The following is a 60,948-nucleotide window of genomic DNA, read 5'->3' on the forward strand; positions in this document are numbered from 1 at the left end:
GATCATTAACCAGCAGCCTCAGAGCAGACGCAGCGCTTTCACCGAGTATTACCTTTCTAATTTTAGCGTGGAAGACAATGGGGAAATTCAGCGGGCAGCGAGTCAGTGAAAACTCAACCATCTGGACATTCTCGCGCTGGTGGGAGGGTGGTGATTTATTTTCGGCAACCTCTCGGGCTGAATAAGAGACGCCTACTGCACGATAAATCCGCAGAGAGGGAAGAGATATGAGCGAGAGGCTCTCTTCTTTTTTTTGTGAGCAACAAATCCCAGAATTAAGAGCCATCTGAAAGGAAAACCGCCATCCAAGCTCTAATTACAACTGAAAAACACGGGAACATGTGCAAGCGTCCCGGACACAAGACCATGATCACCATTATGATCGTTTCACAATGAAAAAGTTAAACTGATGGTTAAGTTGCACTTTTAAAAGGCGAATCATAGAGCGTCTTTTTGACGAATGGACAAGAATAGAAATGAGCTCATTTGTCAGAGAATTGCAGGTTGTGTACGGCAATAAATCCTTCTTCGTGCATACATGGCTGTTTAACTGCCTCCTGTCCAGTAGATGGCAGTATTACCTTTGGCCTTGAACCACAAATAACAGCAGCAACACAAACATCCCGCATCGTTTTCTCTGCTTTTGGGAGGATTTTCATTTTTTTGAGAGCAAACAAGACGCATTGTTGAATAACCTTGAAAAAAACCTCCCAAAAATACAGGACGCTGCTTTTCATACCACGAATCCAAGGTGATCCTCAGTCACAATAATCGTGTGTGTGTGTGTGTTGGGGGGGCTCGCAGGACCTGATCCACCTAATTAACAGTCAAATAACCCGGATAGAGGGTTATTTGACTGTTTGAGACCACCAGGAAATGGCACGCGGGCAATTTCGATTCAAACAGCGGCCTTCAGCGGAGCAGCATACGGGTGCACTCGTGGCCATATGAGTCTTAATGCAAATGACGGCCAGGAAATTGTGCGGTGAAAGTGGCATGATTAGAAGCCATTGAAAGTCCATTGTCATTCCTGGCTGAGAGGTCCCTCTCGAAAAATCAGGAGCTGATGGAAACCCCGTAAGTACCCGAGACAGAGCCGGAGGGGGAAAGTGACTGGGCCTGAGCTGCCATTATGCTGGTAACGCAATTATATCCAATGATTGGCAGCAGCATAAATTAGCCTCCGTCTTGGTGGTTTACTTTTTGTTTCAGACCAGTGCTGAGGTATCCCTGTTTCGCATGGTGGAGAAGAAAAAGCGCTGCGGTGCTCTCTTTAGCCAGCTGTTCTCTGTGAAAAACAAGACATTATTTCACGGTTTCCCTCTGTAATTATTCCCGTTACTACCCCAGTTTATTTTCTCCGCCCCGATGCAAACGCGTCCTCTCGCGGCCCGAACACCAGAGATTCATGTTTGTGGTGGGAACCGCACGGCACCAGCTGTCCTTTAAAAAGAGACGGCTGAAAAAAAAAAAAAAGCTGTTGATATGAAATGTCTTCCTTCCTACTCGTCCCCGATCATCAATAATTCACTGGCTTCGACATTTGAACTAATTACGGTGCACCGATGGCCTATTTGAGCAGGGCCCTGTCACATGAAAGCTTGCTCGGTCCTTCCTGTCAGCGGTGCAGGCGGCAGGAATGAAGCGACAGCTGAAGCCATTAAAATGAATGGAAAGCCTCTAACAATCGTACACCTCTGACACACACACACACTGCCTCAAATACACTCAAACATTGTCCTTTGCTGCCACACACACAGATGTACCACGCTGACAAAAACACACAAATAAAAGGAAAAAATAAACATGAATTGCTGCCTTACACACTCACGCGGACATGCATAAACATGATGTGCTACTGTAGCTCACGCACACGGTGAAGTGCGTGCCACCTGTGTGGGTTGTTTGGCCTCCTCATCCAGACCTCTGGTTTTAATTAGCCTGCTGCTGAAGTGTTTTCCTTTTTATATCCTCTGAAGGGCGTTGATAAAGGCTGCAGCCGAGATGGAGGCTCTCCGCTGGCTTCTTTCATTAGGGAGCATAATGACCCTGCAATCACAACACCAAGAAATACCTGCCCGAATAATTATTCTCCTCCTAATGGCTCATCCTCTTGCTGTGGCGTCTGTCGTCAGCGCCTCAACTGACAGGATTTATAAGACCAATAATAAGAATCATTATCGTGTCGCAGTTGAGCTTTTAATTATTTTAGTTTTGCCGAAGTGCATCGAAGCAATAAAGAATGCACGTGGATGCAAACTACAATGCAACGAGACTGAGTTATGTAAATCGATTTTAGCCAAATGTCACAGTTTGATGCTTCGGAGGAGGAGAAAAAGGCGACTTGCTTTCTTGCTGAGAGTTCGATGAGAAGATTGACACCACTCTCGCGCATGCCCACTGAATATGAAGCCAGAGCCAGGAAACAAGTTAGCTTAGCACAAAGACTCGAAACAAAGAGAAACGGCGAACCCGTTTAAAAAAACCTACAACTCCCAAATCAACAGGTTAACATCAGGGTCTACCTACATAACAATAAACCCATGTAAAGCATCTGCTAGCTGGATCCCTTTGTTTCCAAACTTTATGCTAAGCTACGCTAAATACGGTGCGCCAGCTAGCTGGTGAACATACGAGAACATTTAGGAGATAAAGAGCCTTATATTTCCTTCGCGGGTCGGTGGAAACCAAAACAGAGCTCAGACTTTTCTTCAGACTAAACAAAAGGATATTAAAACATGAGTAAACCTGTTCTGCAGAAGACAAACCACATTATGTCCTTCCTCCATCTCCCTGACCTTCCTGACCTTAATTCCCCAAAATCGAGCCGCTAGGACGTCCTGTACTTTCCAACGCGACAGAAGCAGCTCTTGGGATCATCAGGTTTTTCCGTGGGAGATGCGGCGGGGCGTCATCGGCGTGGCGGGCGAAACGAAAACGTTATGGATTATGCGGCAGAGTGGGCGTGTGAGGAGGACGACGGGTTGGTTATATAGAAAGCTCAATTGGAAAGGTAGGAGGCGAGGCTGGATTTGGGTCGACAGAGCATAGAAATCTCTTCCTTTTTTTTTTGTCTCTTCTGCCATCGCAGCGGCGGGGTGAAGCAGCGGGGGTGCTGCCGTGGGTTTATTGATATCTTAAGGTGAAGCAGCACAGATGAAACCAGCGGCTCTGGGTACAGTTTGGAGATGTGATAACGGTATCTGGCTTCCATTGTCTTTGTTTTCCTTTGAATCAGCTTCTCATTAACGTGACAAAGAATCAATCACTCACTCCAGCACACGTTACAGTACATCTGACACTGTAAACGGCTTACGCAGCACACGCATATAAAGACGCCGTATTTTTGTATCATTTGTTTGCCTCATTTCTCTAAATATGTTTGTATCATCTTCATTGCTCCCCTATCTGCAGCTATCTTAAACGATTTTTAATGCCACGGCTGCTTCCAGACACTGAACATCTTCTGATATCATCAACACACCTGATATGAATCTAGGACACCATGTGTTCAAAACCACCTACAAAAAAAAAAGAAGAATTACATAAACACTGGCATGGTGATAACTCTCAGGATTAACCCCGATGGCCCCGCTCTTCTTCTCCAGGTATATCTGAACACCTCGGCCCTGGCCAACCTGCCCGCCATCACATCATTCAATAAGATTCATTTCATCACATGGAATAATTCTGCGTGGGCTGATGGTGAACACCGCTAAAGCCAACCCCCCCCCCACATTTTTTTCTTCTTTTTCTTTTGCACCAGCCCACTCGCACGGTAATTGAGAAACTGGCATGGCTGAATGTACAGAAAGAAGTGGCGTGGGTGTGAAGATGTCCGCGGTTGAGTGGCCAAATGCAACCCACTCCAAGAAGCCAATTGTCAAAAGTATTCATCGATAAATTCCAATGGACATTTGTGACTCGGGTCTAATCCTCGGGTTTAAATGCCAGATAATTGCGTTTGCTGCTAAGAAAAGGTGTCCCCTCTTCCTTCCTGATTGATCTAACTTTCTGACTGTAAAAGCACTCGAGAACGTGCGCCAAAGCTGAACAACTCTCCCAACTTGCACCCGAAAGAAAAATCACTTCAGGCTGAAGTTCAACTCGGCCTCTGCAAAACTTATCCCAAACTTTTGGAACAAATTCTTTTTTTTTTCTTCCTTTTGCTGGTTTTATAACAACGGCTACGCAATCATGTAGTGGCAGAAATCCCAGATCTGGATCGCCACTAAAGGCGAATCAATTGTTGCCGAGTTCAAAGCCAATCTGCTCCGGCAGTATCCACTGAAGGGACGTTCACACGGCTTCCTAAACGTAACCTTCTCGAGGTGGACATCAGAGCCAATTACGCCGTCGAAACACACTGTAAAAGCTGCGAACCTGTAGCTCCTCTGTAGATGAATGAGTGAGGATTCAAGGGAGGTGAGCTGAGCAGATTGGTCCGTGGCCCCCGCACTGATGTGTGACAAGACATCCGCCACCGCTCGGCTGCTCACGCCGCCGTGTTCGAGGCATTATGGGATGCTGTACCGACGGCGCAGAGGGCTGGTGGAAGACAGCCGCCATCGCCCTCTTCTCATTAGACGCGAGCTGTCTGCGCTCATTAGGCCGGCGGCGGCGCGGTGGGGATCTATTCTCCTGAGGTGACCAAAGGTGCTGACGCAGACCTTCCAAGCCTCAGTAATGATGCCCCGGACCTGTCACTCTTGTCACAAGACTGACATGACCTTTTTCTGGCTCAAAAAAATGAAGAAACAAAATCACAAAGATGAGGCAAGAGATGTCCTATTTTGCCCCTACGAATTTTTGAAAATCTGCCCAGATTTACATCAGCGCGCAAACATTCTGAGCCGTTGGCTCCCTCTTCACAGAAAAGTCAACGGGCTACTTCCTGTGAATTGATCCGCGATTCAAGGTTTCAATCTATGCACACAAAAAGACCGCAGCGCGCTTGTAATGGGCCACATGACGCGCCCAATTTCATGGATCTTGGATAAATAGAATTTGGACTTGACAAAAGCCACCTCCAGCTGAGCAATGAGAAAGCATCCTCTCACCTCACCCCCCCCCCCCATGCTGAATGACATTAGGAAAATGGCCGGCCGCTGTCACACATTGATTTTCTGCTAACTCCGCGTCAGCCGCAGTTTCTCCCAGAATCTCATTTGCGTGCGTGACACTCATCAGGATGGATTGGCCCATTTTGGGAAACATCTCAACAGAGAGGGGTTTTTTTTAAATTTTTTTTAATGAGATTAATTACATTGCTGATGAGTGATGGTCCTCCACCAATTACCTGAGCCATAATACTGTTTCGCCCCCGCCGAGCCGAGCCAGCCGTTTTTTTTCCTGCGGCAGGAAAATGATTAATCATCTCGTCGCCGTCCCGAGAGGTATGACATGACAATAAAGACAAAAAGCCTCTCGTCGGCTGTGGCTGTTTGAAGCCAACAACCGCTTCCTAAACGCCGACTCCGGAGTTCAATTAGGCGATACGGGTGCAGCCGTATAGAGTACAAGCTCCGTTCCTATAATGAGGTTCTGCAGTTCACATTCCACCAGAACGACTGAATATCAGAGGTTGCTTTGGCAAGACAGAGACGCTGCCGGTCCTGTTTTTCACACCTGAAGGGGGAGCAGCGGGGTGCGAAACCTCCCCCGTGTCTATTTCCTTTCCCTTGCTGAAGGGCAGGGAGGGTCACACCCACCCACCCACCCACACACACACACACACACACACACACACACACACACACACACACACACACACACACACACACACACACACACACACACACACACACACACACACACACACACACACACACACACACACACACACACACACACACACACACACACACACAGAGGGATCACAGTGGAGAATATGGCAGCCAGGAATCAAACCACAGCAGGACTCGGCCACGGATTGGAGAGCCGGCGGCGGCACGCGGCGCGCCGTCCTTTTTATTGGCCCTTCTCCATCACACCTGTCACACGAGATTGGGTTTGTGGAAGCGCTTCCTTCAGCTGAAAAAAGGCCAAAGTAGATTATGGGGGCAGGCGAGGCTGAAATGGAATAACCAATGGAATGGCGCCTGATCTAACGCCTTGCTGTCTGAATGCAAATCGTGATTGAATTATGAATGATTTGTACGGTTTGCTGTCGAGTTTGGAACGGCTTCTCGAACAGTTCCGTGTCGCGGACCCCCTAAAAGCACACACTTTGTCACCGCATCCCACGAGGGGGGAGCTTAATGAAAATGAAACCTACAATTACAATAATCATTGTTACACATAATGTAATGTCTGTCATTAGAGAAAGTCCTATGGAACTGAGTTAGAGGGATATTAATCTCTGGCCCTCTGACCCACATTGAGAAACGCTGTAGCAACCTCGATGTCAGCGTTCATTGTTATCAGAGAGGTATTCCTCTGGGAATGGCCCTCTCTTGTTTTTTGATGTTTGTGTTGAGACAATCTGTACTTCCTGACTTCCCTAAGCTGTCTCCTAGATACATTTATTTTGAAAGGCTCAGCAATTTCCTAAAAACAGCTGGGAGCTGTAGTTCTTTAGCAAACGCTACTCAATCAGGAGGAAGCGGTTTGTTTGTTGGGGCCTATTTAATCGGCGGATTCGTCAAACATTTGGTGCTCTGGTGGCTGTTCACAGCAGCAAGGCGGTGTATGTATAATTCTTCAGTTCCTATTTATGGTATTTATTGACAGAAATCCCTCTTCGCTCATCCTGACTCATCCTGGGTGTTACATTGATGTGAATCAGGGTGATCGGCGATCGTAATTTTTGAGCGTTAGCCGGTGGATCGTAGTAGCGAGCAGAGTGACGTCCTTGTGTTGAATCTCAGTTGTTTATAGTTTTAAAAAGAGTTTAATTTACGGTCTAATTCATCGATTCCTCCCTCCGTCCTCTACGGCCAAAGGCTACTTTTCTGTAGCCTCGCTAGCTTGTCAAGGAGGCAAACATGCAAACCTCGGCGGCCGTTTCGGTGTTTGAGTCCGTCTTTATTACTGTCATCACCTGCGGAGGTAATGCTTTTCCTCCGGGCTGATGGGTTGTCCAAACGCAAACAGCGCCGCTCTTTACCCAGCAGACCCAATACACACTCCTCTTCTGCCACAGTTTGATTTGTGTAACACGCAGGTGAAAAAAAACACTCTTTGGCACTACTTTCTCTCTCTCACACACACACACACACACGCACCTTTTGGGTGTAATAAAACAGCAGATCAGAGTCATTGGATGCTGACAGGGACTGACACTGAGACCGGCTGCTGTTGGAAGGCTGCCTGGGAGATGTTCATTACTCACAAGGCTTGTCGGTTTGGACAGGAGGGGAACAACGGCCTTATTAAGTGGAGACCTGGAGCAGCCGTAGGGGAAATACACACACGCCCACACGCACACCCATGCGTGCTCCCAAAGAAAGTTTGAAGCCGAGCACTCCGATAGGCTGAGGGAAGTTGGGGGCTGCCAGGGAATCTTTATTTATTTTTTAATTTTTGAACTTTTACAACAAATACGCTGCGCTCAGAGTTAGCTGGCTGACGGATGGACAAATGGCGAGGACAATCCGCCGACCGCCCGAGAGGGTGGACGTCATATTCCACCGCGGAGGAATGCGACGGCCTCCTTTTTCCAGGAGCCTGCTGGTATTGATTGGAGTTTTCTGATGTCTGTCTGGCTCATTGTATAACTCTCACAAGAAGAGAATTCAATATCCCCCACATTGCTGAACCTGAAGCCCTGTTTCCATAGTAACTCGGCTCTCCGTCTCTCTAAACATAGCCCTCCTGACTGACTTTAGCTCTCCCCAGATCATCAAGCACGGCTGAAGAGGCCGATGCGTGGACGATGATGTTCTTGACTCGGGGCGATGACACGATTTGCTTGCTCGTTCGAGCAGCCGACGACGTTTTTGGTGTATTTACAGTCCGAGGCCGCGGCGGAGCGGAAGGAGACACCATGAGACAGGATGAGAACAGGCTCTTTATTTCACTGGTTCATCCATCTTCCAAAAACAAAAAAAAAAGAGAGAGGAAGATGTACAAGGCGCTGCTTGTTGAGGTGGCGCAAATGAGGACACTTGCGCTTTTCTGGTAAAGTTTTAATCACAAAGCCCCCCCCACCCCGAGTTCATACTACTTTTCCGCCCTAAGTTTGCAAAAAAATTTAAATAGCAGCATCTCTCTCTAAACAACCTGCTCCATTTCATTTCCGCCTCGGGCACAAAAAAGAAAGTGGGCCGTCATAAATCAAAACTACCGTGCCCGTGACGGTTCGGGGACGAAAAGGGGAGCTGGCTGAATTAGCATTTCATGCAGTCGTCATGATTTTCTTTCGTTGTTTAAAAAACAAAAAACATTTTTAGGGTAAATCTCCACAGGTGCGGCCGAGTCCAACGGGACGGCGCTGATCTCTTCGCAAATGGATGTAGAGGAAAAGTAGAGGAAGTCCGGCCCTTTCTTTTATCCTAATCTGTCAGAGAGAGCCGCATTTCTGATACTTAAACGTGACCGAGGAATCATCTCCTTCCACGCTGTCAGAAAGCATGGCAATGTGATTTAGAGACATTATACAGTTACAACAATCCTTACTAAACCTCTCATTTCCTCACGAAGAACCTGCTGATATCTGACGCAACCTTGGAGGCTGCCACGCTCTTCCTCATCTGGCTGCGTTCCTTGGCTTGCCGAGCCGTCCTCTGTGGAGAGAGAGAGAGAGAGAGAGCGAGAGAGGAACATGATGTAAGAAGAGAAAAAAGAAAAAAGGTCGATACATCGAGCCTCTCTAGATTAAAGCGTCTCGAGTAGCGGCGTTAAATGGCGAGAGGATCCCCTTATCGGAACGAGCAGCTCCTCGCGTCGGTTCATACGCGTCCGACGTGTTCCAAACAGACACCCACTCTGACAAAAGAAATAAAAAATCCGGCGTGAAAGCAAAGCCCATTTTAGGAGACAATGAAAAGCTCGGTTATACTTTTTGTTTTTTTGTAAGAAGTGTCCGCGATTATGAAATATCGAAGGCAGGAGCTCAAGAAGGGGAGATGATCCCGAAGGCAACAAACGCCATATATCAATATGTCACACCGGCACATCATGTGATGATATTACGGCCAATATATAGCTTCGTGACGTTTGATCAATGTGCTTGACCATGTATCACATTACCGCCACCACGTATGATCCTCAACATGAGTGATGAGGCCGGGGATAAAGGAGAGGTCCGTCCAGTGTGCGACCTTAAATGTTAGACAAATTGCTTTGGCCCCTTAAGCCCCTTTGCCTCTGAAAGTCGGTTGTTATGGGTGCAGGGATGCGGTGTGTGTGTGTGTGTGTGTGTGTGTGTGCACGTACGGCTTTGTGGCACACGGTGCAGAGCGTCTGCAGGTTGTCCAGAGAGCACTGTCCTCCTCCGCTGTAGACCGGCCGGATGTGGTCGACCTGCCAGAAGTCTCCTTCGACCGGAGCCCGGATCATCTCGTTCAGCTGTGGGAACAGAAAGAAACAGTGAGCGCCTCAGTGCGCCGGGCTGGATGTTTTTTGCTCGCACCGCTCTAAATTGCCAACAAAAACAAATATCAAGCTGTGATTGCGCCGCCCTCCCACACAATCCATCTACTCCGGAGTTCTTTATTTTTTTTAAACCGATGTGATGTCTTTGGCGAAGCTCAAGTCTTTCTCCGAGTGCTAAAGTGACCTAAATTGTTATTTTTCCGCACACACACACACGAGCGAGCGGAGGCGTTCGTGCTAAACAAATCTCTGCACCGCAGGGGCACTTCTGCAATGCGCTTCACAATAAAAGAGGATAGAAACAAATACGTCTTGAGGAGCACACATGACAGGGAGGCACATAAGTGGTGGAAATCTACAACAGGAAATAATGAACGGAAGGTTTAAGGGTTGAAAATGCCGAGGTTAACGTAAGCCTGTATGGCTTCAAGTGTGATTACAACAATAATTTGCTCCAAATCGATGACGGTGAACTTTGACCCTCTATTATCCGTCACCGTCGGATAACTCAGCGCCGGCTATATAAACCAGCACAATGTTATCGGCCTACATAAAGGGCAGTCCATGCACATGAACGTCTGCCTGATTAAGACACAGCAATGAGGTTAAATAAACCACACGGTAATAACTACGAATGTTTTAAGCTAGTGCTAGCTTTGTAATAACTGGTATTCAACAATACACGTAAATACCACAAAAGTCAAGTCATTTGGTCAGCATAATGTTTAAAATGCTAGGAAATTGTTATATGTGACTTCCCATTGTTATTACTGAGCAAAGTGTTTCAGCACAAATGTCGCATTGACCTAAATAGATTGCAGAGGACGTATATGAAATCTAAATAAAGCTATATGTTCCGATTTACTCATTAAATCTATACTAATCATACGCAGGCAGACGCAACAACGTCTATCGTATAGCAGTGAGAAAACTCTGGGAACATTGAGAATAAAAGAACGGAACACAGAGTGAGCGTGAGAGTAAGCAAGCGGAGAAGCAAGAGATGACTTTTTAGAATTAGAACGAGTGAGAAGCCTGGTAGGAAGAGTTCAGGGCGAAAAATCCATTTTCCTGCTTTGAGTGCTACTCTGCCGACATTAAGGCCTCTCTCTCTCTCTCTCCCTCTCCCCCTCCCTCCCTCCCTCCCTCCCTCTCCAATTGGACCTGCTTTTGTGCCAAAACCATGCACCTTGCAACACCAGACCTCACTACTTCACACACACACAACTAAATACTGCTGACAGGCACCTAAAGGCCTTACACACACGTGGCAAAATTCTGACATACTCGCACGTACGTACACATAAGCATGTACACACACACACACACACACACACACACACACACACCAGAACCCCCGGTATGAACCGAAGAATGAGCCAAAGCTCGGCCCATCGATCGGCGCTCCTGCAGCTGCCGGCGGCACAGGGAAGGAGGGAGTGTGTGTGTGTGTGTGTGTGTGAGAGAGGAGACGAGGGGGGGGGGGGGGTTGGCTTTGCAGAATAACAGCCAACCAAATCAAACAGGCTTACTGGTCGAGGCCTGGCACTGGAAATCAATGGGCCCAGCAATCCATTTACTGGGAGCTGGCCCTTCGGCTGTGTGTGTGTGGGTTGAAAGAAGAGTACATCAAGAGGATGTGTGCGTTTCTGATACTGAAGGTTGCTGTTTCCTTAGAACGCACAGCCAATGGACTCCATCTCTCCTCCATTAAAATATCTGTAAGACGCAAAAATAAATATGTCCGACCTGCTTGAGTGACAGCTGCGCGAGCCAGGTGTTCTCCAGCATGTCCTTGCGCTGGGGGGGCGGGGCGTCGTGGACCTTCAGGAACAGGTCGTGGGCGTGGAGGCCGCAGTGCTGACAGACGCCGCGCTCCGCCTCCAGCACCCGCGAGCGCATGTACGTCTGGCTGGAGCGCAGCTGGAACTCCTCCTGGCACCTGCGGGGGAACATGAACATATCCCCGACTGGAATCTTACCATTTTCAACCCGAAACAGTTGAGATTCTTTCTTTTTCGTCAGACGCCAGAAGAATGTTGTTATTGTGGTTTTTACTGCCGTGGTTGGATTCAGCTGAGGGCCGCGCATCATTGTGTGGAAGTTCAATCAAAGTCAGGTACAGAGGAGCGGAGGATCGGACGTGAATCTGGTCGTTGAAAACCACTCACGGGAATTGGATTTCTACCTTAAACGGGCGGCAAGACTACGAGCAGAAATGTTTCCACTTTCCATTCAAAACATTGTTGATATTTATGTTAAAATGCAGTGGATTGATCTTGATTTCGAGCTTGTTTTGCACAAAAACTCTGAGTATAACTGAATTTTTAAGGGTGCCAGATGGCACATGACAATCGGTTGTCGGGAAGTTTAACCAAGACGCGAACTATTTGAAAGTTATTTCAATATGCATTTCTTTGACCGACATCTCGCCAAAGACGACATGGAGTGTCCCCATTGCAGTAAGCCCCGCCCCTCTTGTATACAGCTTCTGAACTGGGTGCAGTTCGCGTCGCCATACCTGTGGCTGCAGAACAGACTGTCCCAGGCCCCGCCGGGGGTGGAGCAGGCCTGCTGGCAGGACAGACACAGAGGGACACCCTCACTGTCCACTGCCTGCAGGAAGCCGGACTCTGACGGCAGCTGCTCCTCCTCCTCCTCCTCAGTCTTAGAGGACTCCCCGTCCTGGCTGCCTCACACGGACAGAGAAAGAAATCTATCACATTAACTTGCTTAATGAAGACAAACTCGTAGAATCATTGATTATTATGTTTCACGTTAGACACAGAGGACACTACAGCAAACATTTCCTGAAAATATCATTGATATAAAAAGACATGCATGTGCAACAGAAATATTTAGACATAAAAGCCGGTTCTAATAAAATTTAAATGTATAATAGAGCACACTTTAGCGTTACATATGTTAAGCTATGCAATGCTTAGACAACTAACACGACTGTAAATATGGTAAGACGTGAACGCAGCAGACCTAAGTGTGGGTGAACACGTCGAAAAAACACATGTGTGTGCTGCAGATGCAGAGTTGATGGACATATGGCTTCTGTGTGTGTGGAAAATGTCTACATACTGTGTGTGAATGCATCTGTAGAACATTTCAAGTGTGTGTATGTGTATGCAGTTTTGGCAGAGGACAGTGAGTTTGGGCATTTGGCCATGTTGTCCCAGCAGGGTGCTAGAGCCACGTTGGTGGTGACAGATGGACTAAATTCTCTTTCCCTGTGGTTTACAATTCAGACAGAGCGAGAGAGAGAGAGAGGAACAAAGAGACACAGCACTACAGAGTGAGATTTAATCATTGAAATGGAGAAGAAAAAAACTCTAAAAAAAGGAGCCTCGCTGCTTCAAAGTTGAGAAGATACTAAGAACTGGAAGTACCAAGAGACAAATACTGTGCCAGCAACAGCTAGTGGATGAAAGAGAGACAGATAGACCTTTTTTTATTTTTTACTGGTGTGCCCAAACTGAGAATGGTGAAAATATGGTACTTTAGAAAATAAACGTAACCCAGAAATATGTTTTTGTGACGGCAAATGTTGAATGCATTAGCCAGAAAAAAAAAATCACATAATAATGTAATTAAAACTAATTATTACGTGTGCATCACATTTATCTTCAAAGTCATTTCAATTCATACATGCACAAAGCAAGTGAGCATGTTGGCAGCTCAGCGCCGCAGTGTGAGGTGACTCGTGCTTCAAACAGCCTGCCGGTGTTTACCAGCGAGCTGATCCCCGATGCTTCCTAACAAAGGAAACCAAGAGGCACGGGAGAGGAGCAACATCTGACGCTGCCGAGTGCTCGCTGCTGCTGAACGGGAGGAAGACTCTGTTGTATTTGGGATTGCGACCACACCAGATTTAATTTGAGACAATCTGGTGCATCTCCGTTTTAACATTGGTGATATTAAAGCGAAAACCTGCGATTTGTGCCACAATGGGTTGGACGTGTTACTGTTGGCAAATAACACCTCGAAATAAACAATAAATGTGCGAAATGGCGGAAACTCACCCTGGACTGGAGACATTGTCGTCACGTAAATTGTCATAAAAGCTGATCTAAATGTTAGCTTTAAACGTTGTATTTTCAGAGGTACTGCTCTCAGACGGCCCCCTTTAAGACACCTCATGTTCCGTCACAGACATGCGAGTGGAACAGCAGCTGCTGCGTCCATATGAGGAACACCGTTTGCTGTAGGTTGTCATGGTGATATTCCATCCTGGGGCTGAGCAGGTTGCATCTCACACAGCAGATCGTATTCGGGTCTTTATTTACTGTACCAACACGCTCAGCAGGCCTTTGTGCCGCTCCCACAGATCTCCATGGAGACAGCTATGGGAAGGAAAATGAAAATAGACCGAAACCCCTAAAGGCGAAGCCGCGTGTTTGCACAAACCACCTTCATGTAGAGACCATGAAACCTCATCGTTAAAAACCACAAACAAGGCTGGCCATGATCCGTTGGTTCTAAATACTGTACAAAAATAACTGCAGTGTACAGCAGCTACTGTGAAGCTTTGAGCCTAGAGGAGGAGGCTATTTAGGACTTTTCAAGATCCGAGCACGGCTCGACCTCTCCTTGCCGCGAACATCCGCCCACACAGCCGCCCTTTCACCCACCTCTCCGAAGCGGGTGGCGTCAGCGGCGCGGCGGACCTCCTCTTTGCGAAGAAGTTTTCCTTGGTGACCAGGCGGACGCTGCCTCCCTCCTGCTGGGCCTTGCTCAGGGAGGCCTGGGCCACCTCGTCCTTGCTGAGGTACCTGTGAAAAATGGGATGAAACGGGGCCGTGAAGGATCGGCGGATTTGTGTAACCAAAGAGTTTGAAGACAGCAGATTCGCATGTCGGTGCAGAAGGAGATAGATTCACAAACGGCGTTAGTAGCAGCTAAAAAGGGAAATCTGATGCCAGATGCGGGTTTATATTTTCCAAAACTGTGCTTAAATGCAGAAACTCCTACTTTCATTGCTTATTATTAAATTATACATATTTGCTTGCATTCCGTTTGTCCTCCTCCCCGCGCTGAGGCTCTTTTTGCTGCTGCAGCGATCTAATTTCCCCACAGGCATCGTCAATCATCTCATCCATCCACCTCGCCACTGGTTTTTATGGCGCTTGTAATACAGATGCTCTGGGTGTGCAGGTCGAGGATCCCATGAAACAGTGCACTTCAATCTGGACAGGATTAAAATGACCCCGGGGCGTTGACACGAAATGCAGGAGGAGAAAAAGAGTTAGGGGGGTGAGGGGGGTGGGGGGGGGGACTCGTTTGTTCTAGGTGGAAGAAAATTGCTGTGGTCTTGAGAGAAAAGTGACCAATCACCAAACGTCCCCAGGTAACATTAAGGCTTTCCACAGAAGGAAGATACAACACTCTAATGGCCCCCTCGGAGCAATTATCCTCTCTGTGGCCGCCTCTACAGGCAGGTCAGAGATCAGGCTTAGCTACTACACACCTGCAGTTGGGGACTCGGGTGTTCTGCTCGAAGACACGTTGCCAGACTGGATGTCTGCCGACTCAAGTGGGCCGGCTGATATTTTTATTATTCTTTCGTATCGGTTTTGCGACGGTATTCCGTGGCCGCGTGATGATTTTTGCGGCTTGTGTAACATTTTGTTCTGTACTTTTATTTTGAAGTTTCTCTGTTCGAGGTGTCTCGTTCTCATTGGATAACTGGCAAAGATTCAGCCTTCTTGTACGTACAGTAGGTATAACCTTTTACCCCCATGTGCATAAATGGATTGTGTCAATGACGCAAACAAAACAGCAGTTATAAAAAAAAAGAAGAAGCAAGGGACGAGGTAAGAAAAGACGGATGGGGAGGCGGCCATTGCGCGGTGTGGCCGTGTCACTAACCGTTACGTAGAGCTTTAATATAGCAGTAAAAAACTATGATATACTGTGTGTATATATATATATATATATATAAAGATATAGGGAGTAATGTCTACCTAAATATGAATGGGTTATTTAATTGAATGTGTTTTTATTCTGACCGCACCGTCTCCCTGATTACGAATGAAACACGAGCCTCCATGAAACCCAGCTATTTAAACAGGAAGGTGTTGCCACTGTTAAGCTTAGCTTTTAATATCTCCACTGGGCCCCACACTGACATTTCCATGCATTTCACTGAACCTCCATCTGGACAGAATACTGTGTCTGGGAGTCGGATGGAAAGTAGGTAGAAAACAAATACAGGAAGAGATGACAGGAGGTAGAAAGTGGAGGAGGGAGACACATCAAAGAGGAGAAGTTTCTCTGGAAGCTGTGGGGAGATGACGAAGAAGGCGAGTCTCAAACACACGAGCTCCCTCTGCTTCAAACGGTCCCGGCGCAGAGGATGAAACGAGACACCTCGCGCTAAACTGGAGTCCAGCGGCGCTCCTGGGAGAGAGCGTGGATGTGTGTTTGCATGTTGTTCATGCAGCTGGGTGCTTGTGGGGGGGCGGTATATTCTAATGAGCCTGCATGTGACATAGGAAGGGGGATCAAACCTGATTGGCTGATTGGCTAGTTTTCTCATCTAGGCGGCCCACAAAAAACTGACTGAGTCATGTTATTTCAGAGTTGGTACACTCCAGATACCCAAATGTGTGTGCACAAGCACTGAAAAAGTTACTTCTTCACAATGTGTCCCCTTTAAAAGGCACAGTTTGACACTTTGAGAAATGCACTCTCATTTTCTTGCCAGAGTCGGAGGAGAAGACTGATACCACTTCCCTGTCCGTTTGCTAATTTGTGCTTTTTACAAGGAGCATTTCTCTGCGCGGAGCAGAAGCGTCCTTAAGTCTCCGCTTGTTGCCGGGTAACTGTTCGGCTGCCGGTGATAGCTTCATATTTACTGTACGGACATGACAGTGGCGTCAATCTTCTGCTCTAGCTCCCAGCAAGAAAAGGAAATAAGTGTATTTCAAAAAAAATAAAAAAGTCAAACTATGCCTGAAAGATAACTCGGCCGCGGCGGATGGTTTTCGTTTGACGCCCAGCTGCAGGAGCGCTGCTGCAGGCCGGTGGCGGCAGCCGGTTCGCCGACAGCGGAACCCGCAGAGCCGCAGACGGCAGCCCGGCTCCTACCGGGCCCGGCCCCCGCGGGTTCAGCGCCGGGGGCCGGGCCCTGCTCAGCTGTGCGAAAATCAAACAAACGAGAGGTATACTAACCCAACATACTAACCTAACATAATCTAATTTCAGTCGTGGTTGATCAGGACACACCTGTGGCCACTGGAATCCAGCACAGGAAAGGCGGACTCCGCCAGTAACAATTAAAACTACTTTATGGAGAGGCAATTACAAAAATAGTGTCAACACGGTCTGAGAAAATAACCCTGCCTCTCCCCAGTTTCGGCTCGAGACTTCAAACTGTGTTACAAACTGGAGGTGTGGAGTTTGAAAGCTGTGGGTGTTTATCAGGCAGCGGGTGTCTCATGAAAGATTGCATAACGGCAAGGGTGAGATCGAGGTTTTTTTCTTCGCCGTGTGACTTATTCAAGTCTCAGTTCTTTTGGAGGTGCAGCGCTGAATCGCTGGAGTAAGAAGTTCTTATGGTGACGTCCATAAAAGGGCTCTACATATTCTCAGCCAAATGTTCTGATTACTTATCTATTTTTCCATCTTCTCAGACACCGTGCTGCAGTCTATGATTTCTGAATTCTGGGCAAATAATATCGTCCAATGATTTTGTCTGTATGATTGCAGTCGACGTCATCTTTCACCAATTACATTGAAATATTCCTCACCTGTACAACAGTCAACCTTCTATGTGTTCTTTTGGAACCAAATAGCTACCATTATGAAGAGAATTAGGATGCAAACATGCGTGAAGGAAAGTTCTTGTGCATTCTTATTCTATTATAAAGACGAAGCAGTGGTCCGTTTCCTCGGCAACGTGTGCAGTAATCCCAGCAACGAAGCGCACTTGTGCAGGATACAAACCCGATTAAAATCCCCTGAACTTCTCTGAAATCACCGCAAATCACCACGAGTGGCCGCCGACGACAACAACATCCGCGGCACTGGGGGAAAAACCCAGAGCAGAGTGAATCAAGTTCCGGGGGCCGCTGAAAGCCGAGCGGCGAACCGCCCCGCTGAGCCGAAGCCGGAGCTTGATTGGTTCTGATTAGCGAATAAATCAGACGGGTATCAAATCAAGTCGGGCCAATTGCCTCCTACTCACACCTTGATTAGGTTCATGCACCCAAACACGTCCCCCCAAGGTTGAGAAACACTCTTGCGGACTCACACACACACACACACACACGAGCGAGAGTCTACCCTGTCATTGGCAAACTCTCCGTGCCTCGATCCAAGCCAGCTGTAATTAGTGTGCCAGCAACAATGCATGTTTGTCAAAAAAAAAGAAGAAAAACACACACTCACACATCAATTCATCCTCTCTTCTGCCTCCGCTGACACCCTTTGACACACACACACACACACACACTATTGAGCCTTCCACGACGTTAGTATTTACAAATCTGCCAGTGTCTCTGTGAAATCTCACACGTTGCTTTTTCCGGTTTCTGACATTAACGTCGGGAGCTAATTCGTCCCGCTGTTTCCAGCATGTTCAAATTATCGCTGAGCTGGCACAACAGGGGGCGCTCGGTCAAATTAGCTCTCGGGGGGGGGGGGGGGGGGGAGACGCGTTTGTCCCCTCGTTACGGCTGACAGATATAGTCACATGATGGGAAGATTTACGAACGTTTTTCAATCATTTTAGAAAAAAATAAATAAAGGGTCCTGAATCCACTAGGGCTTTCACAATACCAGATTTTCATGACACGATTATCGTGGCCAAAGGAATTCACGACAACGATATCACTGCGATGTTTATAGAACATTTGGAAAGAAAAAAACAATGCCATCAGTCAAATTCATCTCTAGTATTGCATATTGTGCGTTTTGTCTTTTTTTTGGCAAATGAACCACACACAAAATATGAGCAGTAGGAGGTAGAGAGAGTCTGTAACCATAACTGTGAATACATAGTATGATCATATGTGTATTATTAACATCAGTCTGCCTGCAGGGTTGCTCGTGTACGTACTAAGCTAGTTAGCCGGATATGCTAACGACTGCAGCTCACGTTAGAGCAGAGAAACTATTTGAATGTCGATTGTTGCTTTTACTGCAGCACCATGTGAGACCTCTCTAGAGTCTGACCTCTTGGTGCTGGCGTGAGGACGCTGGGCGGCGGCCAGCTGCTGCAGGCCCAGAATGGGGCTGTGGAAGAGGAGGCCGCCGCGTCGAAGCAGCTTCTGCTTCATGGCGGCCAGGCTGCTCCACTCCTGAACGAACCTCAGCACCTGAGGGGGGGGCACAAGACACCTCACTTCAAATTCAATTTCAAGCTAAAAACGGAAAAAGAAAAACACTGGAGCCTTCGTCTTTCAACACAAATTCATAGTTTGGATATTGGGGCAAAATATTTTTGTTGTTTTGTATTTCAATTTTGGAAAATACACTTTCGAAACAAACAATCTAAACCTGCAGAGCAGAGACACTGACACACACGAGGAGACAGTCTTCCAGACAGCTGAATAAAACCCCATCAAAGCAAGAGAGAGCTGTATATGCTTTTAGCCAAGTCAAGGATTCAAAGAAAATCCACTGGCAAAATAACAAACAGCACACCAAGCACCACGGCCTAATGGGCAATTTAGCTACGTATATGATGCCGGAGAGCTTCTTTTTTTTTTCCTCCCCATGGATGATAGCTACTCTCACAATAAAAATGATTATTTGAGTGAAAACAAACTATTCAGAGCAAGGTTTGCTTTGTTGACGTTTTTGAAGTGGAATTGTGGTTTATTTTGATCGAAATAATACCCATCAAAGGCAGCAGATTAAAATAAGGTAACTAGAGGCTGATATTCCGATGAAGGCACTTGGAAGTGAGCCGAGGGAAAGATCAGAGGTCAAAGTGCTGCAGGTTGGACGTAACGAACCGACTGATCGAGGAAAACCCGGCTCCACAAAGACCGGGTTTGCCCGGCGCAGCTGAAGACTCCGGACAAGCTTCAGAAATATGGCAACAGCTCGGCGAGGTCATCAGAGAGTCGAGGCGCCGGATCAGATGTCAGAAGTCGTGACTGAGGAGGAGAGTGGGATGCCGTTTTCAGCTTCATGCTACTCCGACGGTCGGCCGGGGGTTAATAGGTGAGTATCAGACATCGTGTGGGCGGAAACTGGGAGGGCTTAGATTCATCACTGTCAGGCTGGATGAAGGCAATATTCTGTAGAAGTCTTACTGCCAAATAAATAAATAAATAAATACCATGAAAATGAATGTATTCTATCACGTAATGTTTGTGTATCAAAGCCTGATGTATCTTCTTCCTCTGTGCCATAGCGCTGCATTGGTTGTGTAAAAAACTGTTGCTGAGCCACGTTGTTTACCGGCCGACACCTTCATAACCCTGAACACACACACACACACACACGTAGTTTATCTTGACTCAATCCCGCATACACCATCCTGCTGCTGGAATCACCCACTGGAGCACCGAATGTGGATTAATCCGCCGCTGAAAATAGTGCCCAACAAATACGCTATTAACTCCTGTTTGAGTCACGTTTGATGTACAGTGCCCACCTGTTCTAGCCTCATTATAGATACATTATTCATTCCCTTAAAAAGATTATTCTGATATAATTTCAAATTTTTGTTTGCCTCTCTTTGCTTGTGCAGAGTGCAGGTGAGCTCTCTACCCACCGCCTGCCTGCTATTGATTTTGATGGACAATTGGAGTGTAAACAAGGGGCGTGAATGATGGGTCGGGGCGCGGATGCAACTCACGCCTGCGTTTTACAAAGCAACATAAACAAGGCGACAGGCCCGGGGTGTCTGTCGGCGGCTCCGGGTTACCGCCGCGGCAGATTGCAGGATTTAATATTGGTCGGGTGGCGCGCGGGGTCGTTTGAGGCGATGATCCGTCTCGTTTAACGGCCGCCATAAAGCGGCACTTTCTCTCTCTCGCTGGCCCCGAACACCCCCCCCCACACACACACACACCTCCCCCTCTCTTTTCTCCTTTCCTCCATCACCCCTCTCCCTCCCAACGCCTCCTCCCTCTCCCACTTCAGGCCCTGCAGTGGTGGAAGTGGGCGTCCGCGCTACCACCAATCCGTCAGGCTCCCAACGCCGCGCTGCTGCTCTTCCTCCTCCTCCTTATCATAATCATCATCATCATCATGGGTGTCATTAGTTTCACGTGGCTGTAATGCACACATCTGCTTTATAACCCCGTGCAGCCGTGTGCCTCGTCTTCACTGGGTCAGTGGAATTGGCGAGATAGCCCTGCAGACTATGATGTAGAATTTTCTGTCATCTTGGAACTGATGTGAAGTCATATGCTTTGATATCTTTCTAATCAATCAAAAGGAGGAAATATTGGCACATATTGCAACCATGTTGAATCCCTCCTCCGAGGCGTTTTCTGCAGTAATGACACATTAACTAGCTGCACGTCCCTTGTGCAAACACTCCGCCGCCCCCCCCCCCCCCACATGCACGCCCACGCCCACCATGAATATCAAAGCGCCTCATGCGCGCAGACCTGCGTTTGATTTTCCCGGCGCTGGCGGAAGGCCTCGGGCAGCTCGTCCCAGTTGGTTAGCTTGATGTCCAGGGGGACGAAGCTCAGGTTCAACGGAGTCCCGTCCTAGCACATGAGGAGACGGAGAGGAAGAGGACAGCCTGAAGCAAAAGGATTTGTTACCGCTGCTGCTAATAGCACCATCACTCTTACTCTTGCTACTACTGAGATATAGACATATAAAAATACACATTTAGTTTTTTTGAATGCAAGGAATTCTAAAGGGAATCTTTCCAATTATTATTATTTAATTTGCATTATTGATGAAATGTTCTCTTCTCTTTCTCCGCAAACTGTAAACCTCGATAACAAAAATGCAATGACATATTTAAAATCGCATCAATAACACTATTAGCATGGCTGGATACCAGATTGGGTGAACTGGCCCTTTAAATGGAACTGTTAAAGTTTTCTTTGTAGGGATTTTATCATCTCTACAATCATTTAATTACTCAACAAAAGGAAGAAAAAGTTCTCATTTCTGCACACACAACTTTACCACGATGAACAATATAAATGTATCATTTGTATTTGGGGTTTACATGAATTACAGCTCATCACACTGGGACTATAAATGGCACGATGTAATGAAAGCAATTAATCTTAGAGCCGAAATGCTGAGATTTTGATTTATTTGTCTTTTTTTTTTAAGCGTAAATGCCAAAAACAGACAGGCTAAAATCGCCTCTCAGGGCAGAGAGAGATCAACAGACTTAGTGTTAACGGTACACAGTGGCACCACTACACTACACACAGTCCCTTCATGGTTCTTTGGAGGTTCCCGACTCACTGCTGAGTCACCTTCGTAACAAAGGCGTGTGCCGCTTAGTGAATGACGACGCAGTAACTGTTTCACTTGCCTGGCAAGAATAAATGTCAGGGTAATAATGTGGTTATATAAGAGGGACGGATTGCCAACAAACCTCTCAGACGCTGTCAAATAAATGTCGTAGGGAGAAGAGAGAAGGCGGGTGTCTTTTCTGTTTTCTCATCAGCTGGATTTATTTTACTGCTAACATCACCTTCTCAGATAGCAGAAGTTAAGGCTTCTGTGAACTAGCAGGATAAAGTCAAATCCTACCGCGTTGACATGGACATGAGATCATACATACTGTCTTTTCATTTTTTCATGTTTCAACTGTAATCATTTTTGGAAGTGTCTTAAAACGTGCTTTTTCTCGACTGACCACCAGGGGGCGACTCCTCTGGTTGTATAGAAGTCTATGAGAAAATGACTCTACTTCTCTCTTGATTTATTCCCTCAGTAAACATTGTAAACATGAGTTTATGGTCTCAATCTCTAGTTTCAAGTCTTCTTCAATGCAGCATGATGTTCATTTAGTAAATTATGGGCGCGTTTGCACTTTAATATAATTCGCGCAAAAGCTTTTGTAAATCGGACCTTGAGACGGGGCCGATAGGGATTGCAAATGACGCGCAATTCATGGCTCTACAGCGGCCGCAATCCATTCTTTGTGAATTCGCCCATGGGTCTCGTTTTCTAATGCACATCTGGTACACGTGCATATGAGAATGAAATGCGTGGAACAGGTTGCGGGTAATAACACACTGTCACTGTTGAGAAATGGGAGCCTCGATTGTTACAAAGTCTTACACACAACTGAGAACAGAAAGAAAGAAAGAATACAAAGGAAGTAGTCATTTTGAAAATAAACTAAACTAAATCACAGCACCAAAACCATCACTCTATAATTAAGAGCCAAGGAACCAGGTTTATAGCGTTTAATTAGTTACATTGTGTTCGGCACCTCAACTTGCATCACCTTCAGGTATTTTCAGCCGAGCAATCACATTCCTCATCACCAACTTGCAGAACTTGTATACAATTACATCCAAGTTCTGTAATCTGGCCGCATACTCTTTGTTTTGGTTGCCATGGTATTTTTTGTGGTAACCAAGGAGCTCGTTAGTGATCTCACTTGTTTTCTATTCTAATATATGAACACTTTGAAGATAATGCTTCTCCTGTGACAGTGTGCATGCATTAGTAACACAAAAATAATGAGGGTTTTGCGAAAAGTATAAAGAAAATGGCATATACCCACAAGAATGCACCGAAGCTGTGATTATGGGTAATCACAGCACCGCAGCTCGGAGGTATCTGCAAAATAAATAATAATAAAGAAAATGTTCCAGCTTATTACTGCTTCATTAGCACTAACTACTGTCAATTTGAAGGCAGAGAAGCCACTTACACTCGGTGTTGACTTCACTCGGGCGACAGCGACTGTGCCAAACATCAGGGACGTTTTTTTTTACAAGAAAGAGGCCGAGCAGAGAATTTAGGTAAAAGCTGCAGTATGCATTCCGGCTAACCCAGAGCCACTTCAGCCACGCACGCGGCGGACGGAGAGAGGACAGGCAGGAGAAAAGATTACGTTTAAAGGTTAATACCTGCCGGCTGACACAGGGATTTGAAAGATACAAATCAACATTAGGACGTTTTTTTTTTCTTGCCGTACCCTCGGTGCACAGAGGCCCACGTGTTTATTTGGATTATGGCAAAATAAATATCATGGAGACTCAGGGGAGCGGCGGAGCGGGTTGTGCTGTTGCAGCATGAAGCAGGAATTAGAGCCTTTCTAGATGAGAGTGAAAAGAGGGGCACTATCCTCCCCATTGACAAATAATGTTTCACAACGATCAGGATTTAATATTTCATTGGGTTATAATGAATTAAACTCAGATTTCATCTCATGTTTGGGACAAATAGGACAGGATACGGAACTGGCACAAATAATTCTTTAAAAGAAAAAAAAAAGGTGAATTACTTTGAATATTTCAGGCATACATGAATTTCAGAAAACTTTTCACAATACAATGTATGTGTTACGTGTATATTGACAGGGTTACTTTAGCTGGAAACCAGATTAATTATTTTTGAGAAGTTAAGTCGCATTCAATGTCGCACTTTTTACTTCACAGCTCTCATTTAAAGACATCTGCAAGCTCAAGCTAGCTACATATGTGGAATTCAAGCGAGAAAAGGAAGCTGCTCGCATAAATAATGCTAATGAGGCTACATGCAGTTAGCTCTTGCAGGTCGTGAGAAATTAACTGAGAGTTTGTCCCAGACCATCGCCAGGTGGCACGGCTTAGTAGCACAAAAGCCCCCTTCACACGAGTAACGTTAGCATTAAAAAAAAAACGGAGTGACGTTAGCATGTAGGAATTTTCTGTTGTTTGCAAGTTAAGCGCATATAAACGCCCTTATTCTGTAAATTTGTACGGATAGCGTGAACTTGCTGTGGTTTACCGTCGAAACAAACCCGACTCGACACACAAAAACGATCCACCAGCCGATTCAAATCCAGGGCTCAGACAAGACCGCTAGATGCTAATAGCAATGTGCACTCTGAGCCAACAGAAGTTTCCTTTTTGGGATATCATCCTATAACTTTTACTTTAACTCTTGCAGTTTAAGCCCTGATGTTTATCTCCAAATATTTGTCTCTAGATTTTTATGGATTTTCATGGTGTCAATATGGGGAGTCACGGGAAAATAACATGCACAACATAATGCATAATGACGTCATGAACCCCACCCGTCAGCTACGCCTGGTGTTGACATGACACAAACCACCCAGTGAAAATGGACATAAAACTCCTAATACTCTCAATATTTCTCATTCGAAACCCTCGGTGACAAATCATCCCCTGCTTGTGCACCGAGCGGCCCCCTGTGAGACTTCTTTGCCTGGTCCAGGATTATCCCGATGTGACAGCTTTCCAGCCAGAATTCCTACAGTTTATCATTTAAACGACAGCGGGGGACATTTATCTCCGCGGCTTATCGTCTCAGCCACGCGTAAGCGGCCACTTCTATTGCCGGTCTACTGCCGCCAGGGTAATATTCCATCGGTGATTCAGCTCAGGTCTCCAGTCCTCTCTATGTAAAACCCTCTTGTCTCTTATCTGCGTTAGCGGCGTAGGAATCTGATGCCTCATGAATGAAACAAAAGGGCGGTAAGTATCACAGTCCGATCAATACAGAGGTCTGTCGGCGAAGTGGCACTGAAGACGAGTGCTGAGAATGCACGGCAGCGTAATCAGAGTCAGAATGGGGCGAAACTATAGTTTGTCTTTGTCTCGAGTGCAGGAAGCACCACAAAGTCAACGAAAAAAGCCCCTGAAAAGGACATTTTACATGATGATCTGAAAGAAAGACCAGGAGTCTTCACACAAAAGCCGAGAGGCCGCCCGCAGTTTGTTTAAAACATAACATGATTGGTTGCTGTAGGTACAAACCGTCTCCGCTTCCTTTTCTGGCTCAGTGCCGTCGTTGCTCTCTCTCGGTCAGCTCTTTCAAAATGGGCCGACCGATGGAGCTCGTTAGGAGTTTATCTACTAATTTATGAGCGGCGTGCGATGCTCCGTCACTGCAGCGCTGCAGTGTTGCCGTTGCTCATTGCTTTTTGAACAGAGCGGCAAGATGTTCAATTGTTTTTTATGTTTTGAGCAATGTTTGCATCCATTTATATTACAAAAACACAGAGAACATAATGTTGAAGGGGCACTCTAGTGATTTAGTACTACAGTACGCTTCCATAGAGTTGGGAGATGTGCAAAATACATTTAAAAAAATCGATGCCGCAGAGGCCAAGATATATAAAAGACTTTTCGTCTCCAGCTTATGCAGCGCAGCCCGCATATTTTGTCTTTCGCGATAATGCACTAGAATAAGTTACATTAATGTTATTTGCATTGTTGATAGTGAAATCACCCGTCATAAATCAAAAGGAACACTTCCTTGTTGCTGGGAAACAAAAGGTAGATGGGTCAAGCTCAAAAACAACACTTTATCCTACATCTCCCATAATGCAACAAGACCCTCTCTAAACGCCCATGTCTGTCATCATCACGTTGTAATGAAGGCTTTCCGTTTAAAAAATGTCTTCAAGCCAATGCCAAGCTTACCCTGATGACATCACGATGACATCATCAGGGTTATGGCGCTACTGTCACAGGCTTGAGTACTACTTCCCGTTTATGCAAAATTGGTGCACTGTGCCTTTAAATATATATATATAAATAAAAGAACGTGAATGGATTAAGAGCTCCTCTTTCCCCTTCTGTGACTCCAACAGGCTCTTGTTCCTCTGGTAACAGACAGGTCGCAGTCAGGGTTAATATCAAGCGTTAAGGTTATATTCTGTAATTTCATGAACCTATAATGACACGACGGAGCGTGCTTTTCAAGTCCATCAAAGTGCCGCTTGTAACCGGACCAATTTGAGCTCTTTCAAATCACCATTACCGTCATTCTTAAACTCCGACCTTCTTAACGTTGCCCGCGACCATCTTCTCACATCTGTCCCGTTTGCTAATTGGCAGCGCGTGACGGAACTGCACGCCCCCCGTTTTTGTTTTTGTTTTGTATTGTTGTTTTGCAGCTCTATCTTGATAAAGAGATCTTGATCCCAGTGAGACTTCCCACTCCCCAAAAAATGAAAGAATTGCTGCTTTGTTCACTCGAGTGAACATTCAGTTGAATGTGACAGGAACAAGCTGGTGAGGAGCAAAACATCGATTCATCACTTAGTGCGAGCACGTCGTGTTCACCACCAACGGCGACTTTTTGTGGACTGTGAGGACGGATTTGGTGAATGTGGCCACACTTGACATGAGAAAAGAATAAATGTCACGTAGAGTGGCTTTACAGATGAAATCCAACATATTTTTTGTTGTGTAAGTGTGCGGGGCTTTCACTAACGCTCAGTTTACACTTTCTTTGCCCATTCGTTTCAGACCTCGCAGCAATAAAATGTGTGTAGATATTTGTTTTCTTCATGTGGTGTTTTCTTTTCTTTGGCCCGGATTCAAATATTACACACTTTTTTACTCTGGTCTTCTCCTCAGGCAAGAATGCGGTTTCCTAAAGGAAAAGTGAAGGATGTTGATACTCTACAATGAAAATGATGGGAGTTATTGAAGGTAAATTAAAGGAGCAGTGTTGGATTTAGTGGCATCTATCAGTGAGAACTACATTGGCCTTCGAGTAACATAAAAAACATTGTATGGTTTGAAGTCACACGAGAGGGAGGAGCTAAGCACAACCAACAACTCTGACATTATTATTCGGCAACCACAATGTTACAATGGACTTTCATGAAGTGGAAACACACTGCGAAAGGGTTAAATCCGTAAGACGGACAACGCCTTGGTAGCGACCAATCACGAGGTAGCCCCGCCCTAAACCATCCCCTGCTTTATGGTCAATTTGACACTAAATGGATCATAATTTACCAAATGAACATCATGCTGTATTCTCATAGACTTCTATAAAACCAGACATCCGAGTCTAACCGTTATACAATATGCACAATCAAACGGGTAGATGCGGTACCTTGGAGTACAGATATATCCGGTCTGTGTACTGGCTGGCGCAGAACTGCAGGCCCGGGTAGGCGGGGCCGGCGCCGCTGGCGTTGTCGTCGTCAGCATCGGACGGAGACGCCGCAGCTCTCCGTTCTGCGGGCAGAGAGGGAGGAAGGAGGCCGGCTAATATCTCACCGAGTATATATTATTGGCTCATTATTGGCTTTCACAGCTTTATTGGTACCTCTGTTTGCTCCTCTGGCGATGCAATGACTCGCAGCCGCATTAAACTCCGGCAGCTTTTCCACATTTATTACACGGAGCACCATATTGAGACGATATGACATTTGTCGCGCATCATTAAAATGTGTACGCATACCACCCGATATTTAGCTTTATTGCTTTCAAACACTTGATTATAGAGTCGGAAATGAAAACAGTCGAGTCATTATCTTTGACATTTTCATAGAAATAGGAATGGAAGTCGACTTTGCTTCTTGCCATCACCGGTTGATAGAACAACCAACCTACACGTGGAGGTCGAAACATTTCCCGTTTTGAAAGCAGCAGATTGTTTCGAACGGCTGGAAGATGAATATATAAAAATATAAAAATATAAGACTGATATCTTCAATTACGCTTGATGTTTTTTTTTAAAGTTTCAATCATTTTGAATGTGCCTCTTCGTCAACAGTGGACAGAAATGAGCATGGAGTAAAGACAAATTGGACCCGATTGAAACACTCGCACCTCACGCTGGTTACTGGTCTTAGCGTCAGTGTCTGAATAACTATCAGGTGACAGAATGAGCCGTGCATTTGTGGAATCACGCTTCAATTGTGCTCTACAACACCTCCCTCTAGGTTGACGTTTGGTCCAACACACAGGCGCCGGGTTCAATTCTTCAGACTCAAGCAAATAATGCTATTTTTCCCGGCGTGCCGAGCTGCGCCTTTAATGTTCTGTGAAAGCCCGCTTCTTTGACAGAAACACCCCAATTTGCTCCTCACGTTTGTCTCTCAGGAATATGCCGAACAGCAAGGTGGAAATGCAGCGAGGGAGGGAGGAGAGACGGAGAGCGAGTGATAAAGTGACGGTCGCAGAGAGGGAGAGGGGGTGGGGGGCGGGGGGGGTCATTAATGTCGGCCATGTAGCTCGCTCATCCTGCCAGCATCTAGCAAGAAAAGGTCAGCCGGTGGGAAATGAGAGCGCCGCTGCTCGGCCACGCTTCATTTAGACAGTGACCTATAACACTCTGATAATACTTGCCTTAAATCACTTCGCATGGCCAGTTGTCTGCCGTCCCGCGAGGCTGCGGGCGCCGTGTCCGTTCGGCGTGCTAATCGGGGGGAATACTGAAGCGGGCTGACGTCTGTGACACAAGAGTTTTTCATTGAACAGGCGCCACCATGTACCTGGTGGTCATGGGACAGAATCAGCTTCGGGAGGGTTGAGGGACAGAAGAACATGTGGGTACAAAGACGGGCCTGCAAATATATTTTCCAATTTTTTTTTCTAATTAGGAGTTCTGGGATCTGAGGTGGACACACAGTTTTCTGCCAAAGTTGGTTTATTTCGAACGACAGATCTTTTCTCTGTGCTTTTCTCACTGGGTTGCGATTCACTCACTTTTAACATTTAATTTCGAGATCCCAACTTAATTATTCCGTTATTTTTCGAAAACAAGCTTTGTCATCGGTAAAAACTAGATCATTAATTTATTTTCACAAGAAAAAAGGTTTTTATGACTTAATATGTTGGGGTCAAATCATCCAACGGTAGCTTTATTCAAACGGCCCAGATGGAGCCGGTGGTGATGGACTTGGTTGAAATAGATGAAGGATACATGCGTGACTACGTTCTGTTTTCAAAATAAGGTGTTAACAAGGGTGTATGCAAAATACATACATGGAAATAATATAAAACTTGAGCTGAAAATGTACAAAGAAACAATAATGTCCCTTTCGGGCTTCCATAGCATCAGGCCTTTAGTTTACAGTCTTGCATTAGAGACAGGCTTTTATTTCTGTTTTACCTGCTGTGTTGATATATTCAGCATCACAGCACTACTATCATCTAACACTCACCACTCCTACTTTTATGATCAGTAATCTACCTTCATTGAAACTCAGTACGTCCTGCACAGATGGCTATTATTTGAGACGTCCGCTTTGAATTGAGAATTTACCGTCGTTACATTCCTGCCGCTGGTTTGCCTAAAATTTGCGTTGCAGTTTGATGCTGAAACTTTTTTTTAACTTTAAAAAGGTGATATCATCACGTTAACTCCTTGACCTATCCCGAACAATGTCCATATTTTTCATTTTTATGTTTGCCGCCCTCATAGGTGCAATTTCCTTGGGTCTGGTACACGCTGTTCTGATCTCATCCCGGATTCAGCTGGAATGGGCCACGCAAAAGCATTTTGCAGGACACTAGCGTTTTACAAAATCCCATCTATCTGTCCTTCCACATCTGTAATGAAACGAAGCAGCTCTGCAATGTGCACCCTATATTTGTTGGAAGCAGATTTTCTTTCCCCCCCTTCCCTTGTTTGCAGTGGGGGGAACGCGCCAGCTGCATTAAGTGGGCCATTTAAACGATGGGGGCAATTCATCTTACAAAGCCGTCTTATTAGACTGTCACTTACACAGTATGAACAGTGCCTTCAAAACACCCCAAGGGATTTATCTGTTATTTTACTGCGAGAAAAAGAAAACAACGCCTAATTGGACTGAGTCATCTCATCTTCTGCAGGCGAAAAACATAAAAAAAAGATATGGGAAAAAAATAAAACATTTCCAACTGCACACTTCAAGCGTGAAGAGATTTGGTGCAGCTGATGCTGCTGCAATGTTTGAGCTGACATAAAAGGAAAAAAAACTTGTTGGAATGTTTGGGTCATGCAGATAGATGAAGAGACGGACAGTAAGGAGAGCGAGACGGAGAGGTAGCGGAGGAGTGATTGCCTGTCTGTGCTGTGTGGAAAGTAATCTCAGAGCAATCAAGAGGTGGCGGCGGCCAACAGCTCTGCGGTTTGCCTTCTAAAACCACGGGCAGGTAGAGGAAAATCATTAGGCGCCGCTTCTGACCCCATAGGTCACTTTTATTAGACAACCGCTGTGTTTCGCAATAAACCCACGCTGCCTGAGACACAGTGGCAAAGGTATGCAACGAACAAACTGACCACCCATCAACAGGATGGATGGATGGATAGGCAGAGACAGATATGCAGGCAGGCAGACAGACAGAAAGATAAGACAGCTGCATAGACAGATAGATGGAATGGACAGAAAGTTAGACAGATATAGTATCTAGCTGGACAGATATAGACTGATAAAAAGACGACAGATAGAAGATAGACAGATAGATTGATCTGTCTAGCTATACAGACAACATCAATTAGACAACAGATAGCTAGATAAGATAAGACAGATAAAGTCAGCTATATAGACAGAAAACTGAACATAGCTAATTATCTATCTAGCTAGGTAGCTATAGCTAAACAGACAGGAAAAGAGACGACAAAACGATCGACATATAGCTAAGGTAGCTACAACAGACAGCTAGACAGATAAAGTTAGCTGTATAGACACAAAGATAGACACATAGCTATTTAGCTCGTTAGCTATAGCTAGACAGATAGAAAAATAGACAACAAATGATAGACATATAGCTAAGGTAGCTACAAAAGACAGAAAAATAGACGACAGACAGCTAGCTAGTTAGCTATATAAACAGAACAAGACAGGCAGAGAGAGAGACAGATATTCGGTGTCTCCAGGGAACATAACGTGTTTCAAGGGGAGGTGGGGGGCCAAGTTGGCATCCAGCAGCGTCTCTTTAGGGCTGCCATTTCTGATCGACAGTGAAGCTTTTATCTCTCCCCTAGAGTCGGTCTAAGTAGAGGGTTTAAAAAAAGAAAGAAAGCGTAGCCTTTCGCTCACATTTAGTATTTCTTTGCCTGCGAGTAGGGTGGGTGGGGGACGGCACAGGTAGCTACAGAGATGGGAAATTAACCACTCGACAATCTCTGGCCACTAATGGATGTCAGGGTGTGTGTGTGAGGCTCTGAAAGGAAAGGAATCGGTCAAGTTGTTCCACACAGATCTTAGGATGTTAAAGGCTAATAGGGCGTTGATAGCTTGCCTGTTAAACGGCTTGTGCAATATTCCTTCCGATGTTAAGTATTCTACGAAAAGGCTTTAAAAACAAAATAGCCCTGAACTGCCATCAGCTCAGTTTCATCCTTCGGTAACTCTGACCCAATATGCCTGCACGATTTCAGAGGCAACACCCAGGTCACAGGCTTTTCTTAGACTCTGCAATTTTTTTTCTTCATATTGCACACTGTGTAATTACTTCTTTGTAATTAGCGCAATTTATTGCTTTGCGTATCCCTTTGAGACGCAACTACTTGAACACAAGGTCTTAATTTGCAATATTACACACTATGTAATTGGGAATTAGTTTCTTCACATCCCTCGGAGACTTGCAGACATGTACACGTGTAACCAGAGTGGACGGGGAAAGCAGGTTGTGTTTCAAGGATAAGCTGGTGTCAGGGGGGGGGACTTGTACCTTTTATGTAATTAGTCCTCAGTCCACTTTATTAAAAAACCAAAGAGACAATCAGAAGCTCATCAGTTGCCCTACTGGACGGCGATTGAACCCGAAAACCTCGTGTGTATGTCGAGCAGCTCTCCTCAACAAGCCGCACTCCGGAGACAAGTGAAGTTTTACTCAATATCTCCTGCAGCTTCCTGAGTGCAGAAATAGGCAATAACCCCAACTAGATACTATTAATAGTAAGAATAATAATGGCCAGCCCCATATGGAATGAGATCTAGTCCCTTATTGGTCTGAAGTGATGATATTAAACAGGATTACATGGGCAGGTGACAATGCGGCACCAGCCAATTTCCCCAGATATGAAAAGGAGAAGATTGCAGGTGGGATTACTCTGTATGTGTGTGTGTGTGTGTGTGTGAGGGGGGGGGGGGGGGGGCACCGCCAGCGACGTGGTCGCCTCGCTCTCTCTGATTGTTTACCTTTGAGCTGCCGCTTGTCCTCCTCCTCTGCTTCTCCCAGTTTCTGTTTGCCTTCCTCCTCCTCCTCCTCCTCCTCCCTCTGTTTGTCTTGTCGCGGTTTTGGAGTCCGGCCTTTCCCCCGGCTGAGCTCCGGCTCGCTGTCGGAGCCGGAGAGGACGACGCACGCCTGGCCCCGCTGGGCCGCGGGGGGTTGCTGGGGCCCGGTTGGCTCTGAGCCAGAACAAAGAGAGAGAGGGAGGGAGGGCGAGTCAGAGATGAAGACGACTTTATTGGCCGAGCCGCACAGAGTAATCAGACTTTGAGGAGTTTCATTCCCGGGCGAGACATCCATCATCTGAAGAGTGTGACAAAATGACTGCCGACATGAAAGTAAAACTCAATATGGCTCATTAGTGGTGTTATTAGCTATCATAAGTCCTTTACTGACGACGTTAGGCGATGCAATCGTGAAAAAAAACAGATAGACGCGGGCAAGGGGTGTAGTGGAATGTCTAAACGCATACAACTGTGCATTGCTCAGCAGCACGTTGGCAGTGAAGCAGAGGGCTGCAGATGAAACACCTGCCACACACATGCGCCCCCCCCCCCCCCCTCCCCACCAGCTCTTCAGATCAAGCAGTCAATGTAATTTGCCGTGAGAATAAATTACGTTTGTGTCACATTGTGTTGTTAATTGCCCGCCTGCATCATGTGCAATTAAACCTAAACAAAAATAATTGGCGATCGCTGCATCTGCGGCGGCGCTCCAGCTGGGTCGCTGCGAGCGGCGTTCGAACAGCTGATGGTGGCGGAGCGCCAATCACAGCTCTGGCTGTAAAAATAAAAAAAAGAAATCAGCCCACGGCACCTTGCGGACCAGCTAGCGAGCTCGTTCTGCTGTCAGACCATTTCAGGTGATTTTCATTCACACCGATTGTTAGAATTCTGTGAAGGTCAGGCAGAAATCTAAGCCACAAAAATGTTAATGGATGCAAGGATTATGCCGTTGCCATTCATAGACTGCATATTATTTCAAATTTAAGCGGCGTTCTGAGGCACAAACTGAGGGTTCACGAGTACGAGTACTATTTTCAAGGTAAAGCTTACGGACAGATTGGCTGCTTAAGGCATGAAGACAATTATCTACAACCGAACGTAAATGTCACTTTCAGTCTGAACGGAACTTCTTACAGAGAACTGCCACGTTTTGTATTTTTCTCTCTCCCCCAACTTTCCTAGTTAAATATAAATCACATCCTCTTAAAGTATTTGTTGAACTTGAGGTGTGAAATCCAACAAGACAGTAAGTTGTGAGACTCTGGGACGCAGAGGGCTAATTAGTGATCCTGCCGCTCCGTGGCTCGTTTCCTCAAAAGGCCAGCCTCTAGTACGCTCCCCACAAATGTCATCCGAGTCTCCAGGGTTCCTGCCCCCCCCCCCCCCCACCTCCCTTCGCTAACAAGCCGAGCGAGACCGCGGAGAGACGGCTCAATTTGTGTTAAGCTGTCCCCGCCGAGGAAGACGTTAACAGGGGAAATCCTACAGGGCCGTGCCGCGACTTTACCAGTCAGCCCCCTTGTCCCCCCCCCCCCGCCTCCAATCAGGGCCCCATTTATGTCTGTAGCGGCTTGATTAGGTTCCAGAATTGAGTCTCGATTCCCGGCGCACAAACATACTACGCAACACGAACCCTACGTGTGGGCCGATCGTGAGCTTATGAGGAAAGAAATCACTTCTTTTATTGCAGCCTGCAGGGAGTAAAGCAGCTGCAGCCAGTGGCACAAAAAAAAGAAAAAGAAGAAGAGGAAAGTACTTTGTCATCACATGAAACATTTGTTGTTAAATGCTAAAAAATCAGCCAGAAAATAAAAATCTGGACGATGACAGAGTGCTAGCCGAGAGATAACCAAATTGCCCTCTTCCCGTATACTCTCTCACGGCAGGTGCCGCGAGACAAATTGCTGGTCTGCTGGTGGAAAAAAAAGGAGCTGAAGGATTTGAACCGCCGCCCACGCTCTCCTGCCCTGAAAAAAAGCTGCAAACACACTGAGCTCAACACCGCCGATTCAACCGGAGAGCGCGCGGTTGAGCCGGAGCTGTCTCGGCGTTTACTGGCGCTAAAATACACTTCGGGAGAGCGTTCGCCACGAAGCCCACCTGAGATGTCCGACCCCGTCACATAAAAGGAGCTTATAATGCGTGACAGTTTGATTAAAAAACGGTTCTTGATTACTCGGGGACGTGGCACAACAGTGATTCAATTTGTGTCCAATTAATGAAGGCTGTTGTAATTTGGTAAGTTCCCCTCCCTGCCGCACAGGTAATAGAGTGCCAACACCTTCAGATGAAGAAGACTTTATAAAAGCAAACACAGCTTCCCACCAAAGACGTCTCCAAAACTAAAAATAATTTAGATTTCATAATTTAACCATTCGCTAAAACCCCTCCACGGAACAGCAACTGTTTGATCCTAGCTTAGCAACCGTGGGCACGGCGGGTTAAGGATTCCTAAAAATCGCTCTCATTTCCTGCGTCTCATTCTGGTACAAGCACCTCATGGTGCAACAGACTAATATCTACTTGTTCTTCCTCCACAGCTGCTGTTTTGTTGTGTTTTTGCCATGCTGCTCAAATGCACAGACAAGTGAAGGCCACTTCTTCTGTTCCTTTACTTTGAATGCGACACCAGTCCGCGCGGCTGTGATTCTCGGCGGCGCGTCTTAATGCCGGTGACAGAACTTTCCTTCCTGTCGCTGTGAGAAATCGCCGCTCTTGAAGGGACAACATCTCTCATGTTGCGCCCCGGAGCTGATTATTTTCTTACATTGCCACGCGCTGAGGACTGCGGTGCCAAGTTGAGCGATATCTCCACAAATAGCGTTGTTACTTCTCGCCACGCTCTTGTCAGTTACAAATTTAGCAGGTTGTTAAATTCCCCGTCTCGCGAGCCGACACGGCCCCCGCTGCTGTGAATGCAGAGTGGCGCTTGTGACAAAGAAGAGAGCGTGATTGCTGAATAGTTATCGAGCATCTGAGAATGAAATGGGGGGGGGGGGGTGAACTCTGTTAAAAAAATGTGTGTGTGTGGGCGAGCGCGTGGGCGTGTTTTGTTTTTTTCCGGTGACGCTCAGAGGCCGAGGTGCTGCTTAGTTTGAACTGTTGAGTGCACCATCCTCACTTCCACTGGACTGAGCTGTAAACCCTCAGCGGAGCCAATATTTACTCTACACTTACACTAAATATAGATGCTGGATTTACATAATGACACTTGAGAGTCATTAAAGCGCACTGGTGAGAAATTGAACCGTGAATGCGTATGTACCGTGCATGTGTTTATGGCGAAAAGTAAAGGCCTTCATGGTGCGTCAATGCTTCCTTCCTCATCTCCTTAAGCACAGGGTACACTGGTCCATCCTTTATGAAAGGAAAGGAGACGACGCCTTCCCACAGTTCCTTGCGGCTGCAGCACTGCAGACCCACGTCAAGCGGGCCGAGGTCATTTAGTCACGCATCTTTGCATTCCGATACCTTGAATCCATTTACAGTGCAATTGTTAATGACTGTTAATTACCTCAGCAGCTCTGCGGTTCCCTTTTAACTGTTCGGACGAGTTTAACCGTTATAAAAAGGAATAGTTCCGTTTCTTTTGCTGAGAGTTGGATGAGAAAATCAACGCCGCTCTCCTGTCTGCATTGCCAGCAACGCTGCTTAGCTTAGCTTAGCACACAAGAGTGGAAACAGGGGGGGGAAGCAGCTAGCCCGACCTAAAACACTCCTTACAGCATTAGAATAAAAAAATTAATGAAGTCAGGTCGATAAAACTTGTGCAAACAAAATGCTTTAAGTTATGAGACGTGATGTATGGACAGTATGTAGTGTATTTATGAAGCCAACAAAGAGCGTCTAACAAAGCCCCTCATTTCCTCTCAGAAACACCGGCCCAGCCTGTCACGGCTGTTTTGTTGGATGAGTCATCTTCGCCAACTGTTGGTGTTTTGATTTTTTTAATTTCGTTTTTTTCTTCCGCCACTTGATTTTCAGTGGGAGGCTGTGTCAGAATCAGATGAAGAGCAAAGATTGATCCGAGCGCTTGGAATTATGGGTTTTGGCTGACTTTAACTCGCTGCGCTATCAATACCGCCACTTGAATATCACCACTGCTGAAACGGCATTGCATTTTAGGATTTTTGCCAGGTCATAACGAACCACCCCCCCCCCCCCCCCCACACACACACACACACACTCTCCTTTGCAGGATACAATCATAGGCTGTCAGAGATATCAGCTACAGCCGGCTCAACTTTTCCCAACTTTGTGCGAGACGTTTGCAGCAATAGTAGGAGTCTGTTCTCTCTGCCTCTCCCTCAGGTTGACAGGTGAGAATTACACCGAGTCCTTGTCATTGCAGAGAGCGAGAGCGAGAGAGAGAGAGAGAGAGAGAGAGAGCGAGCGAGCGAGAGAGAGAGAGATAGCTATTTCAGACTCTGGCAAGCCTGCCTCCATCTTTCGCTATCACGCGTCTCCATCTGGTGAAATCTGTAATGCTGTTCAAAAGTATTATGTCAACAGACTGGTGCGATTGATATTGACAGGGAGGGAAATAAAGAGATGACTGGATTTCAGCATCAGGTGCAGAGATGATGGAAATGTCGTTGTTGTTTCCCCCCCCCCCCCGTCCTTGATGGAATCGGGTTCGTTAATAATTGAGTGGTAATCCTACCTGAGCGGACGACGGAGGGAGAGTGCGGGAACTCGCACATCTCGCAGTACGGCAGCAGGCTGCTGTTGGAGTAGGTGCAGGCCCCGCAGCTCCACTTCTCAGCGGGAGGGCGGGGCACCGACATGGCCGTGGAGGGGCCGGGGCCGCCGGAGCCGATCCCCGCGGCCGCCGACCTCCGTTTCCCACCGCGCCGGGACGCGGGGCCCTGGCCGGGCCGCGGCGTACAGAGCGTCTTCCCCTGCGGGGAGAAGTCCTGGTCGGATGAGAGCGAGGTCTGGGACCAGGACTCTTCTCCTTTGTCCCCTCTCTTTTCAGAGTTTGTCCCACTCTCTGAGGAGACGGAGGGAGAGGTTTCCTCATCTTCCCTTCTCTTCCTCTTCCTCTCCTTGCTGCCACCCGGCGAGAAGAAGGAACGGATGTCGTGCTGCTTCTCTTTCTCAAACTGAGAGAAAGAAAAAGACAATATTTGTCCTCAAACGGCAACTAAAATATTAAACTTTCTGCCTCCTCATCAGAAAGCTTCCACAGATATTGAACATACAGACTCGATAAAAGAAATAACACAAAAAAAAAAGCTGACTCACGTGAGTGAAGAACAGGTCGTCTTTAGCATCTGCCGTGTTCCCCTCCACCGGCAGCACCATGTTGCTCGGCGTCCACGCGTCGGCGAAGTTGAGGAACTCCCACTTGTCCCGGTCGCCCTCGTCGGCGTTCAGGTACCCCTTCCTGCCGTTCAGGGTGCTGCCAGTCACCGTTTCCTGCGGGCCGCGTGGGAGGAACACTATAACTCCAGTAAAAGCAGTTTTAATAATAAATCCTGAAGCCGTTATCTTTTCTCTCTTCAAAGCCACAAGACTCCTTTGACAACAACAGCAATTTAACGTCGCAGAACACGGGAGTCGCTGGTCTAGAACAAGGATTGCTTCATCGGTGGAATGTGTGGTGACGAAACTAACCTTCCTGTTGAGCATGGCCCACATGGCGGTGTCGAAGGTGCCCTTGGCGATGAGGTAGTGCACGTTGACCGAGGCCGTCTGTCCGATGCGGTGGGCCCGATCCTCCGCCTGCTTGATGTGGCCGGGGTTCCAGTAGAGCTCGGCGAACACCACGTGGCTCGCCGCGGTGAATGTCAAACCCTGCAGAGGACGGACGGACACACACACGCTAATAAGAGCCCACTTAGAACAAAAATACCTCATTCACCTCAAATGGAGCACTCCAGCCCACAGCCAATGAAATGTAATTTGGCGAAATCCTTTTTTCTTTTTAATAACTAGAATATTAGCAGCTAATTGCCGTACGAGAGCTTCGAGCACCTACTTCCTTTGATTGGAGCGCGTAACATTTGTGCACACATTCGCTCATCCAGAATAATTAATGTCAAGTTTATTATCGAGAGCGTAACATATTTTTGGCATTGATTTCTACTTGCACAAACCTCGATTAGGATTCCCTGCAACAGAGAGCAGTCATCATTATTGCTAACATGCACCTCGAAGCCTATTTATTTTACCAAATATAAAGCACTAGTTCATCCGAGTGCTCTTAAGTGTTTCTGATGATCAAATTCAATCTTTTTAAGGACGATTCCAGAGTCATTTGTGAATACTTGAAAAGCAGATTCTTGGCAACTGAAATAAAAAGGAATGATGTTGAGTCATGAGTCGTGTGTGTGTGTGTGTGTGTGTGTGTGTGACTACCTGACCGGCTGCCTGGATGCTGAGGATGGCCACCCGCGTCTCCGGGTCACTCTGGAACTTGTGGACCAGCTGGATTCGCTCGGAGGACGGCACGCTGCCGTCGATGCGGATGTAACCGGCCTGCAGCGACACAACGTTTACTTCTTTGGAGGAAAAAACACGAACTCCCAAAAGGGGTGATAGATGAGCAAAAACCAGACGGCGACAGCTGCCAGCACTAATATATGTTTTCATTTGTGTTATGTCTCCTGTCAAAAGTTACATAGTCTCATGTTCAATTTGAACGTCATTAAAACTTTTAAGGTCAGACTAACCAAGTCAAATATGTTATTTATAACCAGCCTAGAACAGGCGGCAACCTCCGCTTCTCCGGTTGTATTCTCTCTCATGGCCAGCAGGGGGCGACTCCTCTGGTTGTATAGAAGTCTATGAGAAAATGACTCCTTCGCTCTTGATTTATTCCCTCAGTAAACATTGTAAACATGAGTTTATGGTCTCAATCTCTAGTTTCAAGTCTTCTTCAATACAGCATGATGTTCATTTAGTACATTATGGTCCATTTAGAGTCACACAGACCATAAAGCAGGGGATGCTTTTGGGCGGGGCTACACAGTGATTGACAGGCTGTCAGAGCCGTATACGGCATCTCCACGTCACTCCCCCGCATTCCAAGTTTGGTAACTTCTGTTCACCGGTTGCAAGAATTCAAGATGGCGACGGCCAAATCGCCAAACTCGAGGCTTCATAACCGCATTCCGCAAACCAACGGGTGACGTCACGACGACGACGTCCACTCCCACTGTACAGTCGATGGCCTAGAAGCGCCGAATGGCTGGAAGTGCACCAGCAAATCTGCAGATTACGAAAGCGCGGTTGCACATTTCTGTGAATTGACTAAAGGTTCACACGCTTTGCGAAGGGGCAGCAGTTAACAAAGCCAGTGCAGATTTGTGCTGGAACAGTAAAAGGCACGGGAGCTTTTTTATTGATGGTATTTCAATGACGGATGTACGAGCCGGCGGAAAACGTGACCAGAGGAGCTGCAGGGAAAAAAACAAATTGCTGCTTTGAAAGAAAACGAGAGCGACGGTGACAGCAGAACATTTTGTGAACATCTTTTTCGGCAGACAAAGAGAGAGCGGCCGTCGAACCTGAACTTGACGTTCGCTGAGCTCCTAATGCACTCTTTTGATCCGGGTCCATCGCTCCCGCGGAGCGGCTCAGCGGCGCTGTGCAATGCTACTGTGCCTGCATGAATATGAAGATCAGTGAGAACACAGAGGTCTCGTTTGAGTTTTCCTAGTAAAATGAAAGAAGGTTGAAAATAAATGTGCTCGCCGAGAACTAAGCATCCCAGCAGGTTAGAACAACAAATAAATAACACTCTGAAATCAAACCTGCTGTTTTATCACACTGAAAACATTTACAACTTCATAAAAAAAGAAAAGAAACACCGACCAGTTGTAAAAAAAAGCATAACGTCACGCTCCTGAACACAGCGCGCCGCCTGTCGTTTGCTTTTTTTAGCCCCGTCCCTGTTAATTGCCTGTTAAGCGCCTCGCATATGGATGTGCGATGACACGTCGCACCGCTGCATTACAGTTCGACGACACCTCTCCGACCCCCGTCACTGACTGACACACACACACTCACACACACACACACACACACACGTGTAATCTTTCACAGGTCGACTTGTGAAACGCGTCTTGAGAGATCAGTTGTGGAAGTTTACTTTCTGAGAGAGAAAAAATGAATAAATACTTTCTTTAAGAATGAGGAAAAATAATTAACAATCTTAGATGAAGATTGATTGACTGCTCAAGAGGTGCTTGATACTAAACGCATATTGTGTTTCAAAATAGAATTAATTGTCTACATATTACACCTGAATTTAGCATATCAAGTGTTGGACGCAAACAACTCCTGACTGCCAACACCTGCTGCACATCCCTCGCTGACGCACAAGGCCGCCTTGTGAGCTCAGCGCTCCGTCTATGTTAATCACAGATGCGGCGAGGAGTTGACTTATAAACGCAGCGGGGCGACGGATGAAAGAATAGAACCTAAAGTATGCGGCCAATTACGTCTGGTTAGCCAGGAAGGAGGGCTGAAATATGAATACTGCACAGTTAGTGATTACAGGTTTATGGGCAGTACAGGTCCTAGTGCGTCTTTTAAAATGTTTCCATAAAAAACGTATTCTCTTCTTTCATCAATGTGATACATTGGTTTTATCGTTTCATGTTTGTCTTGCTTTAGTCGGACCTCACCGACGGGCTTTCTGTTGTTTTATACATAAATAAAGTTGTTATTATTCGTACAAAAAAATTATACGGCGGAATAAGGGCTAATTGTGTCTCAGGAAAATACAGCACAAACAACCAGAGAAATCAATGCACCATGCATATAAATACATCCATTAATAAATAAGTGTGTCCCTGTAATCAGCAGAGGGGACGAGACTCCTCACAAAGACCTGACAGCATCACCTATCTGGATCGGAGTCGTGCGGAAAATCAGTTTCGGGGTAACATGTCAAGTGTCGTGTGTGCGTGTGTGTGTGTGTGTGTTGCAGCGTGTAGTTGCTTTCGACCCGCTGCAGTTGCCTGCGGAGCGCCTGAGGTTACCTTGGCCTCGACGGCGGCCTCGGTGCAGGCCTGCAGCATGGTGAGGTGGTGGGCGAACACCAGGAACTTCAGCTGCTCCGCCTCCAGCATCATCTTAATGTAGTCCTTCACGGCTCCCGCCTGACCCCACACACACACACACACACACACACACACAGATACAGAAATAGACACAGATGAAAGAGAGCTGCTGAATCCATCACCACACTGGTCGACCGCACAGCACGGAGGAATCGGCCGGATCAGTGAAGAAGTCAATTAATCACCGCGGCACTCCTCTCCGCGTGATCGATTCACTATTGAATGCCGGGGATCCGGACTTTAAAAGCAGCGAGCTCGTGGAGGCGACCGGGGGGGGGGGGCACATTTGTCAGCTCAGAGAGTGAGAGCAAATCAATAACTCGCAACTTGGAGAGATATGATTGGTGTATGCTCTTTTCTCCAGACACAAGAAGAGATCACCTTTATTTCCACGAACAACAGGATGAATCTCAGAGTTTACCAACTACTTAATAAAGACAAAGGTTGTTTTTTTTCTTTCAAATGTCATGAAATTAGATTTATTGTCAGATATTCAGAACATTTTCAGATTTTTTGCCTTGCAAACCTCTTGAAAGTATATTTTCATCTGGCTGTGTGTCAAAGTTCACCAACTTCACTCTGGAGTCGCTTGGTTCTATTTTTCTGTGACCCCGTTTTTATTAACGGCTGGTATTTTTCTACCCGTTAGTCTTGATTTATTTATGAAGTCAAATGCTAACACTGCCAAAAATAAAATCATCATAGTGCGAATTCAACAGGATCTTGCGGCCCTGATTGACAGCGTGAAGCTAACGATCTTGAAAAAGGAAGCAGCAGAAGTGCCAGAGAGAGAGTTAACTGTGCCCTGCAGATATCCGTATCTATCATTTCACCGCTTGCCGCTGCCCGAGCGATCGCACCGTGACGGCTGTGTGGCCTGTCCCCGCGACTTCCTGCAAAGCTCGGAGTGGATGTGCTGAGCGAGCGTGTCATTGAGCGTCCGGGGCCTCGTCTCGGAGCCTCGGAGCAGCATACAAAAAGCGGCCAAGAATAGCACCGACGAGTGAGAAATACAGAGTTCTGATTCCAGTCACACAAGAGGGCCCCGTGTCCGCGGTGTGAATCTCAACACCTCCTGCAACCTGACAACCTCTGCTGCCATCACACCTGCTCTGGTTGGAGAACCTCTGCTTCAGCCCTGCTGATAATTAGCCGACGCGCCCGATAACGAATCTCATCGCCAGTCCTGCCAACCCAGTTCTGATCTGGGGGGTGGTGTGTGTGTGTGCGTGTGTGTGGGTGGGGGGGGGGGGGGGGGGGGTGTTCCTCATTACCGACGGCTCGGGCTTCGCCGGGCTTCTTTCCGCCGAGTTTAATTAGTGCACAAACTTCTCGGCTGTCTGAAGCGGCCCCGTTAGAGATCGCTTTAAAGTCCGGCATCAGAGCTGTCCTCTCTCTGGGTAATTGGGAGCAGATGCTTGGCGGGTTAAGCAATAAAAATACCCCAAAGGCGTTTGGCAGCTCCGTCGCCAGGCGGACTGGCAGGCAGGGGGTCCGGCAGGGGCCACGATGCCAGTCAAAGTGACAGATATGTGTGAACACATCGCACCATTCCACCCCTCCTGATGATCCATATGTGTTTGTTTTCTGAAGTAGAAAGTGTGTCTGGCTCCTAAAAAAAAAACAATAGGGGAGGAAATGAGACTGGGCCGGGTGTATCGACTTTGAGGAGGGTGGTGGTGGTGGAGGGGGGGGGGGGGGCATTGTAATGAAAGGAGGTCCAGTGTTAGGCTAAACTGAGCAGAAATCCAATCAGCAAACAACGCCGAGTGCAGAAAAAGATCCAAGCTTGGAGGCAGGCAGAGCGAGCGGCGCGTCGCTGATTGCGTTCGGAGGTTATCTCCGGTCTTCCTTGACCTCCGGGTGGGGGCGGGGTGCGGCGGGGGTGCGGCTCCTCGGGGCTCCTCGGGCTAATTGAGAGGACCGCCAGCTCTGGAACGCGTCACATGATTGCCGAGGGATGCCGTGTTTGGCGGGAATGTTTACTCAACCGCGTATGTGAGAGGACCGGTCTCAGTCTGGAGACTGAAACACGACGTAACCGTCTCTCAGATGTTTCCACTGAGGAGCAGGAAATGTAAATGCTTGTTAGGATCATCGCCACCGGTTGCTCTGACCCCGACCTTCCTCATTCTCTGTGCATCGAGCCACCTTTCCCCCGCATCGCTTATTTCTCCCTCATTAAAAGAAAGAGAGCCGTCGCTTCAAACCGAGAAGGCCGGCCCGAGTTCCCATGGCAACAGCATCACAGAGGATGCTATTTTCAGTGCGGTGTGTAACTTTGAGATAAGGTGTAATCGTGCCATGCTGGACGCAACTACATAATACCTCGGCTGTAACTCCCTACTTTGTCCTAAGTGCTTTCACCGGCGGCCATTAGGCTCCGTTACCATGGCGATGCCTTCCCATGAGATTTCGCCGAGCGGTCGGCCAAGCGCTCTGAACACGATGCCGCACCATCAGTTCAACACTTCCTGAAACATCAAACCGAACAAAAGAAAAAGGGTCATTCTTGCCAATTTTGAGGCCGTTCAAACGGCTGCGGATCCCGAGAGGTGCAACACCTTTGGGTGCTCGGCCACAGGACACTTCCATCCGTGAGGCAACGTGGCGAGAATGAAGTGTGGCGTCAGTTTTCTCACAGCTTGTGTGCTCATGTAAAACTGGGGGCAGCTTTACTCAAAACACATTAACTGTTAAAGGAGGTCGTTATGCTTGTTTGTCGGGTGTCACATTTTCTAATAGGTTGCCTGTTCGATGCAGGATAGCAGGATTCAGAGAAATACTGTATGATGACAAAGGTCGGGGGTTCAAACAAGAAATACTCAAGCACCACCTGGCCCCCCCCCCCCCCCCCCCCCCCATTACCTTGGCGATGGCTGTTTGCTTGTACATCCGTGTGACCAGGCCCATGACCTGAGTGAAGGGGTTGTCCGTGGCTCCGCCCCCCGACCCCAGCCCCTTCATCAGTCTCTCATACTCGGCGAAGCTGGCCGAGGCCTCCTGCGGGCAAAGAAGAGACACGGTGGACACGGTGAGGCCGACGTCCTTCATTCTCTCTCGCTTGTTCTCCACTTTTTCTTTTTTTTTGTGATATAAAGGGCAAAACAATTAATGGTACTGCTGGGTGTCCTACTTTCCCTGGAAGAGAAAGAAAGAAAGAAAGAAAGAAAGAAAGAAAGAGGGAGAGAAACTAGAGAGGGATGGAGAATTCCCAAGGATGCCCCCCGCCTCCCTTCCTCCCTCCCTCCTCCTGACTGGGCTGCTGAGCTAGGTGGGTCATGAGCATCTCCCAATTATAGCCGCCGTGTGACAAGCCGGGGTCGAAGATGGAGAAGCAGCCGGGCCGGTACAATAAATCAAAAGACGCCTCGCGATCTCTCTCTCTCAAGGTGATTGGCGAGAAGTATTTAAGGGCGGGAGTTGGGGAGCGCAGTGGGGGGGAGAGGCTGCCGGCGAAGAGCAGCATATGCTGCCTTCCCGTTCACGAGACGCGCAGAGAGGGTTAGCCCTGTTTATCATTCAAAGACATGGAAACACTCGATACTTCACACGACAATGAAACATATGATGTTGGAATGTGACAAGAAAAGCAGCACGCCGTATTCAAAGATTGGGTTTGCTTCCATTTTCATGGAATGACTGCTATCTGCTGCGTGTCTATAATCTAAAGTGCTTCAGAAGAGCCGCCTTGACTTTGTCATTTCAGGTTCTTTTGCGCCTTTTGTCCACAACTCATCTGCCTGAATTCAGGCTGAAAATGTGTTTTTCTTCCCTTTTCACACATTTTCAGCAAACGGCGACGAACACGTCCTCGAAGCGCTGCATAACAAACGACGCGGAAACTGTGAAGCCATATGGCGGGCTGAGGGAAGAGGTGGTCCGCGCGTGATTAAGCACATACATACAGGGGAGGGTGATGAGTGAGCGAGGTGGGGGGAGAAAAGAGTGAGAAGCCTTATTAATGCGCCCGTAATGGATGCTTTTTGTGAAGTTTCACAACTGAATTTTTTATTAATTTTGTGCGCGACCGAAAAGCCGCGTTTCTTTCATGCCCTCAGATGTTTCACTCGGCAGCACCTGCGCGAACACGGCTTGGACTGTCTCTCAATGTTTATTTCTAATTAAAAAAAAAAAAAAGCTTTGTAATCTGCTGGGGGGAGAGAGAGAAAAAACCTGAGTGGCTAAACAATCCACCCTTGATGATATTCACTCGACTAACACTGACAAAAGGCGAGGGCTGAAAACGTAAAGGGCAGGAGGGGCATAAAAAGTGTCTGCTGTGGAAGATAAAAGCCGTCATGAGGGAGTAAAATGAGACGGGGGGAACGAGGCTGTACTGGCGAGTGGTGCTGGTGTACATTAGATATCGTCGGCTGGCAAAACTGGGCTTCAAAGGACCTTTTTATGCTTCATATTGTTCATATTTTTCCATTTCTCGTGGAGGAGGCACAATGGCCGTCGCTTTGGGGGGGACTGGCCACTTCACATCTCCCTTTCTCATCTCTTAAAAACCAGTCCATTTAGCTGGGAGGGTAAAATGGCCGTCTATTCTTCTCAGCGGACAAATACCGGTCAGAAAATAGTAAAAATAATTGCCGTAACTTCCCACAGCCTAAGACGACGTCTTTGAATTGCTTGCTTTGTCCAACCAACAATCAAAAATCTAAATATATGGAGTTTATGATGATATTAAGTGAGAAAAGCAGCAAATGTAGAGTAGAAGCTTTGTCCCTTTTTCGGGGACACTATTCACTTTGCTTCGCTCACTGCTCCATTTATAAACGTGTAGAGAACTACGGTGGCCTTCAAGTAACGTAAAGAAAAACGCAAAAATGTCTGTGTTTGATTTGTCCGTTCTGGGCTACTGTAGAACGTGGCGGTGCAACATGGTGCACTATGTGAAGAGGACCATTCGAATACATATATATATGTTACATTTTTTTGTTAATGCTGAAAATACCCCCCCAAAAATATGTAAACAATATTAATACAGCTGCCAGCAAGGTGTCATCAGAGCAGCCCTACACTGTAACAGAAATAAAGAGGGAACGCTCTGACATGGAGTCAGATGCTAAAAGATGTCTCTCGGAGCGGTTTATGACTTGAGACTGGAGGCAGTCGAGGGGAGGCGAAAGGCCTGGAAATGGACGAGAGAATATTATACAGTATTTTACATCGTCAGCTTTTATAAGGGATCTGCTATGTGACAGATACAGGAGTGTTGGAGAGAATCTTCCCAGCAACAGAAGTGCAGAAGATGCCGTGCTGGAATATGCAGATAAAGTCAGAAAAGCACGTAAATTGGCAACTCGTGATGAAAGTGATGCCGGTAGAATAGATGTCCGCACACTTAAATCTATGCAGAGAACACTTTATTTTTTAGCTTTCGTTCTAAAAAGGACCTTCATCAGAGCATACCACGATGAAAGTAGTAAAAAAAAGCGACATTTCCAAAATTCGAACAAAAGTTAAAGCAGCAAAATAAATAAATAAACAGCTGATGAGCAGGAGAGTGTCGTTTGTATATATATCATATATAATCACTCCCCGTGTGCTGAGAAATACATAAACCCGGAGATAACAGAATTTAATTTCACCTCACAGCGTGAATCTGCCGCATCCATCGAGACGCGACACGCGACTGGATGTTTAGACTCAACGCTTTTGTAATTTGCGTCGGGCATGTGTGTAAACGTTGGAGCTTGAGCGATTAATCATTCGGTCCATCAACAGGAAAATTATTTGGGAGCTATCTTCATGGTTAATTAATGGTTTGAGCCGTTTCTCAAGCTGGACATTTGATAATGTCACCTTGGGCTCTGGGAAATTACGAGCGGCACCTAATTATTATCTGACATTCACACAAAACTATCGACTCGTGATTGCTCTGGAATGAAAACAATGGTTAGCTGCAGCCCTAGAAAATAACGACATGGGCAAAGTGATTGGATGTCCGACAAAAGGCCACATGTTGTCGTCTGACATGTACCTTTGTGGCCTCCTTCGGCAGGTCGAAGGGGATCCGCTGGCGGACTTTGGGGGGCAGCTGCTTGAGCACCTCGGCCTTGAGACGGCGGATCATGACCTCGCTCAGCCGCCGGTGCAGCTCCTCCAGGTTGGACGCCCCGCGACAGTCCCACTGCCTGCGCGACCCGAAGTACCTGTGAGAGAAAAAAGAAAATAAAAAGAGAGGCGAAGCTGTGGCTGCAGATGCATTTTATATATTGCGAAAACCGAGAGAAACGTCCTAAGAAAGCATAGTTATTTACGGCAATGCCCTGAAGGAGTAGTTAAACACATTTAAAACATACCCACCTGGGAGCTGCCCGGCTCTGCAGCAGCCTTCCATCGTGTACCGCTGGAGCAGTCGTTGGGGGGGGGAATCAGTTTTTTTGCTTGAGGGCAACTTTGCAGAGCAGCAAACTATTTTGTCTAATGGCCACGGCAGCAGGTTTATCCCAAAACTCGCCTGGCAACTTTTGCAATCTATCTGCCAGGCGGATTTTTTTTTAGAATAGAACTGGCCCTCCATACAAAGGCTGGTCATCTGCCATATTGGATGGAAGTGTGGACAGACTTAACAAGCCACTGCCAAAATGCGCTGTTTCACACTTCTGCATCTAAACGTGTAGTTTCTGAGGGAAGGGGAAGTGAAAGAATGTTTCTGCTTCTGGTTTGCTGAGAGGGGATTTGAACCAGCAACTCCACAGCTGTGCAGCTACTTTTCTCCCTCCCACAATAACGTCACTATGATGAAGGGAACAGGAAGACTTTGCCTGACGTGACTCTGCTTTGCGCCCGTGTGTGTGCGCGCGCTCGATCTTTCGTGTGAATGTGCTGATGTGGCCCAGAGCGGCGTCCCCCCCCAGCCACACCGAGTGCTATTAGATACAAAGTGTTGTCACTAATGCCGGCGGGCCCATCCAAAGCAGAGCTGCCCGACTGTGATGGACATCCAAAACAATGCATTTGATGTGTGTGTTCACACGTGTAACTGATCGTCACAGGCAAGTGGCAGCCAGTTGGCATTTTAACGCTTGGCTTCGGTCGGGGTCTGGCGAGAGTTAAATAAAATACCACTAAATATGAAGCTGGAGCCAGTTAGCTTAGCCTGGCTTAGCTTAGCGTAAACACTTGAGGCAGCGAGCCTAGATTTGTCAAATTCACCCTGTAATACCTCAACTTGTCGTTTCAACACATTAGCAATGCTGGTAGGTGTTTTTTGACAGAGCCAGGCTAGCTGCTTACCCGCTGCTTCCAGTCTCTATGCTACGTTACGCTAAGCTAACGGATTCCCGGCTCTTGCGACACAATTAGAGTTACCTTCACAGCTGACTCTCGGCAAGAAGGTGAATTAGCGCGTTTACCAAAATGTCAAACAAGTAGCATGTCACATGTATAGTAGCATTAAGCTACACTACAAATAAGTGGCGCGATGTGTACGAGTTGCACGTTAGCTTGTGCGTGTGATGAAGACCCACCTGTAATGGCCGTTGCAGTATTTCTTGGCGTAGTCAGTCCAGGTTCCGAGCCTCTTGGGGTAGAGGGCATCAATCTGCATGAAAAGCTGTGAACCACAGACAGGAAAAAGGCCCTTAATAGGTGCTCTGTGCTAAACCATTGCAGACTTTGTGTGTGTGTGTGTGTGTTGGGGAAGAGAGACAGAGACTTGGGACAAGCCATGGAGAATGTGTGATAATATTGCTGCGTCCCATTTTTGAATTAACCTCCTTTTATCTGTAATATCTCAATCTCCAGTATATTTTTATCTGATAATATTTACTTCCTTTTCTTTTTAAATGTATGTAAATGTTACTGTATAACTGATATTATAAACTAACTTCATCACTTGTCTCTTCTTAAGCTAATGTTACACTGTTTTAGCAATCACGATTATCCCTTAATTGTCACGTAGCTTGTTGTAGCTGTTTGCTAACTTTAGCTAAATGCTGCTAACTGACATGACTAACGCCGACTCATTGAGAGTCCGAAACTCAGCAAAGTCAGTTTGTGACTCTTCTCAATTTTCTCTACCGTTACTACGTTTCATGTCACAGACAAATAATTCAATGAGTTTATCAAAAAAAAAGCTAAACTCAGCTAAGCTAAGCAGCTGCTGGCAGTAGCTTGGTATTTAGCGAGCAAGCGGTATCAATCTTCCCATCTAGCTAACTCTCGGTAAAAAAGTGAATAAGTGTACTGTATGTCCCTAAATGCTAACAATGATAACTTTTACTTTGGAAAAAGGTATTTTAGCACAATATCTTGTATAAATTTCACCATTCTCATACCACAGCTGCTAAGTTTAGCAGCGAAACGGCACGCTATTTTAGCAACCAGAACTTCTCACCTTTTACTTTCTGAAAGCCGCACGCAATAACTCAAAGTACAGAGAGCTTTTTTCGGGGGTGCTTTAATCACAGACCTTACCTGCGCTCACGATTAGTCTACTGTCATGAAGTGCATCTTGTGTGCAATGTGTGCATGATTAGTGTCATGCTGTCCTTCGCCTAGTTTACCAGCCATGCGTTGTGCGACGGTTTATTTGCGTCTGCAGCCAACTAACCAGGTCAAATCGCCAGCGCAGTCAGATAAGGCGCAAAATAAAAGGAAACTGATTTGAAAATGAAATATGGAGAAATAGAAAGTCATCAAAAAGATCTTTGCATCATTAAAAAAAAAAAAAAAAAGAGAGAATGACAAGCTGTTCCGTCTCCAGCGTTAACGTATGGCATATTTGCAGCAATTTGTGAAGCGATGACAGGCAATCATCGGTGAGGCGATCAGCCACACAGTGCGAGTGCTGTTCTAAATTCAGCGCTTGTTCAACAGGAACTTTGCATCTCCCCCCCCCCCTCTGCCCTCACACTGTTGATATCATAGGTGGGCGGAATGAGGGCACATCGTGAACGGTGCAGCGTGCCCTGAGCCGTGCGCTAACTCGATGTCAGAGCCACCAGTGAGTAATGACGGCAGCGGGGAGACTGGCACAGAGGCAGGGACAGGGCTTATCAGGTTGATACTGCGGATGATATAAAATGTTATATTCGGTTTCAGATTCTAGTGGCAGGGAGAGGGAGAGAGATGATATCTAGAAAAAAAAAAAAACTAACCTCAACACTGCGGGGCAAGGCGATGGCAAAGACAGGATGGCATGTATCTCACACGCACACGCCTTCTCCAGATTTCTTACAAGCACCAACATCGCTCCATTTCTGGAATTAATTAGCTGCCTGGGTCTCAGTTAATTATCGCGATCGAGTTGAAGCAATAATTAAGTTTTCCTCACAGCGACGTGGCAGTTTGATGACAGAGGGGTCTGAGTCCCGTCTCACATAAGATACTTAAAAGTAGTCAACACAAAGCCTATGTTGTCAGAGTAGTAATGTAGCCGGTGATCAGCTCCGTCACTCGGTTAGTTGTCTTTAACACAACAGGGACAAAACTAACAAATGTGACCAAACAGCACCAGATTTAGCTTTACATTTGCTCCCAGTCTGTTTGAGATTGTGTTATATTTTAAATTCATTTGTTGCAATCATTGCTTTTTATAATTAATGAAATATTCGTCATGGTCTCACACCACTCAGATTCTGACTTCACACGTACCAGAGTGTGACCAAACACATAACTTTAGAAACTTTAGAAATGTGTATTAAAATCCGCAGCTGAAAATAGTCCCTGATTCTCTCCCGTTGGAGTATAGAAAGGAAGTTTCCGTCTGAGCTGCTTGGTCGGTGTGATTCTCTCACTGTGCGAGTTGAGCGTGTCTCAGTTGGGGGGAAAAAAGGTGATGTCACTTACTTCCGTGCGCCAATCAGGATTAAGCGACACAGTCCTGATGAAGCAGATTAGTTTTTGACTGTTAAAAACTCTTAAAAGACGAATAACCATGGATGATTTTTCCCCAACACTAACATGAATTATTGCTATTCGAAATTATATACATTTTGTCATGAATATTTAATTTTACAGATAAATACAGATATTTGTAGGGCCTCTAACTACTGTCGTCATCTTGCCTCTGCTGGGTTTCTGCTGAGTATTATTCTTTCAATGATTTATCATTTATAAATATCTGTGAAGCCCTTTGTGAGACTGTTAAACATTCTGCATACATAAAGTTGTCGTACTTTCAATGTACAACACAGATATTCAGATTATGCAGGTTATGAATAATCAATTATGTGGCAAAGAAATGACCATTATTTTTCAAATCAACTGCATAATTTGTAAATAAATTGACGACTTAACACCACATTATTAACTACAGCCAACATAATAAGCTTACGAGCAACACCGTAAGAGCCCGAATGAATGCTGCTCCCGGGGCCGGAGAGGATGACTGGAGGGAAAGTAGAGACAGCGTAAAAAGCCTCAGCACAGGGCCGTATCAGTGCCCCGTCATTAGGGCACGGTGCACATACAGTACGTCTTATTGATGCCGTATTGTCTCTTCACGATGAGGCCGTGAAAAGATTTTCCATTCACGTCGTCCTGCTGTGATGGAATACGGCTGCAACCCACTGCTTCGATGTATCATATATAAAAATGATATAATAAATCATTATGGAGATGGGGAATGGCTCCGGCGCTCTCCAAACACCGTTGTCCTGTGAACAGCCCTTCTTATTGTCTCTAAATTCAATAGCCCCCCCCCCCCCCCTTACTCCCACCCCGTGCGCCTCTTTTTATTACTCGTCTCATTTATTGCAGCGCAGTGTCTTGTTCATATCGGCCTTTGCAAATGAAGTTCTTGCAAGAAAAGGTTATTGAAATAAGACCGCGGGATCCTCGAGGATAAGTGATGCCGGGGAGAGTTAATTGGCTTTTTTGAGTGTCGGAATCTGCTCCGGAGCAAGTTGCCATGGCGATCTACCTGCGCCGTATTGAGAAGCATCTTTGTGAGGAGCCAGAGATGAGCCCCGAGTTACCTCTGTGGCCCTGTAATGTCTCTTCACGAGTCTGGGTTAAGAATCAGCACTTTTGAAACTGGAAGGAGAAAAAAAAACGACTAAAAGCTCACTCCACTTCAATTTGTATTCTTTCCCATCATTAGGGTTCGTCATTTCTCCAACTCTAATCATTCGAGCAGATTTCATTACCTCTTCAGGCCGACCCAGGGCCGGGGTGCCGGTGAGAAGGATGGCCCGCTTGGCGGCCTGAATGAGGGGCGACAGGATCTTGGTCCGCGCCGCGCTCCTGGATTTGAGGTAGTGCGACTCGTCCACCACGACCACGGCGAACCGCTGCCTGCTCAGAGCCTCCACCAGGTGGCGCGCGTCCGTGGTGAGCAGGCCGTAGCCCAGGACCGTCACCTTACTGCTGCCGATACCCCTGGAGGAACAACGACACACACACACACACACACACACACACTCAAAGACGTAAAATCAATTGTTTTGTCCGACCAACAGTCCAATTGTAGCGAAGAAACGTGTCACCCGGTGCCACAGTGTGGCTCACCGATGTGTTTTTAATAGTTTTAAACAGACAACAAAGGGAGCTCTGTGGTGCAGAGGGAAGAAGACACATCCAGCTTTGACACGCACACAACGCATGTTATAGAACATCGGCCAGCCTCATCCTTCACACTGGAGTCATCTTTAACATTGACAAATGTGTGTTAACACGCAGAGCTAAATACAAACTCAACACCTGCTCCAGTGCGTATTGACCGAGCCCTCAAGGTAAACCAGACTATTTAAATAGGGTGTGTGCGTGTGTGTGGACTTGATAAATGTTACTGCACACAAAGGAAGACACACACACACACACACGGACACGGCCGGGAACAAACTGGCGGTAAAGAAATCCATTCCTGGGCTGTATTGGTATTTTTCATGCACAGGCCCCGAACACAAACACGCAGTTACGCGGATAAACAAACAAACACAGCGGTGGCATTCGGCTGCAATGGAACTCAATGAGAATCTCAGAGAATTTCAAAAACCTTCCCAGCATCTGTCAGCTTCGAATTCTTTGTCTTCACCGCACACACACACACACACACACACACAATGCTGAAATAAACCTGAGGGGCCATTCATGTTCTACAGAAGAACAAGTGAGTCACAATACTGGGAGGAGGTGCTGCATAATTTCCCCTCTTGCCTCGCCGTACAGTCATTAACACGTCCCGGTTCAAGGACACGTTTTTTCCCCCAGAAGGCTTTCACAACTTCTTTTTGCGCCTCGTCTGTGATGCGAGGTGGAGAGGGGTTTTTTTTTTCTCACAGATACAGAAAGTTTGTTTCATTCAAAATTTTTCGGAAAAAAAACCTAAAAACACTCGGGGGAACTAGGGGAAAGTTGAGACGATAATGAAAGTACGAGTCCACGGCAAACCCGAATCAATACGAACAGCCGAGTAAAAAATAGACACATTCCTCCACCGCAGCATTTTTTCTCTCCCCCCCCCCTTCAGCATTGGAGAAAAAAATGTCAGCTCTTGTTCAATATTGCAGACGCTGGCGTTGACATGGTTTGTCTGTCAGCGCTGTCAAACGCCGGGCCCCCGCCAACTCCCGACACCGGAGGACACTTTGAGATTAAATTGTCAGTCGCGACTTCTCCGTCCTTCACGCTGCGTGTGTGTGACCGAGTGTGTTCATACATATATATATATATATATATATATATATATATATATATATATATATTGTGATGACCCCTCCCTTCCACCAGGGGTCTGTGTCTGTTTCCTCTCAGGTTGTCTTGCAGGATGTTGATCGGCAGCTAACGTGCCCCACCTGAGGTAACATGACATATGTATCTATATTCGTCCCACTGCTTTGAGAGTATTACCATCGCTTGGCGTATGTGTCGGAACCGAAGGGACACCGCCGCAACTTCCACTTAAGTTCAAATCGGGGCTGTGACCTCTCACTGACATAATCCTGCGTATGATGAACATAATCCACGGGATTATGTGCTCCGTTTAGAGATATCCTGGGCACAAGACTGTGGGGCATAAACGTGCAAAGTGGGTCCCTATCTGCTTGATATCATGGAGGGTTTTGACCAGAATTACTTCAAATGTACAGTTGATACATAGTTACTTTTTTAAGTAAATAAAATGCAAAATATTTACTAGTTTCAGCTTCTCAAATGTGAATATTGAAGAGTCGGATATTTCTCTCCGGAGATGGTGGAGACTAAAAACAGAGCTAAAACAAGAGAGTGTTGGTGACGACCTACATTGTGTCGCTCTTGTTCTCCACCAGGTTGATGTCTCCAGGCTGCAGCTCGGGGATCCACCGCTCCAGCTCCTCTATCCAGAGATACTTCAGGGACGAGGGCACCACCACCAGGAGGGGCCACTCCTGGCGGAAGGCGTACGCCACGGCGATGGCCTGCACCGTCTTCCCAAGACCCATCTGGGCCGACCAAAACCGGGGAGAGAAAAACAAGTCAATTACGCGACGCCAACTCTGCGGCAAATTGCATGCGACGGCCGAGAGTAATAAGGTCTCAGAATGATTCTGGTGTCAAAAGCGATTAGGCACGTGGGAGCGCTGCGCCGGGATGACAAATGAATTTGGAAAGCGTGCAGCGAAGTCCCAGCCTCATTTTTTATTTATTTTTTTTGGTAGTTGTTCCTGGGAAAATAGATTTCCTGAGCCAGCGTTGTGGTGTGCTTACCTCATCAGCGATCATACATCTGCAAGACAGAAGCAAAGAGAGACAATCGGTCATCAGGTTGCTATAAAGAGACGTCGTCTATTGCTTACATGTAAAAAACAGCATGAGGGCTTTGCTCAAAGGCACTACAGCATCGGCCGTTTGGAGAGGGTATTTGTCGGTGACCTCGTCCAGACATTACCTGACTTAAAGTCTTCCATTAAAAAGTAAAAATAAATAAAATCAAGAACTTATTTATGTAAATTTGAATGAAAGTTCACTTCAGCAATTCACCACTTCAGCAGAAATTCAGCCTACAACACGCCTATTTTAGAATTGATCGACGTCAGACATCCTGTTCTTTTTTTTGTTGTTGTTGTATATCCAGTCTTGCTGTGTGAGCAGTTTCACGGTCCAACATCCCAAACGGCTAATGTCAAAATACCCGTTGCAGTGAGGGAGTGAGTTTTAATATCATAGGAGAAGCATTTCAGCACATGGTGTGGCTGCTGTAGCCTTGACAGCATCTTACATCAGTGACTGAACAATGACGACGTGTTTGAGGACTATTTGGCCTAAATCCATCTTATATTTCACATGTCTAAGACCAACAGAACCTTAAACTTGGATAAAAGCGACAGCTCACCTGTGTCTGATATGGCTCTTTCTTGGCCAACCACACAACAGCCAGCTAGTCCCCCCCCCCCCCCCCCCCCCACATTTATGATAAAGGGAACAATGAAAGCACGACACAGTCCTTGGCTGAAGTTGTGCCCCTGCTGTGGCGGAAGCACCGATAGATCAACCTCTGGTTCTCTCTGCCCGGTGGATTCGTGGGGGCCTTTTGTCACAACCTTGCGTATTCATAAACGCTTCTAACACCATGTCGGGAGCAAACGGCGCGACGGCTCTGAATACCTCAGACACGCTCTCTCATTATTCTCTCCTCCGCCCCCATCTCCGCCCCATTTCTCTCTTTCAGCTGAGGAACATGATTAATGTGCACCTTGCCACTGGTGGTTTTTCTAATTGCCAGCACACCGGCCCAGTCAGCGCAATGCGCACACAGAAAACAGTACGTGTGTGAAAAAATGCACACAAAAGACTTTTGAAGAAAAAAAAAATGAAAAGAAGCAAAAATACACAGACACACACACACAGACACACACACTGGAGGCAGTGCGGCTGGGGCAGGTGCTTGCCATTTCCCAACACATTAATCATCCTCCTTTAAATAACCTGAGTGTCGTCTTGACGGTTTGAGAGCGCGAGGATGCTGCGGCGCCGTTGCCTGACGACGGCGCGGCCCCGTCTTTCTAATGTTATCTCTGAAACCCACAAGCCCCAAAGTGTCAGGAAACGGTACCCCCCCCCCCCCCCCTGCTACGATGATTTTGACCCTCCGCACGGTGATTGTGTTGCGTGCCCCCCCTCCCCCTCCCAGCTGTCTCACCCCAATCTCCCGGCCCAGTATGTGCAGTAGTCAGTGTTGGACCGCTGCACAAAAGGCCGACTGGAAGTTGTTTCTTTACAGCGTGGCACGCTCGGTTCAGAGTGCACTTTGGCGGGATATTGTAAATGAACTTCAAACCGACGCAGCCTTTTAGAGGGGGAAAAAAAAGGTTGGCCTTTTTAACTAGCAGTAGATGGAGGATGGTTCGATAGTGTGTGTGTGTGACTTTAAAAGGAAAAGTTTAAACCGCAGCTATATGGGGCAATGCACAACTCGTGTTTTGCTGATAAGTTCTGTTATTTTTCCGAACTTAAGCACACCCAAATCTAATCTAATTGTGTCACTGGTGCTTAAAATAGACAAAAAAAGTTTTATCACACTGGTTATTTATCATCCTTTACCGGTCGGGAGGCAGCTAAGAGCAGTGAGGCTAATGGCAGTACCCGACAGGCAATAAGCAGTGTTTTAAGAAAATGTGAGCCACCTCAAACCACGACAGGTCCGTGAGCATGCATCCATAAAGGAGCACCCGAAATATCATGTGGTTCTCAGGAGTTCTGCTGATTCAGTCTCACCTGGTCTGGGTTGACCAGTAGCTTATTGTGGCTAATGCTAGCTGACGTTAGCAAGAAGTCTCACCATGCGCGGTGAACAGACAGGTGTTCCGTGACTACTCCCTTACATTAAGGCCTCAGATGAGCCTTGATACTTTCTTTTGCGATGTAACTATAATCCACGTCCTGTATTTATTACAGTAGGACGTACAGTGTGCAAACGTCGTGCTTAATGAGGAGGAAATGGAATTTACAGCAACTTAAATACAGTAACTGAGACACTGTTTTACTTTAAAGATGATACCGAGCCTTCTGTCTCTCACAAATTTATGGATGTGCTTGAAAAAAAATGGCCCCTTTAATAAGAAATTATTTCCACTTATTTGTTCAGGCAGACTGACTGAATCAACGACATGGAATAAACTGTTAAAAGGCCGTAAAAAAGCGACCCAATGTAGAACCGTTGGACCCTGGGAATAAGCCCAATTGTACTTCCCAGTGTTGTAACAGCACAGCACTGCGCGGCTGAATCGCCCAAATGATTTTATGGTCGAACTCTGTGTACAGTACTCTATATTATGACAAATACTCATGGGCGTGAGAACACGCAGAGAACAAATCTCTGGAAAAGGACTTCTCTCAGGTGTTTGGCCGTGGCAGGGAGAGAGGACACAGACTTCATATCGATCTCCTCTCACGTCAGCAGAGCGGGCCTTATTCAATAAAAGCACGGACAGTCGCTTGCAATACGCCGGACAAGTCAGAGCAGGGCGGACACCAGCTGCAGTCGACACCTTGGAAGTGACCAAAAGGCCTTAAATTAATGTACTTTTACTCCAAATTGATGTTTTCTTCGATATCTGGTGTACGGTGCTGCATTCCACAGATGCACCCTGGGTAAACGGATGTTTTCGGATAGCCGAATACATGCAGATGTCAGCGGTCTGACGGCACACTTCTGCCCAACTTTCCAAACAACACAATCAACCACATCTCAAGGGTTTTTATTGCCACTCTGAGCCACAACTCTCCCCGCATTATCCCTCATCTAACTCCATAAAGCTCACTCGTCGTCCCACACAGACCGGCGCGCTCCATAAGTATTTGAATTGCGACGGCGTCTGATGTGATTTTTTGGGGTTCGGCGCTCTTGGTATGAAAAGACACGACGACTATGAGATTTTTTTATTTTTGATACGGGAAAAAAAATCCGCCCACGGATCCTCCCACGCTGTTAGATATCCGACATCAATCTTTGATGTTCGTTGCATTTCAGGAGTTATTCATTATAATGAAGCCGTTCGTGTCATTTTTTTGTCTGTCAGCCTGCCTTCGACTAGTTCCTCCTCAGGTAGTGGTATCCTACATCTCTGCAGCCGCATTGCACTCTGGTCCGCTCAGCCTAATGCAGGTAGAGTTTCTGCCTCTTCTGCAATGAGTCTCTGTTTAGTGTCGGTGAAAGTAAAAAAAGGCACTGCCGCTTTAATTTGAGGCTCTTTTCAAGGATATTGAGTGAGCAAATAAAGAACAGCAGGGTGCCACAAATACATAGAAAGATCAAGATGACTGTCAATAAAATGAAATTTTTTAGCTTGTAATCTTCTTTACCGTCTGTGTGTTTGTTGGTGCCGCACTGCAGGCTTAAAACGCTGCACTCCAACTTCCTAGTCACTGTATCTTCTCACACTAAACTTAAAATGGAAGAAGTATCTGCCAGTATGTATATTTAAATATGTATACATGTATACATCTATATATGTACATATGCCCTTCGATCTTCTCGACAACCGTTCATCCAATCAACTTCATTAGTTGTGTGTTACGTATACACTGTGTAGTGTATTGAGGGGGAACGCCCATTAACTGTTAAACTACTGAACGGCATGCTGGGTAGCGCTCGCTTGGCGTCGCTCCCTACAATATTAACTGTTAAACAACCGACAGGCATGTTGGGTTCAGCTCGCTTTGCGCGGCACGCAACAATATTAAGTGTTACAACGTTGAAAAGCATGCTGGGTACAGTTCGCTCTCCGTCGCGCGCTACCATATTAACGGTTACACCGCTGAACGGCATGCTGGGTACAGCTCACTTTGCCCTTATTGTAGAAAATGTGACATGGTCAGTGAGAGCAAAACAACGTTCATGGTAAAGACGGGCTCGGGTAACAAATCGACTGTTTGCTAAACCCCTCCCCTAAACAGCGATTGCCCAATCAGAGCTTAGTAACCGTAGCTACGGGTAGAATGTAAACAAACAAATTTGCATCGTGTGGTCATTCTGCCTCCAGGCTCCCTCTCTACCTAGAACGCCTGGCGCTAATGCCACTTCTGCTCCTCTCCGGGGAGAAGCGTCGCTGCTCCCTGTCACATACTGGTGCCAATTGGCCGAGGTGGCCGTCCACACGGTGCGCCAAGAGCCAATTGACTTCTGACCCACCCGTGTAACAAAGCAGCGCCTCCCAGTGTTCTCCGGATCAATAACGGGCGCTCCGCATCGTGGCGGCGGCGCTCAGATTGGCTCCCCCTGCGCTGACCTTCACCGAGAGCCCGAGCGCACATCGACTGGTCGTAAGCGGGGGGGGGTCCTCTTCGGGTCCTGCAGCTGATGCTCAACACTTACGGACTTAAAGACCACTTAAGACTCCTACATTCTTAACGATGTACTTGCATCGTGGGCCATCATCACACTGTTTTTGGAGCTGGGCTGGAAATGAGAGTTTCCTGATTGCACTAGAGGTTGGGGTGGGACTGCCTGTTTGGAAGCTCCATTCGGCAAATGATCCATCTAAACATGCCACCCTATTAGACAAAATCACACACTGGTGCAGCACAAGAGAGGAAAATGTTTTGCTGTATTTTCCTCCTCAGGAAGTGAAACATCGAAACATATCAGCGCCCGACATGTTCTCAACACCATGCGTCTTCCTTGTCATGTTATTACTGATTTGACAAGCTGACCTTTCGTTTTAAAACCACCTTTAAAAAATGAGAACCTACGCTACTTGGCTTCCGAACAATGAGGCCTTGACGTGACCGAGTGCTCACCGTCCGTTCCTGGCTAGAGCAAACTCCACTCCCTCCCTTTGGAAAGGCATCAGGCGCCGCAGGAGCTTGCTAGGAAGGCCCGACAGTTGCTGTGACCATCTTGTGTCACAGCAAGAGCTCTGTAGGTCGTTATCGTCCATCTCCATTCGCACAGTCTCATCCGTTTCCTGGACCCTGGTTTGAAGCAGGAGGGGAAAAAACATTGGTGAACTAAGTTGTACAAATGAATGTAGAGCATCTATTAGACATTAAAGAACCCTTTTGTTTGCCGTATTTGTGGTTGATTTAAACATGTTTTATAAAAATGGTAATAAGCATTCCTCTGCTGCCAACCAGCACTGACAGGAATGCCATTTTTAGAAGCTGGGTGACGCAGTGCGGTGGACAAAGACGGTCCGAGATGGTAAAAGTCCCCCGTCTCAGCAGCCCCCGGTTACAACAGCATATTTTTAGTGTTACCTCACTTTAGCTGGCGCTGGCTGTCCTGGTCTGTCCGGGCTGACGTTTCTGCTTTTGTTATTTAGCTACAGATATTGGTGAGCGTACACCGACAACCACACGAATCTTGTGTCTGAAATAGTAACAACTCCCCAGTAACAACAGCATTCGGAT

General features: G+C 46.7%; 1 protein-coding gene across 1 annotated transcript; it reads right to left on the reverse strand.

Annotated features, from left to right (window-relative positions):
- Positions 1-8,066: 8,066 nt before the first annotated feature.
- zranb3 (zinc finger, RAN-binding domain containing 3) lies at positions 8,067-60,492 on the reverse strand. Its single transcript, XM_079296676.1, has 21 exons — positions 60,337-60,492; positions 55,306-55,324; positions 54,862-55,040; positions 52,767-52,998; positions 49,143-49,228; positions 47,651-47,822; positions 44,527-44,661; positions 41,578-41,697; positions 38,948-39,067; positions 38,204-38,383; positions 37,832-38,005; positions 37,248-37,689; positions 32,549-32,758; positions 27,526-27,650; positions 21,120-21,224; positions 18,724-18,866; positions 14,178-14,318; positions 12,059-12,226; positions 11,287-11,479; positions 9,379-9,510; positions 8,067-8,726 (listed from the first exon to the last, which is right to left on the reverse strand). Exons 1-21 carry the CDS (start codon positions 60,480-60,482, stop codon positions 8,628-8,630), a joined length of 3,321 nt encoding a protein of 1,106 aa, XP_079152802.1. The 5' UTR covers positions 60,483-60,492; the 3' UTR covers positions 8,067-8,627.
- Positions 60,493-60,948: the final 456 nt, after the last annotated feature.

The sequence above is a fragment of the Melanostigma gelatinosum genome (genome assembly GCF_949748355.1).
Source record: "Melanostigma gelatinosum genome assembly, chromosome: 24".
NCBI classification, from domain to species: Eukaryota; Metazoa; Chordata; class Actinopteri; order Perciformes; family Zoarcidae; genus Melanostigma; species Melanostigma gelatinosum.

What these genes read in the sequence shown, in the direction of transcription:
- zranb3 (XM_079296676.1), bottom strand. Translation starts at nt 60,482, where the DNA reads ATGGAGATGGACGATAACGACCTACAGAGCTCTTGCTGTGACACAAGA. An exon ending in AGCAAACAGCCATCGCCAAG is followed by an intron (nt 41,698 to 44,526) that starts GTAATGGGGGGG and finishes GTGTGGGGTCAG; the next exon opens with GCGGGAGCCGTGAAGGACTA. An exon ending in CCTCACGCCAGCACCAAGAG is followed by an intron (nt 14,319 to 18,723) that starts GTCAGACTCTAG and finishes CATTTTTCACAG; the next exon opens with GTACCTCAGCAAGGACGAGG.